General features: G+C 39.4%; 2 protein-coding genes and 1 long non-coding RNA gene across 4 annotated transcripts; 1 reads left to right on the top strand and 2 right to left on the bottom strand.

Moving 5' to 3' along the window:
* Nucleotides 1-16,394: 16,394 nt before the first annotated feature.
* Nucleotides 16,395-18,820, bottom strand: LOC130466008 (uncharacterized). Its single transcript, XR_008926019.1, has 2 exons — nt 17,286-18,820; nt 16,395-17,043 (listed from the first exon to the last, which is right to left on the bottom strand). It is a non-coding gene; the product is annotated as an uncharacterized lncRNA (long non-coding RNA).
* A 3,940-nt stretch (nt 18,821-22,760) lies between these two features.
* On the top strand, nt 22,761-23,746 carry LOC110775520 (uncharacterized). The gene is made up of 2 exons (XM_021980122.2): nt 22,761-23,236; nt 23,376-23,746. Exons 1-2 carry the CDS (start codon nt 22,802-22,804, stop codon nt 23,556-23,558), a joined length of 618 nt encoding a protein of 205 aa, XP_021835814.1. The 5' UTR covers nt 22,761-22,801; the 3' UTR covers nt 23,559-23,746.
* A 78-nt stretch (nt 23,747-23,824) lies between these two features.
* On the bottom strand, nt 23,825-44,117 carry LOC110775519 (endoglucanase 16). Of its 2 annotated transcripts, XM_056835776.1 has the most exons (10): nt 43,697-44,117; nt 41,911-41,968; nt 41,675-41,750; nt 25,555-25,968; nt 25,375-25,452; nt 25,134-25,283; nt 24,919-25,027; nt 24,591-24,754; nt 24,164-24,494; nt 23,825-24,065 (listed from the first exon to the last, which is right to left on the bottom strand). In XM_056835776.1, exons 4-9 carry the CDS (start codon nt 25,909-25,911, stop codon nt 24,171-24,173), a joined length of 1,182 nt encoding a protein of 393 aa, XP_056691754.1. In that variant the 5' UTR covers nt 25,912-25,968; nt 41,675-41,750; nt 41,911-41,968; nt 43,697-44,117; the 3' UTR covers nt 23,825-24,065; nt 24,164-24,170. The 2 variants fall into 2 exon arrangements, with proteins under 2 accessions (XP_056691754.1, XP_021835813.1); XM_021980121.2 differs by lacking the exons at nt 41,675-41,750; nt 41,911-41,968; nt 43,697-44,117 and adding an exon at nt 26,107-27,140.
* Nucleotides 44,118-70,789: the final 26,672 nt, after the last annotated feature.

Genomic DNA, 70,789 nt, shown 5'->3' on the forward strand with positions numbered 1-70,789 from the left:
CTCCAAACAATCTTTATCTTTAAAATGAAAGATGTCTATGGATTCCTAGTTGCACGCGGCAAACATGCATACTGCATATTTTAATTTTCCTTAGATGACTCATTAAGTGTAAACTTCACACCTTGTATCATGTATGTGACAATCACATTTCCGGCCATGGCTCGAAGCATACCACAAGGGCAGGCTCATACTTGGACGTGACATAACATACAAATTAAGCCTATGAATGAAATGAGTATGTGATCGAGTTGTGTGTCGAGCCGTGGACTTGCTCTCTGAATTTGGCGACATGACAAGGCACTTAGGAATGTTGTTCTCATGTCGGTACCTGGCTAACTCAGCTAGCAGGAGAACATGTTGTAGGAACAATGACTAGTAATGAGCGAATAAACTTATCTCAATCAAGTTGTAGCGTGTATGAACACTGCCCTAAAGTTGAATTTGCCCCGTTATGTACACACGGCCTCTTGATAATCAACCTCCAGGGTTACACGACATATATCTCATTGGTGTAGTACAAAAAGATAGAGTGAAAACGAAATTGAACATTGCCCAAAACAAACCAGAGAAATTGTGTATTTTTTTAATGTAGAAAATGGAGATCGGTTTTCTGTGCGTTTAGTGAAGAAGAAAGGCTCTGAATATATAACGTAAAGGCTGAGCCATTTATTTCAGAGGGAAATAAATTTGGCAATCAATTAAAATCAAACAATGACTTAATTGACGGAATAAAATATGTAACCGTTATAGAAATTATCCGGTTACCATATATGACAAACTAGTCGTTACACAAGACTGAGCGGCAGCAAAAAGAGCTTCACTCGCGAACGCGCCGCGCCACTCGCCCAACCTACGCGCACCTGTGCGGTGGCCTAGAGCCTCCTCTCGAGTTTTCTAACAAGCATAGTAATAGTAGGTGGATATATAAAGTGGGTAAGACTCTTGTTCTTTTTGTCAATGTGGGACAAACACTCTTTTTATTCTTTTGAAGCAAAACCAACTCATGGAGAGAAACTCCGACACATGTATCACACTACATCTTTATCTTGCTTTGGTTGCCCATAAAGATACCAAATAAGACATTGCAATTTCTTATATTTACTCGGGTGTAATAACTTAATTCCTATAATGTATATTATAATTTCTTATATTTACTCGAGTGAGGGAGCTAAGATTTGAACTTTGTACCCTAAACCCTAAATCAAAAATTAAATATAGGGGGACAAAACTTAAGTTATAATTTTTATAACAATGAAGAATAAAAAATAAAAAATAAAACAAGTATAAAAGTGAGGGAGCTAAGATTTGAACCTTGTACCTCCAACCTCTAACTTTTAAGGTAAAATAATCAATGTAGCTATAGACATGTGCTTTTACATTATATATTTAATTTGAAACATATTATGGGGGGCCATGACCCCCGCCAGCCCCCTAATTTCGCGAGGAAGTCTTGGCTCAAGTGGCTTGTGTCCATATGGACACAAGTGGCTTGTAATTGGTACCCGCAAACACTACAAGAAAAACACTACAAGAAAAACACGCCAAAAATATCTTTAGCAACAATTTTGCATTTAAGGCAACGATTTCAGGTTGTCATGGGAGATGCCGTTATTAATAGTTTCTGCAACGACTTCTTTTCGTTGCCAAAAATGTGTATATGGCAACAATATCTTTGTTGCTAAACATATGCCTGAAGGAAATAATGCCCTTGGTCCAATTATGCATTCTATGTTAAGTCTAATAAATGCGGTTCAGTATTAATTAACAAGTTAATAATTCAGTGAGATCAAGTGAGCTGAATGCCTAGCTAGAGGCCGCTTCAGTTCAAGTGGAATTAATGATATTAATCCACAGCTTACTCTTGACTGAACCCGTAGGGTCACACAAATAGTACGTAAACGGATCAAGTATTTAATGGCATTAAATACTCCATCTATGAATATTCGGAACCGACGGATCTTGGTTTCAGTGGGAGCTAAGATCGTCACATGCAAGAAATGAATACTCCGGAAACGATGATATTGCCGGAAACGGAAATATGGATCGTATCGGAAATATAAATATTATCCAAGTCGTAGATGTTGCCGGAAACGGAAACATGGTACGTATCGGAAAATATTATCGGAAATGGAAATATTGCCAGAATCGGAAATATTGCCGGAAACGGAAATATTGTCAGAATCGAAAATATTACCGGAATCGGAAAATAATTCCGGAAACGGAAATATTAAATATTTGTTCGAAACGGAAATTAATTCCGGAATCGGAAATATTAAATATTGTTCGTATCGGAAATGAATTCCGGAATCGGAAAATTTAATCGGAAGCGCATCGTACGAATAAGCATCGGACGAGGCCTGCCGGACGAGGCCCAGCACGAAGCCAGGCCATCGCCCAGCAAGCCAAGCGCGCCGCACAAACAGCCACGCCAGGCCCAGCGCAAGGCCAGGCCCAGCAGGCTGCGCAGCGCGCACAGCGCGCACAGCACGCGCAGCGCGCAGCGCGCGCGGGCGCTGCGTGGGCTGCTGCTCGCGCGCACGCATGGGGGCCCATCGTGGCTGCCGTGCGTGTGTGTGCAAGTGTTTGTGTTCGTGCACGTTTCCTAAAACATGCAGAGTTCGGTTAATGATTAAATTCCTAATTCTATTTGATAAATTAATTAAATTAGAGTTCTTGTAGGATTCTAGGTTTAATTAATTTGTATCTGAATAGGATTTCGATTCCCTTTCCATACCCCTATAAATATGAGGCTAGGGCTCACAATTTATAACAAGTTTCAAAGTATTCAAAAGTGAGTTTTTTGAGAGAAAATTAAAACACACATCTTGCTCATAAAGTGCCGAAATTTTCTAGTACCTTAAGGGCGATTCTAGTTGGTCAATCTTAAGGCGGATCCGGACGTGCTGTGGACTATCTACGGAGGGACGACACTTGGAGTCCTAAAGACTTGTTCTTGTTCGGTTCGGGCGCAGCTAGGGAGGGCACGCAACAAAGAGTATGCATCTAAATTATGCTATATGATTATGTGTAAATAATATGTTGTCCTGGGTTAATGGTTGTTTCCGCATGATCTATGTAATGTCATATGTATCATAACCTAACAGTGGTATCACGAGCCCCTTATTATTTTCATAATCTAAATTGCATGAACATGGTTAAATATTACAAATTTGCAAGAATTAAAAGGGGTGATAAATTTTCGTAATTGTTAATTAATTGCAAATTGCGTTTATTTAATTATACGTACGCAGTTTTTCGGCAGTTTCTTCGTTACTCATCCGAATTGAGTGATTTTTGTGTCAATTCCGCATGTAAAAGGCATTCTAAAATTTTGACAAAAACAATATTTTTCTGCCGAACCCAGAATTCTCAAATTCGAAGCCTAACTATGACTTTTAGAAGGTTTTAGTTTTTCGAATGCAAAATTTCGTAAATTTAAGATGTTAAATTAAATATTTGCGATTCTTGTTGATAAATCTTGAATTTTTTATTGACCTACTGCATATGTTTAACAAGTTTGAATGCCTAGTCTTGTTAATTATGCAATCTAATTTGTAATTATGATTAATTTGTTGAAAATTAGAATAATTTAGAATTAATTTGATTTTCATAATTAATTGTAATTTAATTAGAAACCTATGATTAAAAACCACCATAAAAATTGTAAATTTATGATAAATTTTAAATTTTATGACCTAGACTTGAATCCATAACAATCGGAAATCAATTGGATAATAAATTTTCGATTTTTTCGCCCTAAAATTATGAAATTAATATTACTTATTAATTTGTCATTAATTTTAAATATAAATTTTAAATTTTTATGCGATTCGTTCATAAAACTTGCACGCACGAAGCAATGGACGCTTCGTGTTACCCTTAAGGGGTGTTGTATAATGCGGGCATGCGACGACGAGCAAGGGAGCTCGTCGCCCGTGCGGCACGAATGCAATGAGCAAGGGCGTAGTGCACGAGCACAAGGCAGCAGCCCTGCCTTGTGTCGTGTGCCACGAGCAATGGACGAATGGGCATGGGCGAAGGGCGAGCCAAGGCAGTCGCGTGTGGGCAGCAAGCGAGCTGCGCCACAACGCGCGCTGCCTCGCACAAGAGCGCGCAGCCTCGCGCGCAGCGAGCGCAAGCTCGCGTGCCACGAGCGCTGCGCCCAGCATTGCTCGCGCGCACAACGAGCGAGGACTCGCTCGCACAGTCAGCATTGCTCGCGCGCACAGCGAGCGATGTCGCCCGCCCAGCGAGCGATGTCGCGCGCCCAGCAAGCGATGTCGCGCGCGCACTGCGAGCGATAGCTCGCGTGCGATGAGCGCTGGCGCGCGCAGCGAGCACCAATGCGTGCGGAGGCTTGCGATGGGGATGCAGCAGCTATGCGACGAGCGCATGGGCTGCGCGCACATGGCCAGCAATGGCTATGTGCGTACGGCCCATGGGCGTGCAACGCGTAGGGTGTTTGCGTTACGATTAAAGATCGTTTTGAATGTTTAATTTAAAAATTCCAGTTCACGTAATTTTAATTAATTTTAAAATTAATAATTTAAATTATTTTCTTGGATTTTAATTTTGAATATTGTAATTATAATAAATGTTATTTATTCTAATTATTTTACTAAAATTAAAATCATGAATTAATTTAAATACGACTGAAATTAAATTAAACTTTTTGGATTCAATTATAAATTTATATGAGCTTTAAATTTTAATTAAATTTGTATGTTTCCGGTTAGACTAGAAATACATTTTTATGTTTAAAATTAGTAAAGCATATGAATTTATTGGTTTAAGTGGGAGCGCTTTTTAGTCATAAACTCTTGATTAGGTCTACAAATCCTTAAGGTTAAAACAACTTGATTAGAATTAATAAGGACTGGATAATTGGTAGATTATTGGCGCCCTTGATTAATTGCTGCAAATGTTTACGTGATGCATAATGTGTTTTACTAACCAGCTATGTGGGCCATTCATGATAATGAATGGGTGAATGGTATATATTGTATATGTACTGTTTTGCAGGTTATGAAGTGACTAGTATGGCCCAAATAGGATAGAAAATATGGTCTGCGTACCATTAATTTGAATGTAATTGGTCTAAAGTACCAAAGTTGTTTTTCAATTCAAATATGGTCTGCGAACCATCAAATAGTTGTAATTAGTTATAACTTATCCTATTTGAAGAAAATGGTGCCTCCCACGGAGATTTTCAAGACGGACTTTGAAGTCAAAGCTTCAAGATGAAGTCGGGCCATACTAGATCACATTTATCTTATGCATGCTTTAAGTTATTTATTGTTTTAAATATGTCTTAAAATGCATGAGATCAAAAGCTTGATTATGTTGCATGATTAAGGATTTTAGTTCACTTAAAATCTAACCAACATAGTAAGAGCCTTAAGTTCCAAACTTAAAAATTGAGTTAAAAGGTGCCATGCCAAAATATACACTTGCTTGGATATCCTTTACATCAATCTAGTAATAGTTTTCGCTCAGCGAGGTGTTACTTATTGGTCCTAAAGGGGCAAGGTACACAAATAATTGTGAGTACATGTTAGTTTTGGTGAAACTCAACGATATAAGTAAGGAGTCCTTTTATGTCGTGGCAAATTCGATAGGTTTACCTAATAAGTTCTTAGACGTACCTATCAACCAAGAATAGTTTCTAGACTATTAGCAAAAGGCTTTTGCTTACCTAAGATGTTCTAGGATTAAGTCGACAAACTGTGCTTAGTTCTTCAATGATTTTAGGATCTTGGAATCATTTTATTCACACCTGCCGGAACACATAATTTGAATAAAATGCTTAATAAACATTGAATTAAGCATGTATGCTAGAATTTAAGTTTATTAAGAGAAACTGTGAATGGTTATTTATTTGTTTATTCTTTTCAATTGTAGTTTTTAATATGGCAAACAACAATTCATTCAACATTCGATCAATTCTCGAAAAGGAGAAGTTGAACGGGAAAAACTTCCTTGACTGGCAAAGGAACTTGCAAATAGTTCTTATGCAGGAAGAAAAGGAGTATGTCCTGGATGAGGCGATGCCCGAAGCTGCAGGCGACGGGGTCACTCAGGCAGCCCTCAATCGTTGGATTGATGCCAACAAGGATGTGAAATGTCTAATGCTCGCCACCATGAGTGCGGATCTGCAGAAAACGTTCATCAACTCAGATGCTTTCACAATCATCAGTGAGTTGAAGAACATGTTCCAAGATCTGGCTCGAGTCGAAAGATTCGAGACTCATAGGCAAATTCTTGAGACCAAGCTTAAGAAAGGCGAGCCCGTAAGTCCACATGTTCTCAAAATGATTGGACTCATTGAGAATATGAGTCGGCTGGATCAGCAATTTTCTCAGGAAATGGCTATAGACACCATCCTACATTCTCTTCATAGCGGGTATGATCAGTTCAAACTGAACTACAGTATGAATAGTCTGGACAAAACGCTCACTGAGCTTCACGGTATGCTGAAGACCGCTGAAAAGACGCTCAAAAGTGATAAGCAGGATGTGCTTATGGTGCGTGGGGGCAAGTTCAAGAAATCTGGAAAGAAGAGGAATGCTAAGAAAGGTGGCAACAAGGCCAGCCCAACTAAGCAAACTGGCGCCAAATCTGCAAAGAGGAAGGTCAGTCAACCCACTTCTGAATCCGAATGCTTCTACTGCAAGAAGAAGGGGCATTGGAAGAGAGATTGCTTGAAGCTAAAGGAAGATCAGAAGAACGGAACAGTCGTTCCATCTTCAGGTATTTTCGTTATAGACTGTATACTTGCTAATTCAACTTCTTGGGTATTAGATACAGGCTGTGGCTCACACTTATGTTCCAATCCACAGGGACTAAGAAGAAGTAGAAAGTTAAGCAAGGGTGAAGTCGACCTACGAGTGGGAAATGGAGCACGGATTGCTGCATTAGCCGTAGGAACTTACTATTTGTCGTTGCCCTCCGGGCTAGTTTTGGAACTGGAAGAATGTTTCCATGTTCCAAGTCTTACTAAAAACATCATTTCAGTTTCTTGCTTAGATGCTAAGGGATTTTCCTTTATAATAAAAGACAATAGTTGTTCGTTTTATTTTAAAGAGATGTTTTATGGATCTGCTAGATTAGTCAATGGACTTTATTTATTAGATCACGACAAACAAGTATATAACATAAATACCAAAAAGGCCAAAAAGGATGATTCGGATCTCACCTATCTGTGGCATTGTCGATTAGGCCATATAAACTTGAAACGCTTAGAAAGACTTCAAAGGGAAGGAATTCTAGAACCATTTGACTTAGAGGATTATGGTAAATGCGAATCATGTTTACTTGGCAAAATGACAAAGCAACCTTTCTCTAAAGTTGGAGAAAGAGCAAATGAACTATTGGGTTTAATCCATACAGATGTATGTGGACCAATGTGTACAAATGCTAGAGGTGGTTTCAGCTACTTTATCACTTTCACTGATGACTTCAGTAGGTATGGTTATGTCTACCTAATGAAGCATAAGTCTGAATCCTTTGACAAATTCAAGGAATTTCAGAGTGAAGTAGAGAATCAATTAGGCAAGAAGATTAAGGCACTGCGGTCTGATAGAGGCGGTGAATATCTGAGCTATGAATTTGATGACCATCTGAAAGAATGTGGAATTCTATCAGAATTGACTCCTCCTGGAACACCACAATGGAACGGTGTGTCAGAACGGAGGAACAGAACCTTGCTAGACATGGTCAGGTCAATGATGGGTCAGGCCGAACTTCCATTAGAATTTTGGGGACATGCACTAAATACAGCTGCACTCACTATAAATAGAGCTCCGTCTAAAGCTGTCGAAAAGACTCCATACGAATTATGGTTTGGAAAGCCTCCAAATGTGTCTTTTCTTAAGATTTGGGGATGTGAAGTATACGTCAAACGATTAATTTCAGACAAACTTCATCCAAAATCTGACAAATGTATCCTTGTGGGCTATCCAAAGGAAACAAAGGGGTATTACTTCTACAATACATCTGAGAACAAAGTGTTTGTTGCTCGAGATGGTGTCTTTTTGGAGAAGGATCACATTTCCAAAATGACAAGTGGGAGAAAAGTAGACCTCGAAGAAATTCGAGTCGAACAACAAACTCTAGAGAATGCTCAAGATGACATTCAGGATGAAACTCAGAGATCTTTAGAAGAATCTGGTGAGAATCATGGTCAATCTAGTAATGTTACCCCGCGTAGATCGCAAAGATATAGATCTCAACCGGAAAGGTACTTAGGTATTTTGACGAACGAGAGCTATGACGTTCTATTACTTGAAAGTGATGAACCTGCGACTTACAAGCAAGCTATGACGATCCCTAGCTCCAAGCAGTGGCAAGAAGCCATGCAATCTGAATTAGACTCCATGTCTGAAAACCAAGTATGGGATTTGGTCGATTTCCCAGATGGCTACTAAGCCATTGGAAGCAAATGGGTTTTCAAACTGAAAAAGGACAAGGATGGGAAACTTGAAGTTTTCAAAGCTAGATTGGTCGCAAAAGGTTACAGGCAAGTCCACGGTGTGGATTACGATGAAACCTTTTCACCAGTTGCAATGCTAAAGTCTATTCGAATAATGTTAGCAATCGCTGCATATTACGATTACGAAATATGGCAGATGGATGTCAAAACTGCTTTCTTAAACGGCATTTTAACAGAAACTGTGTTTATGACACAGCCTGAAGGTTTTGAGGATCCAAAGAATGCTAAAAAGGTATGCAAGCTAAAGAAGTCAATCTACGGATTGAAGCAGGCATCCAGGAGCTGGAATATACGTTTTGATGAAGCAGTCAGTGACTTTGGTTTCATCAAGAACGCGGACGAATCTTGTGTATACAAGAAGGTCAGTGGGAGCAAAATTGCTTTCCTAGTATTATATGTCGACGACATATTGCTTATCGGAAATGACATTCCTATGTTGAACTCTGTCAAGATTTGGCTTGGGAAATGTTTTTCGATGAAGGATCTAGGAGAAGCACAGTACATATTGGGCATCAAGATTTACAGAGATAGATCTAAAAAGATGATTGGACTTAGTCAAAGCACTTATATCAATAAGGTGCTTGATAGGTTCAAGATGGCGGACTCCAAGCGAGGCTACCTACCCATGTCTCATGGAATGACTCTAAGCAAGACTCAGTGCCCAAAAACACTTGATGAGCGTAGACGAATGAATGGGATTCCATATGCATCATTGATTGGTTCAATAATGTATGCTATGATATGTACACGCCCGGATGTTGCGTACGCACTCAGTGCTACGAGCAGATACCAGTCAGACCCAGGAGAGGCGCATTGGACTGCTGCCAAGAATATTCTGAAGTACCTGAAAAGGCACAAAGATGACTTCCTGGTCTATGGTGGAGATGATGAATTAATTGTTAAAGGCTATACGGACGCAAGTTTCCAAACCGACAAAGATGATTTTAGATCACAGTCTGGGTTTGTCTTCTGCCTCAACGGAGGAGCAGTAAGCTGGAAAAGTGCTAAGCAAAGCACCATTGCGGATTCTACAACTGAAGCGGAGTACATTGCTGCACATGAAGCAGCAAAGGAAGCTATATGGCTAAGGAAGTTCATAGGTGAACTTGGTGTAGTCCCCTCCATTAAAGGACCAATAGCCCTGTATTGTGACAATAACGGAGCTATTGCACAGGCAAAGGAGCCTAGACACCACCAGAGAGTCAAGCATGTACTTCGTAGATTTCACCTTCTACGAGAGTTCGTTGAAAGAAAAGAAGTCGAGATAAGCAAAATTGGAACTGATGACAACATATCAGATCCATTAACTAAACCTCTGCCGCAGGCGAAGCACAACTCGCACACTGCAGCTATGGGAATCAAGCATATTGGAGAATGGCTTTGATGTCTCTGTTTAATGTTTTAAAGTTTTAGAGTTTAAATCTTTGTAAAACATTATTGGTTAATCATTCACAATAAATGAAATGAATTCATTTTTCCATTTAATTTGTGGTTTATTAAATGATGAGTCCCTTCAATTTGACGATATATTCAAGATAGACTGTCAGGACCAGTCCTGTGACTAAGAAATGTCTATCAAGTGAACTTGAATGTCAAAGGTTGAAAATGGTCCCTAATCAGAGTTTTCTATAAAATTGGACGCATAGAAAACGTTAGACGATTAGAATGCAAGATGACTAGTAGTTCTGTTTCTTGAACTATGTGGACATGGCAATGTCATAATCATTTGCATAGATACTTACTTTGGGAAGACTAGTATCGGACAAGACCTATGAAACTTTACTGTAAGAGATGAAAGTCTGTCATAAGTAAATTTCATTAAATTATTAGACACTAAATCCTCAATACCTGAGTGATTTGAGATTACTTGTTTGAGAACTGGTTGCTTTGACGTTGACCAACCGTCGCACCGTAAAAGGAGGCTATAAAGGCAACGCTCAGGTAATCACCTATCAAACGAAGTCTAATCTCAAGATCGCAAGATTGGGATTGTCCTCCCATAAATCGGGATGAGATGCTTAAAAGTTGTACAAGGCCACTCGGAGAGCTAGAAACTGTGAAATGCATGGCCGTGCTCGGATGAATCATAGGCTATGATTATCTGTTTATTTGATCAGTTGAACTCTGAAACCGAGGAACACCTCTGGACATAATAAGGATGACAACTCTTACCTTATATTCAAGAGCAAGCATCGAGCGACAAAGGAATTAGGAAATGCACACTTGTCCCTAAGGACAAGTGGGAGACTGAAGGAAATAATGCCCTTGGTCCAAGTATGCATTCTATGTTAAGTCTAATAAATGCGGTTCAGTAATAATTAACAAGTTAATAATTCAGTGAGATCAAGTGAGCTGAATGCCTAGCTAGAGGCCGCTTCAGTTCAAATGGAATTAATGATATTAATCCACAGCTTACTCTTGACTGAACCCGTAGGGTCACACAAATAGTACGTAAACGGATCAAGTATTTAATGGCATTAAATACTCCATCTATGAATATTCGGAACCGACGGATCTTGGTTTCAGTGGGAGCTAAGATCGTCACAGGCAAGAAATGAATACTCCGGAAACGATGATATTGCCGGAAACGGAAATATGGATCGTATCGGAAATATAAATATTATCCAAGTCGTAGATGTTGCCGGAAACGGAAACATGGTACGTATCGGAAAATATTATCGGAAATGGAAATATTGCCAGAATCGGAAATATTGCCGGAAACGGAAATATTGTCAGAATCGGAAATATTACCGGAATCGGAAAATAATTCCGGAAACGGAAATATTAAATATTTGTTCGAAACGGAAATTAATTCCGGAATCGGAAATATTAAATATTGTTCGTATCGGAAATGAATTCCGGAATCGGAAAATTTAATCGGAAGCGCATCGTACGAATAAGCATCGGACGAGGCCTGCCGGACGAGGCCCAGCACGAAGCCAGGCCATCGCCCAGCAAGCCAAGCGCGCCGCACAAACAGCCACGCCAGGCCCAGCGCAAGGCCAGGCCCAGCAGGCTGCGCAGCGCGCACATCACGCGCAGCGCGCAGCGCGCGCGGGCGCTGCGTGGGCTGCTGCTCGCGCGCACGCATGGGGGCCCATCGTGGCTGCCGTGCGTGTGTGTGCAAGTGTTTGTGTTCGTGCACGTTTCCTAAAACATGCAGAGTTCGGTTAATGATTAAATTCCTAATTCTATTTGATAAATTAATTAAATTAGAGTTCTTGTAGGATTCTAGGTTTAATTAATTTGTATCTGAATAGGATTTCGATTCCGTTTCCATACCCCTATAAATATGAGGCTAGGGCTCACAATTTATAACAAGTTTCAAAGTATTCAAAAGTGAGTTTTTTGAGAGAAAATTAAAACACACATCTTGCTCATAAAGTGCTGAAATTTTCTAGTACCTTAAGGGCGATTCTAGTTGGTCAATCTTAAGGCGGATCCGGACGTGCTGTGGACTATCTACGGAGGGACGACACTTGGAGTCCTAAAGACTTGTTCTTGTTCGGTTCGGGCGCAGCTAGGGAGGGCACGCAACAAAGAGTATGCATCTAAATTATGCTATATGATTATGTGTAAATAATATGTTGTCCTGGGTTAATGGTTGTTTCCGCATGATCTATGTAATGTCATATGTATCATAACCTAACAATGCCGTTGCCAAAACTCAATGGTAGGCGAGTACGCAAATCCTGTTTTTCACAACGATAAATAGTCGTTACCAAAAACCTTTCCTATTTAGCAACAAAATATATCGTTGCCAAAAAGAAATAAATCAAGTAGTACGAACGCTACTTGTTATGCTTTTATTTTTATTTATATCTTCTCATTAAAATATTGATAATAAATTTTACAAGAACATAAACCATAATATCCAACAATTAGAATTAACAATAGAACCCGATTTCATAGATCATTAAATTTACATTATCCAAAAAAAATATGACTACAAAATTTCAAAAGGTGATGAAAAAACTCAATTTTTAGAAAGCTTATAAGCACAAATATCGATTTTCTAATACATGGTGGGAGTGTGAAAGGAGTGCTCACTTCAATGTTAGAAATGACAACATTGTTGTTGCCATTAGCTTCTGCATTTGACCTTTTCTTCTGGTGAAAATTCTGACTGTCTTGAAGGGGGTAGTGAATTATAGTCATTAGTCAGAACTAAAATTGCCTCACTGATGTTTAGTTCTCGTGATCGCCTTGCAGCTACTTCGCATCAATGTTTAAGGTAATTTCAGGTTAATTTTAGTGGTCGAGACTACAAACGGAGCCAACATGGCATTGCTCATTACTCTCAGTTGCATCTAATAATTTCCCTTAGTCGTTTGCTCAACATTTGATATTTGAAACTGATTCTCTCTACAGTAATTCTTTGGCGTAACCTCATAGCCTTCAGCCCCTCCAGCGTAATTACTTCCACGAGTCCCTTGATCTGATGAGCATATGCTTACATTGTTTTTCTCGGCATACTTGTTACGTTGCATCACAATTCAAGGCAGTACATATATTCAGCTTATATATATGATGCAAGTAAGGGTAAATGTTGTACATAAACCTCTCCTAACCCGAAGGATATTCAGTCACTACCGAACTCAACCAAATGTATTCGAAAAATGAAAAAGTATACACAAATCAAAGCATCCCATTCTTATTGCAAGTGTATATGGAAACAAGATGCACATGAATTTTCACCAAAATGTTTGTATCAAATAGTAAATTGAAAATTATCATATCTGAACCCAGCAAAGGAACCGAATAGATTACCTCGATCTGTGATGTTTACCATACCCCCAAATGATGGCAACTCGATTTGCAAATTCTCTAGAAGAATACCCCTGTAGCTGCTAACAGAGTAACACCATCCAACATCAACAAAACAACAATATGAATAATAATGTACGATGTAAAGACCTGATAAATTCACAAACTCTCCAAACTTTATACCAGTTGTCTTCTAAGTATTAACTTCAAAACGAAGTGTGATATTGACCCTGAAAATATTCAAATGTAGCATCAAGTTATGGAAGTGTTTGTTTAGTGTTATGACTAAAATTTGGTAGAGATTGCAATAACATCTAGTAAGGCACTGTGAATCAAAAAGAAACATCAACTATGTAAACTCAATCATCACACATTGCTCCAAACTACGATAAAAATAATGATGAAGTGAATCCACCTTAAGAAACATTAACGGAATAAAGGTGCATTATTAAATACTCAAATAGTATAACAGGACACCAAAACAATGATTGTTCAACAAATGGAACTTCAATGCATCTATGGACATGTTAATGCTCAAAACAACAAAAGCAAACTCAAAGTATCTCACCTGCACACGATGAATCACTTTGATTTCTTAGAAGCAAAGCTACAAAACCTATTAGATTCTACTTTGAATTCAATACCGCAAAGCTCTAAAACTTCTAACATATCCTATCTTTATAAATCTGGGTCTGCTAAATACATCTGTAAACAATAGAAAATTTAAAGGTAGATATAGAAATTCAGAATTGCTATGAGAATTTATAGAACACACGAAATTGATATAGAACAAAAAAAAACTAGGACATAATCCATCAGAAGGAGCTTCATTGGTTTGGAGTTAATTAACATTAGATATAAAAGGGGTGGAAAAGAAACTCCATCACAAAACAACTTTTAGAAGAAAAAAAATAGAGAAATGGATAAGCGAGAACCATGCCAGAGTGCCCGCGAATAGAGTGGACATGGTTATCCCATGAAAAAGACTGGATTCATCAACTCGAGCCCGATAAAATCAACTTTTTTTATTGTATAAACATCTCCAACCCTATTCACATTTCAAAAATCCAATGAAAAACCCATCAAAATACTACAAGTTTACAACCTACAAAACATTAAGATCACTTAAGAAAGAAAAATAAGTTCAACAACAATGCGCCAGAACAATTCCATCCCTGCATTTGATACCTACAACAGTACTAAAAATTGGCGAAAATCACTTAATTACTAATTAAAAGAGCTTTGAAAACTAACTGCATAATAGTTTAGTTTAAAAGCTTGAGAAATAAAAACGAGCAATATAGCTGAAGAGATAAATCGAGCAATATAATTAATCATTGATAAATCGTTGAGGCTTGAGCTTCGGTACAAAATGCCTAAGATCCAATGAAATCAAATTACCAACATGAAAGTAGTAGGATACATCAAGTTTTGACGATATCAAACAAGAAATCAAATTAGGTTTTCAAATGAAAAGGGGATATGATGTAATTAGTAAAAAAATAGCAAATAAGTTAAAGAATTTTGGGAAATTACCTCAATTGAAGCCCTAAAGTTTTCAAGGGAACCAATTCCAAATAATAGATCCATGGTCATGAACCAGCCGACGATCAAAGCGAATAAAACGCCGACAATGTAGGTCGTATTTCAACTTTTACAAGAAAAGAAGGGAGGGGAAGGTTTGAGAATTGGAAATTAGGGTTTGGCGAGTTGAGATGAGGAAACTGGGAGGTCAAGGTAGCCAGATCTGAAATTCTTAATGACCCAATATTGATGGAAGTTAACGTGTTTTTATTTTTTCATAGTTACTTTGGCAACGAATGGTTTTGTTGCTAATGATATTTTTTTCCCCAACAATTAAGTTTCGTAACGATAAATAAACTCAACTTCATCAACGACATGGTTGTTGCAAAAAATTACCTTTTCATTCCTCTTGAACATAGGTGCGGGAAAATGAAAAAGTAATTTTTCGCAACAATATTTGGCAACGACCAAATTAGATTGTTGCTAACTCATATTTTCAGTAACAGAATTATTTGTTGTTGCGAAAAACTTGTAGCTAAAAAACGGTTTTCTTGTAGTGAAATTTGGTAATGGTAGTAAGACTAGTATGGTATTGGTATACCAATACATTGCTAAGAAGTACCAATGCAAATTATTTGTGTTATTGGTATTGACATATGCTGTGTTGGTACTAAAAATAGTTGTTTTTAGGTCACTTGTGTCCATATGAACACAAGCCACTTGAGGTTTAGCATTCCTCCTAATTCCGCCCCTGTAATTTGAGATTTAAGAGTAAAAGTCATGAATATTTAAAGAATGGAGTATAGACGGGTAATCGGGTAGACTATAGGAGAGTCAACTTATTTATATTATTATTTTATTTCAAGTTTGTTAGAGTTGGTTAGAAGTTTGTTAGAGGCATTTTTGTCATGTATATAAACTCTCATGAGCTCATCATTTGGATCAAGAAAATCAGATTACAAATTCTGTTTTCTCATTTTTCCTCTCAAATACTTTCGATCTCTTCTTCTTCTACATGGTATCAGAGCTGAATCTCTTTGGAGATTTAGGTTACAAATCGTTCGTAATTGTTGCTGCACAATTGTGTGATTCTTTGACGTGTTGCTGCGAATTTTTTTGACAATTGCGAAATTTCTTGCGGAAATCTTTTATTCTTCATCAAGATAATTGCAATCAGTTGATTTTTGATCGCAATGGAAACTGATAACTCTGAAAACTCCACTTCTCAATCGAACAATGGAGGTAATTTTGATCCATATTTTGTTTCTAGTTCGGATAATCCAACTTCTTCTCTAGTTGATGTAGTGTTCAATGGGATGAATTTTGTTCGTTGGAGTAGAAATCTTAAAAGATCATTGATAGCTAAGAATAAAGAAGGTTTCATCAATGGTGAAATATTGAAGGCAGCTGTGAATCATAAGGATTATCCTAAGTGGAAACGAGCTGATTTTATGGTAGTAAGCTGGATTCTGAGTTCTATGAATAGTGAGCTTGCTGATGATTTTGGATATATAGACAATTCTATGGAATTGTGGAAGGAATTAGCCAAAATATTTTGTCAATCTAATGGACCTTTGATCTATCAATTAAACAAGGAAATAGACAACCTCGATCAAGAGAATTTAAGTATAGTTACATATTATGGTAAATTGAAGAAACTTTGGTATGAAATGCAGAATCTGAGAGCTTTTCCTACTTGCACTTGTGGAGCTTTAAATACATGTAGCTGTATGTTCTTGAAAAAGATTGCTGAATTTGAGGAAGAAGACAAGATGATGAAATTTTTGCATGGACTGAATGGAGGATATGAAGGCACTGCCACCAATGTGTTATCCATAGATCCTTTGCCAAGCATTAATCGAGTATTTGTTATCACTCAACAAATAGAAAAACAGAAGGAAGTGAATAATATGACCAATGAAGCAACTGTTCTGAGTAGCAGTGCAATGGCTGCACAAACTCACAAGGGTGGACAATTTTAGAAGTTTGGTAATGGTTCTGAAAAGAAAGACTGGAAAGAATTGAAGAAGGAAAAGATGTATAGAGTGTGTACACACTGTAAAGGAAAAGGTCATACAGCTGATCAATGTTTTAAACTCATTGGTTATCCTGACTGGTACAACTCTATCAAAGCATCCAAAACTTCAGTCACATGGAGACAGACTTGCTGCTAATGTTCATTCTTCTGCAACTGGAGATACTCCCTTGGATGATACAGTTGGGGATATTGGAGGTGTAAGCAGTGAGATGTTAAATGCAATCTGCCAAGAGGTAATGAAAGCAATGAAGGGCAAGCAGATGCAAAATGGTGATGCTAATGGAGCTAATTGTTCATCTTCCAATGATACAGGTATAATATCTCACTCTTTCAATTGCACTGTGAATAAATTACATGATGAATGCCTTTGGATTGTTGATTCTGGTGCATGTGATCACATGACATATGATGAAAGCATATTGATAAACAAAAGAGTCATTAATACACCTATTAAGGTTGGCTTACCAGATGGAACTCAGTTGAGTGTTGATATCATGAGTGATACATACCTGTAACACCTCCAAAATTTGGACCTTTCAATATAGACCGTCCAAACCTTGGGAGTATTACATAGAATCCATTTCCTCTCGAAAATGAATGCGGTACACCAACAAATATAATTAACTCGTGATTATTATCATTAACTAAGTGGTCTAAATTAAGTGAAAGTAATTACAACCCAATCTATGAAAATGTTCCTCGAAAAATAATAAACTTGAAACGTTGTTCGACTAAGTGATTTATTCTAACGTTCCCCCTCACTCGAGTCGTGTCCCATACTCAACCTGCAAAATACATAAGAAAAGAGAAAGAGAGACAAACTCCCAAAAATCAGGAAAACTGAGTAATCACGACTCCATCCCGTAAAATAAATAATTTTATTTTAAAAACTTTTAGATTTAAAGGTAAACAAAATATAGTACCCAAATTAGATATATCCATTAATCAGACGACAAACAATAATTTATATTTTATTTAAGAGAGGAAAAGAGAACGCTAGTAGGCCGGGACTAGTCCCAAAGTAACCACCTACTAAGAAAGGGTTGCGCGTCACCCTTAAATGATGGCCAAGTAATCAAGATGACAAAATGTCCCTAGTGTGCACACCCCTCACTAATACTTCATAATTAGGAGGAAGACTTATGACAGAGAGTTGATAGAGAAATACGGAACCTACTAGAAGCCTATTGAGTAGCGACACATGTACTCAATAAAACAACATCTAGTAGGGCAACCTGTTCATCACCATTTCGGGTTTATTTCCCCTCTTAAATTATTCCACTTTACGTTTTTAATAGTTTTAAAGGAGTCTAATACACCTAGTAAAATAACCGAATACAATTCAAGTTATAAAAGGGGTATTTGACCTCAGCATCGAACATACTCATTACAAGAGTTACCTTAAGCATCACTTGGATAACCCATATAAACCATTCAATATCTTAACTCAATAATTTTGAGTACAGTTCAAAACTTTTTCATTTCTAGACCAAAACGTACGAAATGATTAACCTCTATAAATAGTTCAATCACAAACTATTGTACCCAAAGTTAAAATAGATAGTAATTAATAAGGTACGTAGTAGATAATAGTGAACTGACACTTTTTTTTTTGACCTTGCAAATACATAACCCATACTTAATAATCTCACCTATATAATGTATTATAGGACGTAAAATTGTTCCCTAACGGGATCCTTGTAACGATGGACATCGATAATTACCTGGCAAAACGTAAAACCCGAAATACGTAGTACCTGGAACTATAAACTTTCTTGAGTGTTGTCACCTATGTAGCCTCCGTCTATGATATGGAGTAGTAGTTTCGTGGAGAAGTGTGAATGATGAAAGTAAGGAAGAAGGGATGGGGAATATATATACTCCTTCAATGGAAGATGAAGGGTCAAGAAATAATGACTAGGTAAATTAGTAAGTTAAAACCGATGAAGTTTAGGTTGATCATTGATAAAGATAATGAATAGTGTCGGTTGAACACTTCATTTTTCTCCTTTTGTCTTTTGTGTTTCTTTAACATCAGTTACCCTTTATAAACATATCAATCTTGCATTTAAATCATTTTGAGAAAATAAATAAAAATAAAAATGAAATGTAAGATTATGAACTCAATCATAAAAGCTTGTGGAAACGTTTTCTTTTTGTTATAGTTTTATAATAAGTGAATAATCATAAAAGGAAATTATTAAAAGTAATAAATATAAGAATAATTTTAAAACTACCAATTTCATTAAAATACTAATTTCAAGCACGTAAAAATACGGGATATTACAATAGCTGACTGACAAGTTATTGTTAACAAATGTTTTGTTAGTCAAAGGTTTCAGGCATAATCTGTTATCCATTGGTAGATTGATTGAACAAACTGGTATAAATGTCATATTTACTGGAAATGGATATTGTTTCCAGGACCCTTATAATTCCATGATGCTTGGTGCTGGAAAAAGGATAGAAGGTCTCTATTACTTTGTCAAACACACAGAGAACAAACAGTCAAAGGTTGTGAATAAGTCTGATATTGTCTGTCAAGATTCAAATTGCAGCATAGTTGCTAATGTAGTTGAGGAAACTATTACTGATGTAAATATGCTTAGTTTGCCACATAAGACTACTACTAGTGTTTCTCAGTCTAGAGTTGGACACAAAGGTAGCCTTGATTTGTTACATGCCAGACTAGGACATATATGCTTCTTTGTCAAAAATGAAACATGTTAATGCTGAATATTGCAAAAATGTTACAGAATACAATTGTGGTGTATGTTGTAGTTCAAAACAGCATAAATTTCCATTTGCTAAGAGTGACAGTAAAGCTTCTGAGTGTTTTGATTTGATACACTTAGACTTATGGGGACCATATAAGGTTAAAAGCTTAGATGGGGCTTCCTATTTCTTAACTGTGCTTGATGATCACAACAGGGTTACATGGACCTATTTGTTACATAATAAAATGCAAGTAGAAAGGATTATTTCTGAGTTTGTTTCTATGGTTGAAACTCAATCCAGTAAGAAGATCAAAAGGGTCAGATCAGATAATGGGACTGAAATTGTCAAACAGTCTTGTTTAGCATTTTTTGCCAGCAAAGGTATCCTACATGAAAGGAGTGTTCCATATGTCCCACAACAAAATGGGAGGATTGAGAGAAAACACATAAGTCTCCTTGAAATTGCCAGGTCATTAAGGTTTCATGCTGGTCTACCAAAGAAATTTTGGGGTGAATGTGTTCTCATAGCTACATATTTGCTTAACAAGAACCCTCAAAAATCTTGAATTGGAAAACACCATTTGAGGTTATGTTTCAAACTCCTCCAATTTATGATAAACTCAGAGTTTTTGGTTCTCTTTGCTTTGCATGTAATACAAATGTTAAGAAAGACAAATTTGACTCTAGAACAAGGAGATGTGTCTTTCTTGGCTATCCTCTGGTTTTAAGGCTTTTAAATTATATGATTTGGAAAATCATACTGTTTTTGTTTCAAGATATGTGATATTTTTTGAAACTGTCTTTCCTTACAAAGTTTCAAATTCCCCACCTCACTCAGTTTCTCCTTCTACCCATATAGTGCAATTTGGCACTGATATACCTAGTTCTACTAACACTCTTGTCCCTCATATTTCTCATTCAACGGATCAATCTCCAAATCACACCTTCTCACCTGAATCTTCATCCTCTCCTGAACCACTCCAATCACAAATCATCAACTTGGCTCAGACAATCTTCCCTTATCTTCAACTTGTATTTCTTCACATCATCTTTCTCCAAACCATTCTTCTCAATCTGAGTTTGATCATTTCTCACCTCTTATTTCTCCTCCAGTGCATGTAACTGACACAGTTATCAGACAATCATCAAGACAAATTGAACCTTCTACTATTCTAAAGGATTTTGTTAGGGGATATGTTCCTCATAGGCATGCTGATACATCCTCTAGCAGTGAATCTCTTACTTTCTCTGTGAATTCCTGCTTACCTGATGTTGAGCATGATGATTCTTGGCTACTAGCTATGGCACTTGAAAATTATGATACTTGGGAGTCTCTGGCATTCTCTGTCTTACCTTCTGTCAATGATCCAAAATTCTATAGTCAAGCCAAAGATGACAATAATTGGGTGCAAGCAATGAACAAGGAGATTGATGCTCTTGAGAGCAATGACACATGGGAGCTTACTCAGTTACCTGAAGGTAAAAAGGCCATAGGATCTAAATGGGTTTATAGAACAAAACTCAATCCAGATTATACCATTGATAGTATAAGGCAAGATTGGTTACCATTGGTTATCAGCAGGTTGAGGGGAGAGATTTTACTCAAACATTTTCACCTGTTTCTAAATTGGCTACTGTGAGGATAGTGATTGCACTTGCTGCTGTCAGGGGTTGGATTTGTATCAATTAGATGTGAACAATGCATTCTTGCATGGGTTCATTGATGAGGAGGTATACATGAAGCCTCCTCCTGGTTACATTAAGGCTCACTCAGGGGAAGTTTGTAAACTTAAAAGGTCTATTTATGGCCTAAGGCAAGCTTCCAGGCAATGGAATAAAGAACTGCGTAAGTTCTTGAAAACTTTGAACTTTGAGCAATCTAAGCAGGACTATTCATTGTTCACTAGAACACATGATGGAGAGTTTCTGGTGATTCTAGTTTATGTGGATGATATTCTGGTTATTGGTACTTCTGCATCTCAAATTCAAGAAGTGAAGTGTTCACTTGATCAAGCATTCACCATCAAGGATCTTGGCCAGCTATCTTACTTTCTTGGCATAGAGGTGCATAGAAATCCTAAAGGCATTTTTTTTCCCAAAGGAAATATATCAATGATATCCTCAAAGATTCTGGTATGGAGGAATGTAATGTTGCACCTGCTCCTTTGCCTTGTGGTCTTAAGCTATCTGTCAATGAGGGAGATTTACTGGATGAACCAAATGTGTATAGAAGACTTGTTGGAAGACTTTTGTATCTAGGAATCACTAGGCCAGATCTCTCTTACTGTGTGAAACATCTTAGTCAGTTTGTAAATTCACCAAGAGTTCCCCATTTGAGAGCTGCTCTCCATGTTCTCAAATATCTCAAAGGCACTATGGATGATGGCCTATGGTATTCAGCTGATTCCAGCATTCATCTATCTGCATACAGTGATGCAGATTGGAGTTCTTGCCAATTCAGTAGCAGATCACTCAGTGCATATGCAGTATTCCTTGGAAATTAATTAAGTTCTTGGAAAACCAAGAAGCAACGCAGTGTCAGCAAGTCTTCTGCTGAAGCTGAATACAGGAGTATGTCAGCCACTACCAGTGAGCTTGTCTAGATTCAAGGTCTACTTGAAGACCTTTATGTCATCATTCCATTGCCTGTGTGTATGCACTGTGACAACACTTCAGCTGAGCATCTTGCTCAGAACCCTATGTTTCATGACAAAACCAAACACTTAAAAAGGGAGATGCATTATGTTCGTGAACAAGTTGAGAGTGGCTTCATCAAAACAGTTCATGTCTCGAGTTCACAACAACTTGCTGATCTTCTCACAAAGCCTCTTGCTTCCTCTCAGCATCGCATGCTTTCTTCCAAGCTTGGACTCATATCCAAAGTCCAGCTTGAAGGGGGAGTATAGGAGAGTCTTATATTATTATTTTATTACAAGTTTGTTAGAGTTGGTTAAAAATTTGTTAGAGGTATTTTTGTCATGTATATAAACTCTCATGAGCTCATCATTTGGATTACGAAAATCAGATTACATTCTGTTTTCTCATTTTTCCTCTCAAATACTTTCGATCTCTTCTTGTTCTACATAGACCATACTTGGATTGGAGTATTAGATGGGCCGTTGGGATTTGGGAGTTTTTGGGCGGGTGGACCAAACTCACCAAAGGGAAGATCCGACGTTATTTTGAAAGTGCACTAGTGCACTCGGCTCATCAAGAACCAAGATTAGGGATAAAATTGTAAAAAAAAAAAAAAGGAAAAAAAAAATGGGAATTTTGACATTGCCCACATTGGTCAGGTTAAGGGCATCAGTACCAGCAGCAACATTGGTGCCATTCCATTCGACGGAGAGAGAAAAACTAATACGAAAATCGCTGTATCTCCGGAAACCCGGTCTACAAACAACACAACTTGTGAGGTATTACAGTTCATCCATCACCACTACACGGAGGAGGATGAGTGCCGATGCAACCGCAGATTCATCGGATGTAGGAGAGAGAGTGGAGGCAGCAGAAGTGGCGGCGCCGGAAGATGTGGTGGTGCAATACGTGGTGTTAAGGAGAGACCTGATTGACACGTGGCCTCTTGGGAGTGTGGTTACTCAAGGTTGCCATGCCTCTGTTGCTGCTATTTGGGAACACAAAGACGACGCTTTCACCCTCCGCTACTGCTCCCCTTCCGCTCTTGATTCAATGCACAAGGTTATTCCTCAACTTAAATCTTTTTCTATGTAATTAATTGTAATATCTCTTCTTATATAAATTGGATTGTTTACTAATTTGAAGTCAATTTTGAAAATTGTGATTATGTGAATGGGTGGTGTATTTGGATGATGGGCAGGTTACACTGGAAGTTAAAGGAGAGACTCAAATTGTTAATCTTTCAGAAAAACTTAAGTCAGCTGGGATTTTACACAAACTATGGATTGAGCAGCCTGAGAATTCTCCTACATGCTTAGCCACTAAGCCATATCCTAAATCAGTCGTATCGCCTATTTTTAGAAAGCTTAAACTTTGTAAGTGATTCTTGTTCAATTTCTGCCAATTTCGCCTTTTGCTTGTTCATCTGGCATATGGCTATTGTTTTATTTCCAAAGATTTTATTGATGTTTAGTCATTGTGCCTAGTGATATGGAATGGTCAATCTCAAGTGTTAGCTTGCAAACAATTGCTTGGCAAATTACATAATCACATTTCTCGGCGTTTCACAAATCGTAGTGATGAAAGTAAGGTGAAGTGACAATAAGTGATTCTGAATTTACTTGAAAACAATTGCTTGGCATCCGCATATACATACAAATATATTACTGAGTATATATATAATATAAATATATGAGATGGTTGTAGTCTTTTGCAGAGTTTGTTTACATGCAAAATAAAACTCTGTGTTAATTACTCATAACCGAAATAAATTAGCATCCATCTGAGAGATGGTTATCATGCGATCATCCCATCCCGACCTTGTTTTGATGTGAAGACTAGGTGTTGTACATGCCATTAAGTTTCTTCTTAACCATGTAAGTTCTGCAGTCTGCACAGATCACATTGAGTTCTTAAGCTAGATACTAATAGATCAGTAGATATACTTTGTATATTAATGTAGAGTGAAATGTGAGATAGGTAATGTACTTATTATTTAGGATGAGGACGTTAATCTAGCCAAGGCACCAATAGCGCAAGAGTTAATATAGGTACATGGTTCTTCATAGTTCCCAAGGTTACGTCGGTCTTGAAAATTATCACCCTTGTCAGGACCACCAACGATGGCACCAGTGAGCTCGTTTGGGTTTGGAGAATTTTTAACGAAGTAGTCAAGAAAAGTCTTAGCACAGGTCACTACTTGAGACTTTGGCATGACAGGATTTGATGCTCCTCTATGATGTGGCTGTTGTGGGAAATTCTTTCCAAATCCTACCATGTATGACCTCTGCTGTGGATTCGCTCCCAATATATAATCCATCTGTCCCACCCATCACTTGATATATTAGTATGACAGAAAGTGTTGGGCTTATAATGAAGCTAATCATTTTAGATGCAAGATTATCGATGTGAGTACCTGTTTCTTAGCAAAACCGAGGAGGTCAGCAGATCCAAATTGCTTGCTACCACAAAAGACCTGCTGTTTGTATCTTTCAAGCAAATCACCGTAGACGCTGAATGCCAAAGCTGCAGCTGTAGCATACTGCAAATTGGCTCCATCTCTCATGTAAAGCAGTCCTCCTGATGATAATCATCACCACTAATTGTAAAAACAGCAGCAACAACTAAATCTGGATGCTAATACATGTTGGGTACATAATCATGATAAATATGGTGTTATGCAAGAATTGACAGGAAATATGGGTTATGTTTTAGTGGTCAGGTGTAGTAGTAATTATGGGTACCAGGCGTGAAGGGAGCTTGGGCATAAGGACTGCTGGGGAGTATTGCACATATGTAACTGTCAGCCATCTTCTTGTACTCATCCAAGTTCTGTTGCCCTTGAAAATACAGCTGCAACACAAGATCATCATTTTGTTAATAAACAACCAAGTTAGTATTATATTGCAATTACTTGGTATATCCAGATACCAAGTAAAATTGTAAGGTGAGCACTTACTTCGGTGAGAAGGATCTGGCTTCCGGCATATTTGAGGTCCCAATTAAATTCACTTATGGTAGCATCAACAGACTGATCTTCGATGTAATGGTAGTAGGTTTGGTTCTGGGTGGCCTTGTACAGCCATGTTGCAGCCCATTGCATCTCGTCCTGCAATGTACAAAGTTGGTTGCTTTACAAATCCTGATTATCTGGAAAAGAGAAATGTGCAGTCTAGATAGAGAGAGAGATAGGAGCTTACATTAGAGCCAGAGAAAGAGCAGTAGAAGGGGCATTCTCCATCGAACGTTCCTTTAAAACTTCCAGCAAATCTAAAGAGCTGCGCAAGGGACCAATGTCATATTAGGTTAATTAATCATTAGATATCATGATTCATGCATGCATTAGTCGTTAATGTAGTGAGTAAGAATTAGTGCATTACTGATTTAGCCTTGTTGAGGAGTCGGCGAGCATATTTTTTATCGGTTTTGCGGAAGACAATAGAAGCAGCAGCCATGGCAGCAGAAGTTTCAGCAGCAATCTCAGTACCAGGTTTATGTTCGTCAATCTGTAAGACAGTACGTGTGGTTTGCATATTCTCAGGGCGAATCCAACACTGATGATCCACCAAAGGATCTCCAACCTGAACGTACAAGCGATTTCGTCTGGAGCTACATTTCAGGAAATAATCAGTTCCCCATCTGATGGCATCTATCACATTCTGGAGTTCCCCTGCAGCCTGCAACTGAGACTCATAGAAGATAGCTCCCCATGCCAGGGTCGTCACCGTGAACGCCATTGGTAGCCCGTACTTTACATTGTCTCCTGCATCATAATATCCCCCTACCAGGTCCACCTGCATTATTTAAATTCATGTTAAACATGAATCACTTGTTCAGGTACTTGTATATGCAATAGTTTCTTTATTATGGAGTATGTGATTTATTTTGTGGGAGGAAAAAGAGATAGAAAGAAAGAGGGAACATATACACACATTAGCAAGCTTGCCATCATCAAGACCAGAATCACCGCGCCAAGGGATCCTGTTAGAGGGAGGCAGCTTCCCCGATCTTTGACATTCTAAGAAAAGGACGGATTTGCTTAACGCCTCTTTGTAGTTGAATCCTTGCCCTACCGCCTGCCTGATTAATGCACTCGACAAAGCTACCATGATAACAATCCATGTAGCCATACTTGTAGACGTTAGCTTCATATTTCCCTCTCCCTTCAAAACTAAGAAACTACTCGTCTGGTTGCCGTTCTGGGGTTGCAAATTAATATTCAATTGGCCCCCCTTATTTGAAGTTAATTGAGGAAGATTATGTTTTTTTTTTGTTTTTTTCTTTATTCCCTTCCTGAAGGGAATGATTTACTAATATGAAGAATTGAAAGAAATAAAAATGAGGAGTGGAGAAAATAGAGATTACAAGGAGAGCCAACCCACTTTTAACGGAATCCTAAATTTTCTTAGTGATCTTGTGTTATTAATAGAGATTTTTATTTTTAACTATTTGTTTCTTTTATTTTTAAGGAACCCAAAATGAATGGTATTCCTACAATTGCGACAACATCTATAAACTTAATGCACAACTATACTTCCCCATATTAGGCCATGTCAAAACACTCAATAGCTCACCCCAAATTCTCATATGAGACCAGCCACACCATCGACTCGTTCACACTTGATATTTGAGTGCTTCCAATAGCAATGTAGTTGTTTTATAATTTAACGGGAAGACATATATCAAAAGCAAGCTTGTTGGCTCAATGATTAGACTTCCTTATAGTATAGCTATCTTCAACTAGATAGGTCGTGGGTTCGAATACTGGCCACGACATTTTTCTAGTTTTTCATTGCTTTTTTTTCCTCTCTTTTTCATTTCTGCAATTATTCTCACTTTTCTTGGAACACACATTTTCATTTCTTTTATTGTAATACATAATATTATGAGTAGCAACCCTCAATATAATGTTAAGTATTTCAATAATAACATACAGAATAATAAGCAACTCAAAATAATATTAAAAATAAACTAATTACTATTAAAAAAAAAAAAAATTTAGGGGAGTTATTTTTTTAGTTTGTTACTATTATAGTTTAAGCCTGTTATTTTTATAGTTTTAGGGAGGTACTTTTTTATTTTAGGTATGTTACTTCTATAGTTTACACATGTTACTTTTTTTATACGGAGTAGTTTTAGGGAAGATACCTTTTTAGTTTAGGTATTTACTTCTATAGTTTAGAAATGTTACTTTTTTTAATAATTTTAGAATAGGTACTTTTTTAGTTTAGGTATGTTACTTCTATAGTTTAGACATGTTACTTTTTTTTATACGGAGTAGTTTTAGGGGATGTACCTTTTTAGTTTAGGTATGTTACTTCTATAATTTAGACATGTTACTTTGTTTTTATAATTTTAGAGGAGGTACGTTTTTAGTTTAGGTATGTTACTTCTATAGTTTAGATCTGTTACTTTTTTTTTATAGTTTAAGCCTGTTATTTTTATAGTTTTTGGGGAGGTACTTTTTTAGTTTAGTTATGTTACTTATATAGTTTAGACATGTTACTTTTTTTATAGGGATTAGTTTTAGGGGAGATACCTTTTTAGTTTAGGTATGTTACTTCTATACTTTAGACATGTTACTTTTTCTTACTCCCTCCGTCCCTTAATACTCGCACCGCTTTCCTTTTCGGGCTGTCCCTTAATACTTGCACCGCTTCTATAAATGGAAGTTTATACCAATATTATATTATTTCTCACACTTACTTACTAACCCCACTACACCCCTATTCCCTACAAAAAATCATTTAAAAATTACACCCCCACTCACCACCCTCCACCTCTTACCAATTTCCCACTAACTATATTAAAAAAATACCCCACTATCAACTAACACCCATTAAAGTAATAAGTCAATTTAAATGTCTTAAACTCCGCACCGGTCAAACCGGTGCGAGTATTAAAGGACGGAGGGAGTATAATTTTAGAGGAGGTACTTTTTTGTTTAGGTACGTTACTTCTATAGTTTAGACATGTTACTTTTTTTATACGGAGTAGTTTTAGGGGAGGTACCTTTTTAGTTTAGGTATGTTACTTCTATAGTTTAGACATGTTACTTTTTTTTATACGGAGTAGTTTTAGGGGAGGTACCTTTTTAGTTTAGGTATGTTACTTCTATAGTTTAGACACGTTACTTTTTTTTTATAATTTTAGATGAGGTAATTTTTTTAGTTTAGGTATGTTACTTCTATAGTTTAGATCTGTTACTTTTTTTTTATTGTTTTAGGGGAGGTACGCTTATAGTTTAAACGTTACTTTATAGTTATAGAGGGAGTACTTTTATAGTTTTAGCCTGTTACTTTTATAGTTTTAGGGGGAGTAATTTTATAGTTTAGGTTTGTCATTAAACAACTCATACGTTCCTTCATCATCTCTAAAGAAAAGGTTGCTTAGACGTGATCGAAATCAAACCACGTGATTAACAGGGAGGATTATGAACAATCATTTGTTTATCTTCTTTGGAAACATTTCTTTGGTTGTTGTGTAGAGAAGATGATGAACAATGAAGCAAGTTTCTAGAAATCAAACAGCCCAATGTAATACAGGTGCGGTTTTTTCGGTTAATCAACGCCATGAATCTATGCTCCGTCACACCCATCATCGAGAAGTCCTTAAGCATGTTGTCATTGTCGTCGAGCGTCGCAGTTGAGGAGAGGAAGGAGAAAGTGGAGGTTGTCAGGAAGGGACCAGATTTGACGTCGTTGGTTTCGCGCTCGTCACACCATCAAGTTGATGGTGTGACCGGTCACACAGGAGACGCGCTGATAGCTCACAGCGACCGCGCCACGCGCCGCCAATATAAGACTGGACATTCAATTCGGAACTGTTGATGCCAATAGTACATGTTTAGTTGGTTTGTTAGTTCCACGGAGTTCCTCAAGAGGGGGGGTGAATTGATATTTTATGGTTTTACAAAAATTAAACTACTAGGAACAGAAACAGTAAAATATGCAAGCGAGATTTAGCGTGGAAAACTATCTAGGCCCAATAGAGAGGAAAAAACCACGGCCCCTTTGGGGACTTAAACACATTCACTAATTAGGCAAAACAACTCAGTTTCTTTACAAGCCTAATCTACTCGGGCCACAATCTGTTAGTCGCCTATGACTACAGATGACCAGAAACAACCCCTCGTTGTTCCTTCCCTTACAGAAACAGTCCCTCAACTGCTTCTCCTCACAGATCTCTTGTGAGATCTTCTCTCTTGCTCAAATAAGCCTGACTCAGGCTTAACATACAATATCTCAACACTTTAGACTGAAAATAAAGTAATATTAAACTTAATACTAACTACTAGATATAAGACCACGTAACAAATACTGCTCTATATGGGAACAGGAACAGACTCTTTAAAGATTAAGACTTTAAGGGTAATACCTGAAAGCTTCCGGTTAATGTAAATAAGTCTGATAAAAAACTTTCGCAGAGAACTTAAGGTGTTTATATAGGAAACCAAGAGTTTACCCTAGATTCTAATTCAAACCAATTTAGGACTCTTTTCAAAAGATATATTTTCACAAATAACATCTTTAAAACGCGTTTAGATGAAATCAATCCTTACGGATTAGAGAGTTGTGAATTAACTCAAAACGTTTAAGAGTTTAACTCAGCACAATGTTTCGCAATCATATCTCTTCAGCCAAAGTATTTTTCACGATGCTACCTTCAGGTTTTGCTGGATTTCGTGCTCTACCTTTCAAGACCACCATATGTCACTCAAAGGGGTACATGTAACGCAAGTGCACTGGACCACACATCTTAACCTCCCGAACCAAATGCACAATTAAATGGATCATTATGTCAAAAAAGGATGGTGGAAAATACATTTCTAATTTACATAACGTTTCAACTATATCAGCTTGAAGTGCATCTAGTTTTTCCGGGTCGATCACTTTGCTAGAAATCGAGTCGAAAAACAAACACAACTTAACAATGACATGTCTCACATGCTTTGGTAAAATTCCACGAAGAGCGATCGGCAAAAAAACTTGCATCATCACATGACAATCATGGGATTTCATACCATTTAACTCCAAGTCGGTCAAAGAAACTAGCCTTTTCATGTTCGCACAGTACCCTGAAGGTACCTTGATGTTATATAGACATTCACATAAAATTCGCTTTTCTTGACGGGACAATGTGTAGCAAGCCGGAGGCAAATATGACTTCTTCTTACCCTCCTTATCCACAGGCCACAACTCTGGTCGAATATTCCTTTTTTTCAAGTCTAGTCGCACCTTCTAGTGTCCTTTGTCTTTCCAGTTATGTTCAACAATGTTGTTAGGTTATGATACATATGAATAAACATAAATCATGCGGAAAAACCATTAAGCCAGGAAACATATTATTTACACATAATCATTTAGCATAATTCAGATGCATACACTTTGTAGCGTGCCCTTCTTAGCTGCGCCCGAACCGAACAAGAACAAGTCTTTAGGACTCCAAGTGTCGTCCCTCCGTAGATAGACCACAGCACGTCCGGATCCGCCTTAAGCTTGACCAACTAGAACCGCCCTTAAGGTTACTAGGATTTTCGGCTATTTGGGTTGCAAGTGTTTGGCTGATTTTTGCTTGAAAATCTTACCTTTTGAAAACTTCAAATCTCGATATAAATGGTGAACCCAGGCCACATATTTATAGGGGTATGGAAAGAGAATTGGAATCCTACTAGGATACGAATTAATTAAATTAGAATCCTAGTAGAACTCTTATTTAATTAATTTATCTTTTAGGATTAGGAATTTAATCATATATCGAATCCTGATAGCTTTAGGATTCGTATAGCACGCACACGAGCATCGCACGAGTACCACACACTCGCGCAGGCCTAGCGGCCCACGCTGAGCGCACAGCGCCTCGGCCCATGCTTGCTGCCTGTGTCCGCGCGCGCGCCCAAGGCCTTGGCTGGGCCTGGCCTTGCGTTGGGCCTGGTCGAGGCTTGGCGTGTGTTGGTGATGCGTGTGGCTTGCTAGGCATGGCCTGGCTTCGTGCTGGGCCTTCGTCTAGCGAGCCTCGTCCGATGCTAATTCGTACGATACGCTTCCGATTAAATTCCCGATTCCGGAATTCATTTCCGATACGAACAATATTTAATATTTCCGATTCCGGATTTAATTTCCGTTTCGAAAAAATATTTAATATTTCCGTTTCCGGAATTATTTTCCGATTCCGATAATATTTCCGATTCTGACAATATTTCCGTTTCCGGCAATATTTCCGATTCCGGCAATATTTCCATTTCCGATAATATTTTCCGATACGTACCATGTTTCCGTTTCCGGCAACATCTACGACTTGGATAATATTTATATTTCCGATACAATCCATATTTCCGTTTCCGGCAATATCATCGTTTCCGGAGTATTCATTTCTTGCTTGTGACGATCTCAGCTCCCACTGAAACCAAGATCCGTCGTTTCCGAATATCCATAGATGGAGTATTTAATTCCATTAAATACTTGATCCGTTTACGTACTATTTGTGTGACCCTAAGGGTTCAGTCAAGAGTAAGCTGTGGATTAATATAATTAATTCCACTTGAACTGAAGCGGCCTCTAGCTAGACATTCAGCTCACTTGATCTCATTGAATTATTAACTTGTTAATTAATACTGAACCGCATTTATTAGACTTAATATTATATGCATACTTGGACCAAGGGCATTATTTCCTTCAGTCTCCCATTTGTCCTTAGGGACAAGTGTGCATTTCCTAATTCCTTTGTCGCTCGATGCTTGCTCTTGAACATAAGGTAAGAGTTGTCATCCTTATTATGTCCAGAGGTGTTTCTCGGTTTCAGAGTTCAACTGATCAAATAAACAGATAATCATAGCCTATGATTCATCCGAGCACGGCCATGCATTTCACAGTTTCTAGCTCTCCGAGTGGCCTTGTACAACTTTTAAGCATCTCATCCCGATTTATGGGAGGACAATCCCAATCTTGCGATCTTGAGATTAGACTTCGTTTGATAGGTGATTACCTGAGCGTTGCCTTTATAGCCTCCTTTTACGGTGCGACGGTTGGTCAACGTCAAAGTAACCAGTTCTCAAACAAGTAATCTCAAATCACTCAGGTATTGAGGATTCAGTGTCTAATAATTTTAATGAAATTTACTTATGACAGATTTTCATCTCTTACAGTAAGGTTTCATAGGTCTGTCCGATAATAGTCTTCCTAAAGTAAATATCTATGCAAATGATTACGACATTGCCATGTTCACATAGTTCAAGAAACAGAACTACTAGTCATCTTGCATTCTAGTCGTCTAACGTTTTCTATGCGTCCATCTTTATAGAAAACTCTGACCAGGGACCATTTTCAACTTTTGACATTCAAGTTCACTTGATAGACATTTCTTAGTCACAGGACTGGTCCTGACAGTCTATCTTGAATATTTCGTCAAATTGAAGGGAATCATCATTTAATACTAAACCAAGATTAAATGGAATATGAAAATACATTTCATATATGATAAATGTTTAACCCCAATGTTTTACAACCATGGGCCTCGAACCCATCTTTAAAAACAGTTCATGGAATTCAAAGCTATGCTTGATTTCCAGTGCTACAATGTGAGTGTTGCTTCTCACTTGTTGCATAGGTTTAGTTATCATTCTTTGCCAATCTTAATATCCTTTTCATCGAATGTCTTTTCGAGATAGGATGATAAGATCTTTTGAGTGTGTTTAGTTTGTGATCTATTCTTTCTAGCTACAAGAGTGGTTCTACGCATTTTGCAATGAAGAACCATCAAGTCAGCAGACATGTGATCTACCCAAGTTCAATGAAGAACTCTTTAACATAAACAACCCTATTTAATTGCTTCTTAGGCAATAAGTACTTTTACTTCAACTGTATAGGTTGCTAGTGATGCTTTGTTTGGATTTACTTATCCAAGCAGTTCACAGATATGTGGAAGACTTTCCAGCTGTATCTTAGAACATAGAAATTAATATTTAATTTTCCACGCAACAACTCATGGTCTCCAATCCATGTTGCCATTTCAAAACACGATGCTAGCTCTATAGCTCGTACTTATCAATGGTTAACTCCAAAGGGTCTTGCTTGATCCTTTGTCAGTGTTTATGCGTGTAGCATCAATATTTAACATATCTTTATTTCCTTGAATCAAGAACTATTCCTATGTACCTTTTCAAGTACCATAAGTATTCTTGATCTCAATCTAGTTGATCTTCACTTAGATCAATAGAGATTGGTATATGTTCGTCATGCCTAAAGTCATACGATACGTTTTTGGCGATCCTCATATTTTATCATACATGATAAATTCTTTTGCAGAATAATTCCCAATTGAATTCTATTCATGTAACTTTAGCTCATTCAATTTCAGTAGATACTGAATCCAACTAAATTCTTTGACATGTAATATAGGTTAAGAATCTTACTTAGATTCTTTGATGTTTAACTTAGTAAATGCTTATACATAGTTCAAACATTCTTTACTTAGATTTATTCATATGGGTCGAATGTCTCAAATGGAGTCTCTCGTGTTTGATTCAGTAAATGTCATTACTTAATCCAAAACAATATTATAAGATCTTTGTAACTAGAACTTAATACCCATTATGTACTAAGTTTCGCCATGGTCCATCGTTGATAAATAATTTCAACTCTAAGTCATTAGCATTTGAATGTTATTTCACAATAGAGAGATATGTGTGTGATACACATAGGACCAATTAAGTTTTATGTACTCCCACTAAACTTCTTATATATCTATAAGAATCATGTATATTTTATAAAACTAAAATACTTATTAGCTTCACTAAAATACAATTCCAATTCCCAATTGCTTGCTTAAATCTGTACTTAGATTTCATAAGCTAGCATTCATTTCAAGCATTATTTGGATCCACAATTCCTATGACATGTCATGTACATAGTTTCTTCCAACATTTGATTGAGGAATACGTTTTGTCATCCAATTGCCATATGTACCAATATGCAATCATTGCTTGAATTATAGATTTAAGCATTACGATTTTGCATGGGGTTTCAACACAATCCACACGTTGAATTTTCTTGTAACCTTTAGCAACTAATCTAGCTTTGTGTGTGAACACAATTTCATGTTTGATGGTTTTATCCTTCAAACAAACTTGCAACCAATTGGTGTGAAACTATTCTTGCAAATCAACAAAATTTCATTTTTTTCATCAAAACATTGAGTATATTTTATGGCCTCTAACCATTTAAAACATTTGAGTCTATATATGGCCTCTAACCATTTTAGGGAATCTGAGTTTCGTCATAGCTTTCTTACAGGTCACAAACTCATTAATAGTTTGACTGCAAGTTGTAGGTTTCTTCACTATCTAATAGAAGAATCGCATAGCTTCAGTGACCTGAACTCCATGTTTCTTCACTATCTAATAGAAGAATCTCATAGTTTCAGTGACTTGAACTCTATGTCTACTTGGATATAGAACATCAAACAATAGAATATCAATAGCCAATTGAAAGTCCTTTGAATATTCTGTTCTGCTTGAAGCACTTGTAAAGTCTTCTAAGAGATGTCTATTCTTTAAAGCCACTTCTAAAATCCTTAAAGAATACATGTTTGGATTTTCTAAAGAACTTCGAAAAGCCTCCTGAACATCCGTTTATGTTTGTTGTTCGCCTCGAAGACTTTCAAGGTCTATTTTCTCCCACTTGTCATTTTGGAAACGAATCTCCAAAAGGACATTATTTCGAGCAAACAAACATTATGTTCTCAAAAATTCGTGGTAGAAACAATACCTTTGTGTCTCATTTGAATAAATCACAACGAAACATATATCTATACTTGGGCCTTAGTTTGTTGAATAACAAACACTAAGCTCCCACTAAGTTTATGAACTCTTTAGATATATTATGAAAAGATATTCTGAAATTACTTTTCAATAGCTTTGACGAATTTGGTTTTGTTTGGTGGTAGTAGAGCATTTTGTTTAGAAATTATAGGAAAATTCTTTATGATTCATCATTTGATCGAATCAAGTATTAATTGACTTCGATCATTCCAACTCAGATATACCATATCTTATGGAGCTAGATCGTGAAATTTCAACACACAATCATTGATGATCATTTTTCGTATAAGAAATCATCAACATGATTTAACCTAGATCTTTATGATTTCTTGCCAAGTGGATTTTATACTTCTGAATCTTTGAACTAGCCAAACAGATTCAAACTTATATCACTTTGAGTAAATAAACCTATATTCACTCAAATCTATGTGAAATAATAAAGTCATAAAATCTTTCTTTAGCTTTGAACTCTATTGTCTAGGCGTTCTAACAATAGTTCATATCTTTTGTTACTTTCAACAAGTAAGACTAGCTTGTCTTGAACTGATCTAGAAATCAACCAACTTTCAAAAGTCCATTAAAATAAAGCTTTAGAATGTTAACTTGTTGACATGGTCTAAGTAACAATGCCAAAGATTAGTGGAACTCAAATCAAGGGGTTGATTTGAACCTAGTAAAGTTTTTATTGTTAAAGAGTTGTTTGTTTTTAATCAAGCATATTGACTCAAACCGTAAATGACCATTTCATTCAAATAAACAAACAAACAAGCATTGTTTTCGTTCTTCTGAATGTGAGTCTTTCTGTGTTTTGAAGCAGAAATTTAGGTATGCTGATTATGGAACAAAATAGCCATTAAGTTCCAGCCTTTGAAAGGACTTAAAACAAACTAGATGACCCTACAACTAATGTAGCATTGCCATGCTTCATTTCCCACTTGTAGGTCATTAGTGTAGCCTAGCTTCCATTGTTTTGAGTTATTACCGAAGTAAGAACCTCAAGCGGTATATGATACCAAGGAAGTTTGATTGTTAGGTTACTGCTCTTTAAACATAAACTTTTAGGTAGAAATGGAATTGTAAATTCCTTTCACTTGTTCCTTGTTTTCCTATTTCTTGTACCCTTTCTTATAAACTTAAGAATTGAATTCTCTAGTGTTGACTTTTATACTTTGTCTAGACATATCCAATGTCACCAACAAGGTTCTTTACCATTTTAGTTTATGTTGAATATTTTGTTTCAACTAGATGATCTTACCAGAAGCTTCTAAAGTTCTCTAAGCATCAATCTATTCGAATGTCTAGGGTCTAGACTTATTCAAGAATTAAATGGACAAAGATATTAAGTTGTTAACCATTGGTAAAGCTGAGCGTTTAAACTCAATGCTTTATGATCTCAAAACTTTATTGTATTTTGAATTCACAAGCACCAATCGGTTCGCCATTCGACTTTGATACTCGAAAACAACCATAAAAGTCGCTAAAAGAAACGTACATTTTAAATTGCTCATTTTCTCTCATTTCCGTGAATCGTTCTTGGATTCACTACCAATCGAGGAAATTTACTATTACCTTTCTAAAAGGATTTACTGTAGTGCAAGATATTTAATTATAAACAATAATTAAAACATACATTGAAGCATGCAAAATCTAAACATTTATCATGAATAATAACTTGAAAATTAAAGCAATCATGCAATTCAAACAAGTTATTAGCATTTTATTCGAATTTATTGTTCCGACAGGTGTGAATAAAATGATTCCAAGACCCTAAAACCATTGAAGAATTAAGCACATTATGTATTTTGACTCAATTCTAAAACATTTTAGATAAGCAAAAGCCTTTTGCTAATATTCTAGAAACTACTCTTGGTTGATAGGTACGTCTAAGAACTTATTAGGTAAACCTATCGATTTTGCCACGACATAAAATGACTCCTTACTTATATCGTTGAGTTTCACCAAAACTAACATGTACTCGCAATTATTTGTGTACCTTACCCCTTTAGTATCGATAAGTAACACCTCGCTATGGCGGAAACCTATTACTAAGATCGATGTAAAGGATATCCAAGTAAGTGTTATTTTGGCATGGAACCTTTTAACTCAAATTTTTTTTTTTAAGTTTGGAACTTAAGGCTCTTACTATGTTGGTTAGATTTTAAGTGAACTAAAATCCTTAATCATGCAACATAATCAAGCCACAATCTCATGCATATTTAAGACATTTAAAAGCAATAAATAACTTAAAGAATGCATAAGATAATTGTGATCTAGTATGGCCCGACTTCATCTTGAAGCTTCAACTTCAAAGTCCGTCTTTAAAATGGATTGGAAACTCCGTCTTGAATTTCACCGTGGGATGCGCCATTTTCTTCAAGTAGGATAAGCTATAATTAAACTGATTACAACTATTTGATGGTACGCAGAAAATATTTGAATTGAAAAACAAATTTGGTGCTTTAGACCAATTACATTCAAATTAATGGTACGCAGACCATATTTTCTATCCTATTTGGGCCATACTAGTCACTTCATAACCTGCAAAACAGTACATATACAATATATATACCATTCATCCATTCATTATCATGAATGGCCCACATAATTGGTTAGTTAAAACACATTGTATGCATCACATAAATATTTGCCAGCAATTAGTTAAGAGCACCAATAATCTACCAATTATTCAGTCCTTATTTATTCTAATAAAGTTGTTTGACCTTAAAGGATTTGTAGACTTAATCAAGAGTTTATGACTAAAATTGCTCCCACTTAAACCAATAAATTCATATGCTTTACTAATTTTAAACATAAAAATGTATTTCTAGTCTAACCGGAAACATAGAAATTTAATTAAAATTTAAAGCTCATATAAATTTATAATTGAATCCACTTATTTAATTTATTTTTCAGTTGGATTTAAATTAAATCAAGGTTTTTAATTTTAGTAAAATAATTAGAATAAATTAAAATTTATAATAATTATAATATTCAAAATTAAAATCCAAGAAAACAATTTAAATTATTAATTTTAAAATTAATTAAAATTACATGAACTGAAAATCTCAAATTAAAATTTAAAACGATTTAATCGTAACACAAGGTACGCACATCACCACGCAACGCACAGCCATAGGCCATACGCACACGCAACCATCGCTGGCCACGATGCGCGCAACCTCTTTGCTGTGTCGCGTCTGCTGCTGCTCACCCTCGCAAGGCACTGCACGAGAGCCAGCGCTCACTGCAAGCGAGCCAGCGCTCGAGCTTACTCTTGACTGAACCCGTAGGGTCACACAAATAGTACGTAAACGGATCAAGTACGTAAATACTCTATCTATGGATATTCGGAATCGACGAATCTTGGTTTCAGTGGGAGCTGAGATCGTCACAAGCAAGAAATGAATACTCCGGAAACGATGATATTGCCGGAAACGGAAATATGGATCGTATCGGAAATATAAATATTATCCAAGTCGTAGATGTTGCCGGAAACGGAAACATGGTACGTATCGGAAAATATTATCGGAAATGGAAATATTGCCAGAATCGGAAATATTGCCGGAAACGGAAATATTGTCAGAATCGGAAATATTATCGGAATCGGAAAATAATTCCGGAAACGGAAATATTAAATATTTGTTCGAAACGGAAATTAATTCCGGAATCGGAAATATTAAATATTGTTCGTATCGGAAATGAATTCCGGAATCAGGAATTTAATCGGAAGCGTATCGTACGAATTAGCATCGAACGAGGCCCGCTAGACGAAGGCCCAGCATGAAGCCAGGCCATCGCCCAGCGAGCCGCACGCACCAAGGCACGCCTCGACCAGGCCCAGCGCAAGGCCAGGCCCAGCCAAGGGCGCGCGCGCGCGAGAGCACAGCAACGTGGGCCGAGCGCTGTGCGCCTGGCGTGGGCCGCAAGGCTTGCGCGGGTGCACGGCTCGTGCAACGCTTGTGCGGGAATCCTAATCCTATTAGAATTCGTGCAAAGATTAAATCCTAATCCTAATAGATTGATTTTGTTATTTAGATTCCTAATAAGATTCTAACTAGCAAATCCACATCCTAGTAGGATTACAATTCCTTTTCCATACCCCTATAAATAGGTGCCTAGGGTCACAATTTATGGGTACGATTGAAGTATTCAAAGGGTAAGTTTTTGAAAGAAAAATCAGCCATACACTTGCAAACACATAGCCGAAATTCCTAAGCACCTTAAGGGCGATTCTAGTTGGTCTAACTTGAGGCGGATCCGGACGTACTGTGGACTATCTACGGAGGGACGACATTTGGAGTCCTAAAGACTTGTTCTTGTTCGGTTCGGGCGCAGCTAGGGAAGGCACGCTACAACATGTATGCATCTATTCTATGCTAAAGGATTATGTGTAAATAATATGCTTTCCTGGCTTTATGGTTTTTCCGCATGATTTATGAATTGTCATATGTGTCATAACCTAACAGAGGGGAGGGTATTCCCCTCTGGTAATATTTCACCCAATTTTCTAACAAATGATCAAAGCCCACGTCAGAGAAACCGAACTTTGTTTTCACATTATGAAGTACTAAGGTACCAAACAACTTTGTGAACTTTGTACAACCAGGGTACAACGGTGTTTTAGCAGCCTCGTTCAAGTTTTCCATCATCTTAGATTGTGGTTTTACATGATCTCCAATCCCATCCATCATATCACTCATCCGGTCTTCCTCGTCGCCATCTTCTTCATCCATCTCATCACTCTCAACACTTTCTGCATCACTACTATCATCATTATCCTCATGATCAACACCATATTCATTCATTGAATCAAGACTCTCACCATGCCAATACCATGTGTGATAGTCTTGTTTAAACCCGCGACGAACCAGATGGTCTTCTATGACCTCTATGTCATCCCATCTCTTGACATTTTTGCAGTCACAACAAGGGCAAAATATTATACCAACCCCAATACTCCTTTGGTGTTCCACAGCTTATCTACAAAATTCCTCCACTCCGGACAAGTATTCAAGACTAGTTCGTTTGCCGTCTATCCAAGGACGCCTCATTTTCGGCAAATAACACCTTACACATACATGAGTAAACCAAACATATAAATATATATATATATATATATATATATATATATATATATATATATATATATATATATATATATATATATATATATATAATATATGAACCGTCTTTTAAGGGCTCTTTATAGCTCCAACCTAACTGGTATTTAGGCTTATAATCAATACGTATGACGTATACTCCCTCCGTCCCGGAATAGTCGCAACGGTTTGACTGGACACGCTTGTCAATGCACAACTATGACCATCAATATCTTCAATTATATATTATAAAAACATATAAAATATTAATATTTTGATAATATATATTAAGATGAAGCAAACAATATATTATATGCTAACACTTATTTTCATATTATTATAAATAAAATAGGGTCAAAGTAAATCATGTGAATAGTGCAAAAATTCAAACCGTTGCGAGTATTCCGGGACGGAGGGAGTACTAAAACAATAACATAGATATATGTATATTCTTTTGATTCCTTTCCATAAATAAAAATTATCAATAAATAATTTAAACGAATGAGAGGAGATGTAGAGATTTAGAACAATAACATAGATATATGTAAAGATAACAAATTATATCTAAAAATTAAATATATGGAGTTTATGAAGCATTTGGATTTAGCACCAAAGTACTTTGAGTTTTGGATGAACCAAACTTAAAGGAATTATTTCATCTGTACAACGAAGTATAACATTAAATCAACTCCTCGCATATTGGAGATATTTAGGCCAAATTGAGGCATTTTCTCTCCCAACTTTGCACTAAAGAACCTAATAACTCATTTTAAACTAATTACACGTTTTATATGTTTTGTTTAAACTTTCTAAGACTCATTCCAATATGGTTATGCATATTTTAGGCTTGTTGGGTCATTATGGACATATTTAGGCTAAAATGAGACATTTTCGCTCCCGTTTTTGAACTAATGAACCTAATGATTCATTTTAAACTAATTACATGTTTTATATGCTTTGTTTAAACTTTCTAAGCATCATTCCAATCTAGTTATGCACGTTTAAGGCTCGTTGGGTCCTTATAGGGCCAAATTGAGGCATTTTCGCTACCAACTTTGCACTAAAGAACCTAAGGACTCATTTTAAACTAATTACATGTTATATATGCTATGTTTAAACTTTCTAAGACTCATTCCAATAAAGTTATGCACGTTTAAGGTTTGTTGGGTCGTTACGGACATATTTAGGCCAAAATGATACATTTTCGCTCCCATTTTAGAACTCGGGAACCTATGGACTCATTTTAAACTAATTACATGTTTTATATGCTATGTTTAAACTTTCTAAGACTCATTCCAATATGGTTATGCACGTTTTAGGCTTGTTGGGTCGTTATGGACATATTTAGGCTAAAATGAGACATTCTCGCTCCCATTTTTGAACTAATGAACCTAATTATTCATTTTAAACTAATTACATGTTTTATATGAACCTACCTCGGCAAATAAATAACACAAACAACTAATAAGAAACAATTTGTAAACCTACAAAAGCTATTAAAAAATTATCTCAAAACTCACACATAAGAAAATTATATTAAATTAAAATGGAAGAGGAGAATGACAGTCGGGAGATTATGCTCACCTAGTAGAAGAACTCACGCCTTAATAGGTCAAATGGATGATTTGGTTCAAGAAACTAGCAATGCCAGCAAGGGGTCCTTAAAATAAAAACATAAAAAATTGATTAATTTATAATAATATTACTGCAAACAAGTCAAACAATAAGTTGTATGATTATACACATAAAATTAACATAAAATCTAGGGTGTTCCTGCAATAACCAGAAGCGAATTATGTCAAAAAGCAGAAAGCAAATACCTCTATTGATATATTCTCAGGTATAGTTTTTGATAGCTCTGCTTCATCTAGCCGTGTCCTGTAAATTGAAACACCAACAGTGAATAAATTGAGGATACCAACAGTGAAACACCAACAGATTTAATAAATGATAAAAACACCAACAAAGTTTTCCTCGGCGCCTCAACAATCTATGGCTCAAGTGAATAAATTGAAAAATCTTACTTAACTAAAACTTTAAGGTTTCACATCACCACCAGTGAGTCAGTGACAGATATAGAAGTCCGCTTCTAGAAAACAGCCCTATCCCCTAAGCACAAGAGGGGAAACTTCAAACAAACACACTATTCACCACTACGATTTAGAAGAAGCAGATCCAGTTTTTTTGAAACCATATCTTGTATGGAACACAGATCAACATGAAATACAGATATCATTCAAATTCATAACAAAACCTTTCTCTATTTTCTCTTTCTCTCCCTCCCTAGCTTCCAACATAACATAGCAACATAACAAATCAAAAGATCCAGTGAATAAGAAAAACAAATATTTTCTCTATTATCTCTTTCTCTCCCTCCCTTTCTCTATATATTATGGTCCTTTCTGCAGGGACACGGTGTCGCTTTCCGAATCAAAGGAGCTAACGCGGTGAATGCCAGACACAAATGATAGAGACTTAAGATGTGTAAAAAGCAACAACCATCCGGGCTTAAAAATATACTAAAACCCTATGAAAATGTGGTGCTCTATAACTACATTCATCTCACAAATATAGAAATATTTCACCTAATGTCATAAGAAAATCACGAGATCACACTTCAACCACTGATAACCATTCTGGAATATTGAAAATTGTAAGGGCATCCATGCATTACCATTTATCCATTGCATTATAATATATAAAACCTTGTAAATCGATCTAAAACCAATAATAATCACATTCAGTATCTTACTAAAGAATGATAGAAACAAGTGATGGTTCTAGACACAATCTGCAAATTTAAATGCAGACTTCTTTTATGATGCATCCATGTGATTTAAAACACATAAAGCAGCATCTAAAACTAAAACTTAAAAACCATACAAAGTTAGTTTCAACCACTAAATTTATCCCAAGTTAAGGGAGTAGCATGTAAGATGCAGTCAATTTTACTGCAGTCTAATGGCAGCCAGGTCAAATAATATTTACGACCTAAATAGGCAATAAAACAATAACATGACCGCTAAAACGCATACCTGCAAACTAAAACGCAAACTCCATTCACGCCAACAATATTAGTAAGGACAACCTCTTTACTAGTCCTGCCCAGTAAATTCTACTTTCAGAGAACAACACAACGAACAAAAGTTGGAAAATGCCATAGAACAATCCTCAGGCAAGATATAGATTTGTATCTTCTATTTCTCAATGTTTCAATTATTCCTCAAACACCAACACCTAGAGACAACAACGATTGTCATATAAAGATCATACAGTACTAAAGATCAAATGGAGCTGAACCAGGTAGTCAAAATCAATTAGCAATCCAAATAAAAACAAGGGGAATAAATCATTGCATCCCTAACTATCCTAATCAAACGAAAAAGAATCAAAGTTACCCAAGTCAAAGCTTGTGAAAGATAAAACCACAATCAAATTCCGTAAACCCGACACAATCCTAATTGAAGCAAGAAATTAAAAAAAATGACATAAACATAATAGAAATCCAAAGAATGCAAATTTAAAAGCGACAATCAACAACAAGATCCGGAAAAGGCAAAGAGAAAAGAAAAATGCGAAAATAAAACGAGGGAGAAAGAGGAAGACCTCAATTTCGGATATTTGCAAGGAGAGCCTAGATAAATCCATCTTTCTCCCTCCACTTTTCTGCAACAGGGTTCGCGGAGTTGAGAGCAAGAAACTTTTTCGATGGCCGCGCGGCGAAGGAGCAGACCAAAGATGAAGAAGGGAGTTAATGGGGGTAAGATTTGTGTAGAAGGGGGAATAAATTGCCTATGGAGAATCGCAAAACCTAGGTTTCACTGGTTTTTTTTGAATTCGATCTAGATCTGCGTAATTGGGTGAGAATTGAAGGTGAGTGAATTGAAGGTGAGTGATCTGCATACAACCTCATTCGAGAATTGAAGGTGAGTGAATGTTTCAACCTAATTGTAGCAATCTCATAGGGCCAAAGTTGCGACTATTTAGAATTGCAGCAATCGACAAGGGCGGGAGTTGCAAAATATTCCCCTAATTACAACTTGTACTGTATCTGCGCGCTGCGAATTATCCATTTTTAAAAAAAAATCTTTTTCGCAACTCGGGGTCAATGAATTCTCTGCGAGTAGTTCATTTAATAATTGACCCGCGTTGACCAAACCTCTGTTGCAACGCGTATGACTTGCGTGAGTTGTAATTGATGAGTTGCAAATGACATTTTATCTACTAGTGTGGACTCCTTAAATAGTCATCTTCAAAGTGCTTGATTACCCCCATTAATGAAATGTAGTAGTGAGTTTCTTCCCGTTGATTGACTTACGTGCAGGTGTTCGTCAACCGCATCTGGAGCTAAGTTGTATGCTAACATTCTTATAGACGTTGTCCACTTTTTTAAGCCGGATAAACCGAGCCTCCCGGTAGCATCCGACATTTGCTGGAAGAAAAAATCATTTGCCGCCAAGGTGTCCATGACATGACAGAAAAGAGGCCTACTCATTCAAAACCTCCGTCAAAACATGTCGGCTTTGTACACCGCATTAGGAACGAAGTAATCATTGTACAAGCGGTGATGACCTTCTTCTCGTTCCCGGTCTTGCGAGACGATAAGGTTATCGTTGTTATATTTTTTATAAACTCTTGGATCTCTCTGGGTTGGTGGGGTAATAACATGTTTTACAAGTAATTATTGATGAAATTATCAACCATCTCGTCAATTTCTTCATACTGGTTATCAAAAGAAGAAGAGCTAGAACTAGAACTTTTTTTAAACAACATGTTTTTTCAATTAATTGGTGTAGGAAGAAATGTGAATGTGGTAGAAATACAAGCACAAACGTATGGTTATGTAGAAAGTGTGAGAAATCAATATTCATTGATTGTTCTTGCATTGGATGCCAAACATTATTGTAAGAGGCATGCAAGTGTTTTGGATTGTCATGACAAACAGTATGTGATATTGACAATACACAAAAAGCATAAAGATTCCTAAGGCAGGCAAATTTACTAAGCCATCTTGAATTATTGACTGAAATATTGTTGATGGACTTAAATGTCTACATAGTGTCTGAAATATTAAAAAGTACACTATGAAGGAAGTTATTTTGAAAGGTATAATATATTTGAATCGCAATAAACAACTTAAAAATTAATTTAAAACAACACTAACGACAAAGTAATGTAATTAAATTTATTAAAACACAGTAAACACAACAATAACATGGATTCTTCTATTACTACAACAATAAAAACATAACAAGTATTACAACTGATACGGAGTACAATAAAACAACAACACAAAAATTAAACTTAAACACCAGAATCATACAACTTAATCACAAAATCTAAATTAAGGAGTTGAACCATACAACTCAATCATCAAATTTTCTTTGAACTTCTCTTCATGTGGAGTTAGCTCCGGCTTATTGTACAATGCAGTCAGCGTATCAAATTTGGACTTGATCATCCCCACACAAAATTTTTCTTGTTGGTGTCCAATTTATCTTTTTTGTAGTCCATATGGTGTCTCGAAATTCTGCGTGAATTTTAAGGCTTTCGTTGACGGCCATTGCAACATCATTGGACACCTCTTTCCCTTTAGATAAGTTGGCCTTCTCTTTTTTCACACCGTCCGGGCAGGAGGTTCTTACAGACATGTAAGAACCACTAGTTGTGATAGTTACATCTTCATCATCAGCTTGAACTCTCTTCCCACTACTTGATCTATCTGGTTCTGAAGTCCGCTCTTATCTTCCTTGGACATACCCTATTGCACCCTTTATTTCCATTTTTCGTACTTCGACAACATTTTCCATGACGTTTCATACCTGAAGTTGCTTTTGTTGTTGTTACAGTAAAGAGTGTGAGCCAATTGTTTAAGATATTCTACTTGCATACCACTCTTGTTCATTCTCTTTGCTTCCTCGTAGTGAGCGACATACGCCATGACATCCTTTCCCAACCTTCTACATCGACTCTCGATCTTTCTCACATTCCGAACTTTTGCAAGTCCCATTGGTCTTGATCTTTGAGCCGCTTCATAGCTTAGTTTAACCTTCCTCCAAACTACAGTTGCTTTCTGATGGTATTAACAACTATGTCAGTGCAATGCTCCATGTAGCTACTTATCAAAGCTTCATCCTCTCAACAACAACAACAACGGAAAACTGAAATGGAATAACAATTATAATAATAATTGATATACAAATTAGAGAGAGAAATCGATTTTCTTTTTGTCAAAATATATAAAAACGGATGTTAATTGTTAGATCTTAATAAAATATGACCATTGTTAAAAAAATATTATTAATCAGAAAAGGCAAAAAATAGCCGTTGAAATATTAACATTATACAATTTGACAAAAAATTAAATTGGTTGGTTAAAGAAACCTGTCATGACACGTATCGCTCGGCCATTGGCCGTGCTGACGTGTCTGGCAGGTGGGTGGCATCAACTATTATTTGGCTCTTTACAGACCAAAACGTTGTGTTTTGGTCTTTAATGGATCAAAACCATGTGTGTTGGTTTGCACATAGCATTTTTTTAAAACAACCCCTTTTTCAGATTTGATGGGTCCCATTTGGTGAGGATTATGGTGAGTGAAAATTGGTTTTCACCATGCCATGGGGGTTTTTGGTTTTCCCCTCCTCGTGTGCAAAATTTCCACAACCATATTGAATTTTGGTGTTTCCCCTTATTTCCTCCCAAGTGCAAAAAAAAATCTATGGTTAACAATGCTCTAATCAAGTGGAATACTAGGTTCACTTTGACATATCAAGTGGGGTCCTTTTTTCTATTTTCAAGGAATATGTTAGTTTTTACACAGTAATATTTTCTTTCTCCATAGCAATTTTTTTTACCAAGTAAGGTCACATGACCACACTTCTTACACGGTAAATCTACCACTGGTCATGCTAGTAAAAAGATACCATTTGGGCACTAAGAGAATCACTGGTGATAAATTACAGTAAACTACAAGGGGCTGTAGTCACTATATTTTTTTGCTACTCCCTCTGTTTCTAAATAAGTGTCTCATTTGGCGAAAAACAGGGGATTAAGAAATGTGAAAGGTGCGTAAGAAAAAACAATGATTGAGAGTGTTTTATGGGAAAGGGGGAAAGTATATGATTGTTTAATAAAAGTGGGTGTAGGTACTAAAAACGGGAAAAGTGTAGAATGTGTAAGAAAAGGCAATCAAGATTTATGAAATAGTGGGAAAAGTGTATGTTCAAAAATAGAAACAAGACACTTATAGGAACTCACGATTAAGAATACATGACACTTATTTAGAAAAAGAAGGGATTAAAACACTTTGAAACATCAAACTTCTCTAATTATGTGCTACAACACTTTGTAGCTAGCATACTAAGGAATACAAATGCTGGACATGTACATGTGAGAGCACTACCAGCAGTAAAAAAAACACTCAAGAAACTTTTTTGGTGAGTAAAATGTAGTTCGCGTACCCACGTCAACAAAGAAAAAAAACTCATGGAAACGCTCACGAACTAAACTTCAAAATACGCCTTGTGAGTTCTGTAAATAATGTGGGCTTGTGCAAATAGTGGGTCCCATTTTATGCAAAAAGGCATGCAATTCCAATGCAATCAGTACCAATTTGGAGTATGAATTAACAGAAACAAAAAAAAGGAATCAACACAGACTGGGCGCGTCAGCACATCCAATGGGAGCGCGACACGTGTCCCAGTCAGCCAAACAGCCAATCAAAAAATTAAGCAAAAATCAACGACTCTATTTTGTAATGGTACAAAAAATATTTAACAAAAAAAAAATACCAACAGCTTTAAAACTTTGATATCTATAAATAGAGACCCATTTCAAAATCATATTTCTCTCTTCTCTAAAATAAATCATTTTTCATGCAAAGTACACAATAATTTGAAATTATTTGAAAATTTTCAAAAATATAAATACCTTTTTATTCTTATTTTGTTTATTATTTTATTTTTATTTTATTTTTATTATTATTATTATTATTAATATTAATATTAGTGTTGTTATTATTATTATTATTAGTATTGTTATTATTATAAAAATCAAATGCTAACAAAGGCAAATATTTTACAAATAGTTAGTGGGAAGCCGAGATACAATCTGGGCCCCCACTCCTCTAGCTATAGCAAAGCCTATCCTGGTGAAAATATGAGCAGCAGCACGAGCCTCAATGTCGTGTGCCCTAGAAAACTTCTGAATCCGCTTCAGCAACGCAACAGCATCCTTATCCAGCTCCCCCAAAGAAGAGAAGGAAAACGGAAGAAAACCATAACCAATGGCCCTACAACGTGCTTCGTACTCCCGTTTCCGAATAGCCGTATCAGTCACAACCCGACCGGGAGCAAAGCCAGACAACCCAGATTGTGTCAAAGGAGATGATCGCATCAAGTCAACACACACATCACAGCCCCGGTCCCAAGAGTAGAGCAACACGTCTGCTGGTCGGAGAGCTCCATCGTTCCCTCCAGATATAGACCAATATCAACCTCTTTCGCGCCAAAATTCCAGAGCGATAACAAACATCAACAAGGGTATCTCGAACTGTTGTGGGGTTTTTCCGGTTAGATACCTTGGAGGTTTCTTGGTAACTTTTAAAGATTAAACAAGATTGTATTTTTATAGAGAGAGAAAGTAGAGAGAAGGCAGAGCAGCAATTGCTCTAGAATGTATTGATTGTGACCCCTTTTTCTAGGGAAGTGGGAATATTTATAGTACTAGGTTTTTGTGGGAATGACCTAATATTCCCCTTACATGATTGGCTGGGGAATGGGAGAAGGACACGTGTCCTTTGTCCTTACAATTCTCTGATCCCCTGTAGCAATAGTGGGCTATTTGGGCCTATTGTGCTTAGTAATTCACTTGGGATACATACTAATTAAGCCCTTTTCCAGGTATAGGTTTTATACGTACATTTATACATACTTAAATACATACATTGTAGATACCTAGATTAATACTCATGCCCCGGAGTAGACTTTGCATGATTTCTGCTTAGGGGGCGCAATACGTGCCAGGTGTCACATCTTCATTGGTGCACGTAGGCATGGTAATTTTGCCCACAACATTTGCCCCTCAAGAAGGGCATTTCTGGAAACACTTTCCGGGTATCGCTTCTTGATCTTTGATTTGCATCTTCATCGTTGGGTCAGGTGTTGAGGGGGTGACACGTGTCACCTTTCTCTATTTTGCCCCTCCCTATATATAGAGGGGGGGGGGGTAAATTTCATTTTTTTACATTTCGTTTTCACAGAGCTCTCATAGGCGATTTCCGGCGTGTTCCTACCACCATTAGGCGATTTCCGGCCACCACGAGACTCATCCTTTTCCTCGTCAAACTCATCCTGTTCTTCGCGAAACTCATCCCGTTCTTCACCAAGTACTTCGCAGATCTTTCAAGGTTAGTTTTCGCCTTTCTTGTTTTTGTTATCCTCTCGTCATTTTTCTCTTTGTTGGCGGCCGACCTCTTAGTACTAGGTAAGGGTTTAAAGGTTTTATTTACGATTTTTCCGCCGTTCATCTTTTGTCGGGGCGGACGTCCAATCGCGTCTTTTTCTTCATTGTTGGTCACCCCTAAGCCGTGCTTCGTTCACTATGCAGAAGGCATGGCTAGAACCAAGCAAACGGCAGATCCTACGCGCCTGCGCTTGCGGGAAGGAGCATCGACACCTCCTAGGGAGAGATATTCTTCCACCGCCTCGGCAGTCGACGAAGAATTTGCCGAACTCTTTCAAGAGATCGACGAGTACGTCGAGGCGGGGGAGCAGGCGGCAAGCTCGTCGGAGGGTGCAGCGAGCCAGGCAGTGGGGGAGCCAAGCGTCGCTCCATTGTCATCGGCCGCCGAGGAGCAAGAAGCTGCTCCCCAGCTTATTAGGCCCAGAGGACGGGAGGAGGCCCAATTGCTTCCGTCAGAAATTCACCCAGACGTGGGCTGGATGCGGTGGCTAGACAGGCACGGAGCCAAGATGAGGGATGACCTCTGCGTGGGGGAAGGGTACCAAATGCGCGTGCCGGCCGGTCTGGACTCGACCGTCAGCCTGCTTGCTGAGGGAGAATTCCCTGTGTATGCCGCGTCAATCAAACTCGGCATGAGATTCCCTCCACACCCCTTCGTTGTGGAGGTGTTAGATGGTTTTAATATTGGGGTGGCCCAGCTGACCCCCAACTCATGGGCGGATATCTTTGGCTACATTGCCAAATGTGCGCTGAACGACGTGGAGCCGTCCTTCAACGCCTTTCTGCATCTGGTCTCCCTCTCTCGTTCCCCCAGTGCCGCCAAAGGGTGGTTTAATCTGAGCAGCCGTGGTACCTACCAGACAGTGGTCGGCAAGCTTAGCAAGTGGCATATGTGGAGGAAGAGGTGGGTCGTGTTTTACACAGACGACCAGGAGATGTATGAGCGAATGAGCCGTTGGAACTGCAACGCCAACTTCATGGATCGTGACGAGCCCCTTCCACCCCTTACTGCCGAAGAGTGGGATCAGATAATGGTCCTGTTCAGGGCCAACACTTACCACTTAACAGTGGATAAGAGTTTCCATGTGCCGGCCGAGTGGTTGCCGCACATTAGCCAGTTTCGGAACGAGGCTTTTCTAGCGGCCGTAGGCTTAGGATATTCCATGACTCGAGGTTGTATGCCAATTTATGTGCCGCTCTGCCTTGGTCTTATTCATTTTTCTAACTTTGGATTTCTTTTGTTCTCAGAGGAAGGAATGAGCAAGTTGTCGGCGGCGGATACCGGGAAAGGCGATATGACCGATTGGATGGCGGACATCTATGAGGCCAAGATGCAGAAAGCCAAGGCCGAGTTGGAGGAGAAGGTGAGTATTCTCTTAGGTTGTTTTTTGCAAGTTAAGCTTCCTCCGTCCATTGTCTATAGTGGACGTCTATTTAGTGACGAGCCGATATCCTGACATGTGACCCATGTTTGCTAATGTTGGCCTCGTCACTTTTTAATGACGGGCCCCTTTGTGAGTATTTTTCCTGTGGTTGCCAAGGTGCGCCTCGTCACCTTTTAAGACGGGCCACCCCCACCCCCTTTTTTTTTACAAGTGACTCGTGGTTGATAGGGTACGCCTCGTCATTTTCGGGACGGGCGTCCTTTTTTATGACGAGCCATTTTTATATGAGTGTTGCACTTGATAAGGTACGCCTCGTCATTTTTGAGACGGTCGTCCTTTTTTAATGACGAGCCAATGACTTGTGATTGATAAGGTACGCCCCGTCATTTTTAAGACGGGCGTCCTTTTTCAATGACGAGCCACTGTTCTGTGAGTGACTTGTGATTGATGAGGTACGCCTCGTCATTTTTGAGATGGGCGTCCTTTTTAATGACGAGCCACTGTTCTGTGAGTGACTTGTGATTGATGAGGTACGCCTCGTCATTTTTGAGATGGGCGTCCTTTTTAATGACGAGCCACTACATGGTGAGTGACTGGTGATTGATGAGGTACGCCTCGTCATTTTTGAGATGGGCGTCCTTTTTAATGACGAGCCACTACATGGTGAGTGACTTGTGATTGATGAGGTACGCCTAGTCATTTTTGAGATGGGCGTCCTTTTTAATGACGAGCCACTACATGGTGAGTGACTTGTGATAGATGACGAGGCCTAATATTTGACTGTCCTTTCTTTTTTAGCAAGCTAAGGACGCGGCTAGGGCGTCAGGGAAGAAGAAGGGGACGACTCTGTCCCAGCTGAAGAAGAGAGCTGTGCCGGCTGGCTCGGAGACTCCGAGTACCTTCAAGAAGCCAAAACCCCTACCTCGCCGTCTCGTGAAGAAAGACGAGTCAAAGGTTGCTGAGGGGGGATGCCCTGATGACGAAGAGATTGGCGTGGACAAGCCGTCTCTGGTGGTGGACTTGGTGTCCAACTCGAGGTCCGGTGGGCATCCGGACGAGCTGGAGGACCCTCTTTCGGGAATCCCGGCCGACGTCCGCTCTCAGATACCGGCGGAGGTGGCCCGCCGAGCTAGGTCTTCGGGCGGTAAGTATTATTCGAACGTCGTTCAGACGTATCGAGCCTCCTCTGGCAGTTCTTCTTACTCTCCGCGTCATCCTAAGGCCGTTGTTTTTCCTATAGCCAAAGACAAAGGGAAGGATGCAGCTGCTGCCGAGGACGAGAACGTACCTGCTACTCCCCACTATTCGTCAAAGGATAGGGTGGCTATATGCCGCAAGGTTTTTAAGGCCGTCCCCGCAGAGTATGTTGCTTCTCTTCCTGGCCGCAAGACTGACGCCCAGTTTGGTGCGATCCAGGCCACTCTTCTCGACGTAAGTCTATTTCCAACTTGCTTGTACTTGTCTTCTCTTTTAGAGTCATTTACTAATATGTAGCTTCTTTTGCAGTTGTTCTGCCGCATGGAATTCTGCAAGAGTTGGAAGACCCGCACTGCTGAGGAGCTCAAAGCTCAGGTGGCTGAGTCCACCCACCATGGCGACTATGCGTTCAAGTCCATTGAAGAGGTCCGCCTGCAGATGCAGACGACCATAGACCTTCAAGCGAAGGAGGTGGCTGCGTTGAGATCTGACAAGGCCGAGCTGCTTAAGAAGATCTTGGCGCAGGACAAGGACATGGTGGCAATGGTCGAGGAGGCCAAGACAGCGGCGGCGGAAATACGGGCGCTTCAGGACCAGTTGCGGGAGTACCCTCAGATCAAAGAGGCGGCTGAGGAAGCCGAGCATCTTCGTGGGGAGCTGGAGACGGCCAGATCGCAAGTTCGCACCTTGCGTGAGCGTCTTCTGGAATCCTATGATCAGGGGGAACAAGCGACCAAGGACGCTGTTAAGCACGCCTGGGAGAGCCACATGTCAGAGTATGATCTTGGGTGGTTCCAGCGGCGAATGGAGCACAGTGCCGCTGTGTTGGCTGCTGAACGTCTTGGTCAGCCGCCCCCTGAGTTTGTATCATCTGATGACGAGGACGATGCGGCCGCTCCCTGATTTGCTTCCTTTCCTGCTTTTTTTTAAAAAATTTTATTCAAGCGTTCCCGTGCCTAAGGGCAAAAACAATTATGTTGTAAAGTTTTGGCGCTGATGGCGTCTGTATCATTGTGCCTGCTGAGCACACAACAATTTTCTTTCTTTTTTCTGGTCAAGAGTTCTGAGCTACTTTTACACGCCTTTCTACGGGCGTTGTTTTATAAGTAAATAGGTTTTTTGATGCTTCTCTTATCTCGCATTTACTTGCTCTTCATAATTTATTATTCCTTAATCAATAGGCTTAATCAATAGGTATGATTGCCAAGGTGCAACCGAGTGTACACTAAGCACGTTGATGCCGCAGGCAACTGAGTATGCGCTAGGCCCTACTTTGGTCGTCACTTTCTTTGGCGAGCGTGTCTATAACGATATTGATTGACGCAAGTCAATCAATAGGTATGATTGCCGCTAGACATGCTCGTCAAATGGACTGTACGGCCAAACGTTCGTGCCGCCTAACTTTAAGCAAACAACCTTTGTTTCGAAGTTAATCGTGCCGCTGAACTTTTGAGCGGACAACCTTTATTTCCAAGTGGTTGGTGCCGCTGGCAGCTGAGCATGTGCTAGGCCCTACTTTGGTCGTCACTTTCTTTGGCGAGCGTGTCTATAACGATATTGATTGACGCAAGTCAATCAATAGGTATGATTGCCGCTAGACATGCTCGTCAAATGGACTGTACGGCCAAACATGCGTGCCGCCGCGCTTTTTAGCAAACAACCTTAGTTTCGAAGTTAATCATGCCGCTGAACTTTTGAGCGGACAACCTTTGTTTCCAAGTGGTTGGTGCCGCTGGCAACTGAGCATGTGCTAGGCCCCACTGTGGTCGTCGCCTTCTTTGGCGAGCATGTCTATAACGATATTGATTGGCGCAAGTCAATCAATTGGTATGATTGCCGCTAGACATGCTCGTCAAATGGACTGGCCGGCCAAACATGCGTGCCGCCGCGCTTTTTAGCAAACAACCTTAGTTTCGAAGTTAATCGTGCCGCTGAACTTTTGAGCGGATAACCTTTGTTTCCAAGTGGTTTGTGCCGCTGGGCTTTTGAGCGAACAACCTATGTTTCAAAGTTGTTCATGCCGCTGGGCTTTTGAACAAATAACTTACGATTTAAGTTTATTCGTGCCGCTGGCACTTATTATGCTGTACTGGTCGGCCAGCGGCTTGCTTGTATTGGGAGGGGAGTTGGATAGGTGATCAGCCTACAACTTGGTGCTAATCTGGGCCACTTCTTAGGCTTCAAACAATTAGTCTTGCTGAGTTTTTTGCTAATCTGGGCCACTTCTCAGGCCGTCATACAATTAGGCTTTGGTTATGCATTGGAGTGTATATTTTTATATTCATTGTGCGAGCAATAAATATTACGAGACAAATAGAGTAGTATTATTTATAACTTTGCAAGGCAAATTTAGCCGGTTACAAAAGTAATTACTACCCTACTATGACCATTAGAGGCCGCCCCTTGGGCAATGGATCGTGGTAAGTAAGGCAAGGCTTAGCACATATCTAGAAGAAATATTTCTTGAGATTGTCGGCATTCCAAGTGCGCGAAATAGGGCGGCCTTGCATGTCTTGAATGCGGTAGGTTCCATCTCTAACTTCATCATAGATCTCGTAAGGTCCCTCCCAAGTGGGCGTCAGCTTACCTTGTTCATTTGCTCGTCCTGTGGACTCCATTTTTCTGAGGACAAAATCTCCCACTTTGAGCACTCTATTAGAGACTCTCTTGTTGTATTCTCTTGCCATCCTTATCTTGTACAGCTGTTGTCTGAGCGCTGCATTTCCTCTAACCTCGGGCAGAAAGTCCAAGGCTGCTTTCATTGTCTCCCAGTTAGCATTTTCGTCATACAGCATGACTCTCAACGTTGGCTCACACATTTCTATGGGTAGGACAGCCTCGGCGCCATAGGCTAGCAAGAAGGGTGTTTCACCGGTTGAATTCTTAGCCGTGGTGCGGATGGACCATAAGACGTTTGGCAGCTCATCAGCCCATAGACCTTAGGCTTCGTCAAGCTTCTTTTTCATTCCTTCAGAGATAATTTTGTTGAACGCCTCAACCTGACCATTGGCTTGGGGTCGTCCGACTGATGCAAAACAGGTGTGTATACCGTGATCTGCCAGCCACTCTTTCAGCTTAGGCGTCTCAAACTGGGGCCCATTATCGAAGACGATAGCCTGTGGAATCCCAAAGCGAGTCATGATGTTCTTCCAAATGAATGCTCTCACATCAGCAGTTTTTATGTTTTTGAGCGCTTCTGCCTCCACCCATTTGGTGAAGTAATCTACAGCAACGATGACATAACGCCTTCCTCCTGGTGCGGTCGTGAATGGGCCTAGGAGATCCATCCCCCATTTAGCAAATGGAATTGGGCTTGTAATGGGCGTCAGAACTCGTGCCGGTTGATGTATTAGGTGAGAAAAGCGCTGACATTTGTCACACTTCTTGACCAGTGAGATTGCGTCCTCCTTAAGGGTCGGCCAGTAATAGCCGGTTCGAAGTGCCTTTTCAGCCAAAGCCCTTCCACCAATATGCGAGCTGCACAACCCCTAATGAAGGTCTTCTAGAATTTCCTGCCCCTTCTCAGGTGTTACACATCTTAACAAAGGACGGGAGTAGGCCTTTTTGTAGAGGGTGCCGTTCCACATTTCAAACCAAGAACATTTCTTTTGAAGTTTTGCCGCTTCCCTTGAGTCTTCGGGCAAGACTCCATTCATTTTGAAGTTTACTATGTCATCCATCCATGTGGACGTTCTGTCAAGAGTTTCCACTTCCATTTGCTCAACACTTTTGTGCTCTTTTACCTCCCAAAACACGTGCCGAGGGGTATCACAAGACGCGGAACTTGCCAACTTTGACAGGGCATCAGCTTGGTTATTTTCCGAGCGAGGGACTTGCCTTACTTCAAAACTTTTCAGTGGCTCTACTTCCTGATGGACGGCCTGCATGTATTTGACCATAGTCGGATCCCTAGCTTCGTAGGTCCCATTAACTTGGCTCACAATCAGTTGGGAGTCAGATAGTGCTACAATCTCCTCGGCGCCTGCCGCCTTACACATTTTAATGCCACAAAGCAGGGCTTCATATTCGGCTTCATTATTTGACGTCTGGAAGTTAAATCGCATAGCATATTCAAAAGTATCTCCTTCTGGGGAGTGACAGATTATCCCTGCTCCACATCCATTCTGTGTGGATGAGCCGTCTACATACACTGTCCACACTGTGCTTGTATTCTTGGCAAAGTCTGGCCTTGTCATTTCAACAATGAAGTCGGCACATGCCTGCCCCTTGACAGCTTTCCTCGGCTCATAGGTGATATCAAAGGCGTTCAGCTCTATTGCCCAATTCAGCATTCGTCCTGACGCCTCCAGCTTTGTGAAGGGCAGTTTGAGCGGCTGATCGGTGTAGATCACTATTTTGTGAGCTAAGAAATAAGGACGGAGCTTTTTGCTGGCCATGAACAGAGCTAAGCCAAACTTTTCCACTGTAGGATATCTAACTTCAGCATTTTGAAGAACATGACTGACAAAGTATACCGGCATCTGTATTCCCTCCCTCTCTGTCAGTAGAACGGCACTCAACGAGTGCTCGGACACGGCGAGATACATGTACAAAGTCTCTCCTAGCAAGGGACTAACAAGACGAGGCAAGGTGTGTAAGTGCTCCTTTAATCTGACCAATGCCGCCTCGGCCTCGTCCGACCATTCAAACTTGGCCTTCTTTCTGACAGACCTAAAAAAGTAGTGGCACTTGTCTCCAGCCCTGGAAAGGAATCTGCCCAGGGCGGCCAAGCAACCTGTGAGCCGCTGGACCTCCTTCACTGTCTTTGGTGAGCTCATATCAATTACTGCCTGGATTTTGTCTGGGTTGGCTTCAATTCCTCTTTCATCAATCAAGAAACCTAAGAATTTGCCTGCCGTCACCCCGAACACACACTTCTTAGGATTCAACCTCATGTTGTAAGCTCGAATAGTCTCAAAGGTCTCTCTGAGATCAGTTATGTGCGCCGCCCTCAGCTTACTTTTTACGATCATATCGTCAATGTGAGCTTCAATATTCCTGCCGAGCTGCTTAATGAACACAGTGTTAATAAGACGCTGAAAGGTGGCCGGTGCATTTTTTAACCCAAACGGCATCACCTTGTAGCAGTAAAGGCCTTGTTCAGTAACAAATGACGTTTTTTCCTGGTCGTCAGGCCACAACGGAATCTGGTGAAACCCTGAGTAGGCATCCATAAAGCTCATCATGGCATGCCCCGCTGTAGAGTCGACGAGCCGGTCAATCTTGGGCAATGGGAAACTGTCCTTTGGACATGCCTTATTGAGGTTGGTGTAATCAACACACATTCTCCAGGTACCATTAGGTTTTTTGACGAGGACCACGTTAGCAACCCAGTCGGGGTACTGACTAGGCCTGACGAACCCAGCCTCCATCAACTTCTGTATTTCCGCGGCTGCCGCCTGATTTCTATCTTCCCCATGGTTCCTTTTCTTCTGACGAACCGGTTTAAAGTTTGGGTCCACATTCAGCTTATGGACGGCCACAGCAGGGTCAATACCCGGCATTTCGTCCACCGTGAAAGCAAAGATATCTTCAAATTCTCTCAAAAGGTGGACCAACTCTGCCGCCAGCGGGTCGTCAGGAGAAATCCCGATGGGCACTACTCTGTCAGGTTTGTCTGCGTTTAAAACCACATTGAAATGGGCCCCAACAGGCTCTGGGCGTCTCTCTTCCATGTGCCCTGCTGAGATAGTTAATGTTTCTTTGACGACCTTGGGTTGCGTGTCGCCACATTTTCGTTTGTTACTCGACGTCCCTTTCTCTTCACCCGTCCCCCATGCTTCTGGACTCAAGGTGGTTAGATAGCAATCTCTAGCTTGTTGCTGGTCACCATGTATAGTGCTGACGCTCCCATCGTCACAAATGAACTTAAGAAGCATCAGATGAGTCACAATGACAGCCTTTGCCCTGTTCAACGTGGGACGCCCCAAGATGATGTTATATGCCGTCAGATCTTTCACTATGAGAAAACGGACATCCATTTGCCGAGATTCCTTTTTATTTCCCATCCTCAGAGGAAGGGTAATTATGCCGACTGGGTGGATGACACTACCTCCGAAGCCTATAATGGGATAGTGGATTTTCTCAATTTTTGAGGGATCATGTTGCAGCCGATTCAAGCACTCTAGACTAATTATGTCCGACGAACTTCCTGTATCAACCAAAATACGCCTAACCCTTAGGTTAGCAACTTTTAACTCAATTACCAAAGGATCGTCATGCGGGGTGGAGATTTTCCCACGGTCGGCCTCGCCGATTTCAACTTTTGGAAACGGGTCAACTGTGGCCTTGCCGGACAGCATCACTTGCCCCAATCGCTTGGCATAATCCTTCTGGCCTCTCATGGTCGGCCCGCCGGCGGCCAATCCTCCTGAGATGACTGCCACGCACTCTGGGTCGGTACGATTCCCATCTTCCTCCGAGGGAGGGGATTTGTTTTTCTTGTAGAAGGGTTTGCCAGAACCTCCCGTGTTCCTGCTGATATAACTTTTTAAGAACCCCTTGGTGGCTAGGCCGTCCAATGCCCTTTTCAAGCTCTTACATTCATTGGTGTCATGCCCAATGTCACTGTGAAAGTGACAGTACAGTTTGGGGTCCCTACTTTCTGGTGGTGACTTCATGGGAAATGGACGATCAATGTCATATTTGGACCCGACGTCCATCAGGATTGTGTACATGTCTGTGTTATACTCGAATCGCTCCCGATCATAAGTTCTGGGCCGTTTCTGACCTGCCGCTCCGGGGGCCCTGTCTGATTCTTTTGCAATAGCCCACGTCCCGTTAGGCCGGTTCTTCTTTTCAAATTTCTCCTTTTTTGCCGCTAGCTCGGCGGTATCACTTCCTCTGGGGTCTTTCGGGACGCTGCAAATCTCTGTTGCATGAATGAAGGCCTCCGCCTCATCCAGCACTTCTGCCATTGTTCGGACGCTTTTCTTTACCAGATCAAACTTGAAAGAGCCCTTTTTAAGCCCTCGAATGAAGTTATCGAATGCAACACCATCTGGCAAATCCGGAATTTGCCCTGCCTCTAGATTGAATCTCTTCACATAACTCCTCAGGGACTCGTCCTTCCCTTGCTGAATCCTACTCAGATGCATGCTCGTCTTCTTCTCTTCCTTGTGAGCCATGAACCGAGTAGAGAACAATAGCTCGAGCTCCGAAAAAGAGCGAATGGTTCCGGCTGGAAGTCTCTCGAACCACTTAGAGGCTACTCCTTTGAGTGTGCCCGGAAAATACTTACACCAGGTTGAGTCAGTTGTTCCTTGGACGTACATGTGATGCCGGTAAACCAAGAGGTGCATGTCCGGATCTGTGGTACCATCGTAAGCATCAATGTTGGGCGGCTTGACTTTGGGTTCCCTCGGGGCTCTCATGATGGAGTCTGCAAAAGGGGTGGCGTGCCCTAGGGCCATGTTGGACACCCCCTCCTGAATGTGATAAACAGGGTCTTGACGCCTGGAGTAGGGTAGCCGCAGGGAGGACTCGCGTCCGCGAGTTTGACGGGTTGGACGGGTGGCCCCTGGACGTGCCTGGCTCAGATGCGTATAAGTTGGATGAGGGAGAGGTCTATCCGGCATGACGGGGGTTGACCCAGTGTCAGAAAGTTCAGACTCAGAGTCGGGCAACTGCTCTGCGCGTGGCTGCTCACATCCTCGGGACGTTTCTCCGATCAGCCGCCGTGGCATTCGGCGTGGTAGGTAAGACATTGCCTGATTGGGCTGACTTGTTGGCGGCTGTCTCCTTAGGTCCTCGCCTGTCAGCCTGGTCCAGACATTTGGGGGGCGCAAAGAAAGTGTTGGCCTATTGCTTGCCGGCCTCTCATGATTTGCAGCCACAGCAGTGGTGTAAATCAGCATACTCTTCTGTACCTCAGCATTAACTGTCTTCCCCACATCAGCTTGGAACTCAGGCAAAATAGCCCGAAGAGCACCCACAGAGACAGGCATATCAGGGTTCTCCTCTATTACCGTATCCACCCGAGGATCCAGGTGTCCTCCAGGAGGGGTGCGATTGGCCTGGTCGTCCTCCTCGCTGAGCACCTCTACCTCGGCAGTGTGACGAGGGGTGTGCCCGGCCGCAAATGTACGTGCGGCATCTTCAGTGATTCTTGTGGCCGGCGTATGATGTTCAGTCGGCATTTCTCTTTCGAGGGGTGGCCGCTCTACGCGTGTAGGCCGCCCAGCATCGTTGTCCCGTCGTTGATCTTCCATGTTACCGTACCTCCCCACAGACGGCGCCAAATGTTGTGGGGTTTTTCCGGTTAGATACCTTGGAGGTTTCTTGGTAACTTTTAAAGATTAAACAAGATTGTATTTTTATAGAGAGAGAAAGTAGAGAGAAGGCAGAGCAGCAATTGCTCTAGAATGTATTGATTGTGACCCCTTTTTCTAGGGAAGTGGGAATATTTATAGTACTAGGTTTTTGTGGGAATGACCTAATATTCCCCTTACATGATTGGCTGGGGAATGGGAGAAGGACACGTGTCCTTTCTCCTTACAATTCTCTGATCCCCTGTAGCAATAGTGGGCTATTTGGGCCTATTGTGCTTAGTAATTCACTTGGGATACATACTAATTAAGCCCTTTTCCAGGTATAGGTTTTATACGTACATTTATACATACTTAAATACATACATTGTAGATACCTAGATTAATACTCATGCCCCGGAGTAGACTTTGCATGATTTCTGCTTAGGGGGCGCAATACGTGCCAGGTGTCACATCTTCATTGGTGCACGTAGGCATGGTAATTTTGCCCACAACACGAACCACATTATGTCGATGTTTAATACCCACCATGCCAGCAAATGACACCGCGTGATCACCAACGATGTCTCCCGCAAAGACCTTGGAACAAACAGAACATGGCGCCGTAACAGAGAACAAAGGAACCCCCAACCGGTAACACAACACACATCGATAAGCCTTAGCATTCATCGTCTGCCCCAAACCTGTTATGGGGACCGCACGAAGCCAAGCAGAGGTGTGATCTCCCTACTGCGATTTCCACAACGCCGACTGTCGAGAAGATAAAGAGAAGGTGGATTCTGCAGATGCAGTAACCTTTGTGAAATATATATCTGCCAATTTCTTCATGAGTTTAGGGGTAGCGACCTCACTAGGGTTACTCAGAATGTCATACTCCACCGTTCTACTAAATAGACTCCACGCATCCTCAAATGCTCGACCAGGACCAACAATACCAGCATGTCGTAGAAGCTTTGTCTGCAAACCAAAAGGACTGCAATCGAGAAGCAAGAAAAGCATAATGACGAACATCACCTGCGGAATAAGCACCAAGTCCGCCAAAAGAAAAAGGTAAGGTGGCAAGACGCCACTGCCAATCGCCAAAGCCAGGCCCCGAAGCAGTTACAATACGTTCCAAGGCAGATCGAAGAGCCTCATCAAAAGTGCGCTGAGCCGCCTCAAAAATGTAAGGTTATGATACATATGACAATTCATAAATCATGCGGAAAAACCATAAACCCAGGAAAACATATTATTTACACATAATCATTTAGCATAGATTAGATGCATACTCTTTGTTGCGTGCCTTCCCTAGCTGCGCCCGAACCGAACAAGAACAAGTCTTTAGGACTCCAAGTGTCGTCCCTCCGTAGATAGTCCACAGCACGTCCGGATCCGCCTTAAGATTGACCAACTAGAATCGCCCTTAAGGTACTATTATTTTCGGCACTTTATAGGCAAATGTGTGACTGAATTTTTCTCTCAAAAACTCACTTTGAATACTTTTAAAACTTGTGTTATAAATTGTGAGCCCTAGCCTCATATTTATAGCGGTATGGAAAGGGAATCGAAATCCTATTCAGATACAAATTAATTAAACCTAGAATCCTACAAGAACTCTAATTTAATTAATTTATCAAATAGAATTAGGAATTTAATCATTAACCGAACTCTGCATGTTTTAGGAAACGTGCACGAACACAAACACTTGCACACACACGCACGGCAGCCACGATGGGCCCCATGCGTGCGCGCGAGCAGCAGCCCACTCAGCGCCCGCGCGCGCTGCGCGCTGCGCGTGCTGTGCGCGCTGCGTGCTGTGCGCGCTGTGCGCGCTGCGCGCTGCGCGCAGCCTGCTGGGCCTGGCCTTGCGCTGGGCCTGGCGTGGCTGTTTGTGCGGCGCGCTTGGCTTGCTGGGCGATGGCCTGGCTTCGTGCTGGGCCTCGTCCGGCAGGCCTCGTCCGATGCTTATTCGTACGATGCGCTTCCGATTAAATTTTCCGATTCCGGAATTCATTTCCGATACGAACAATATTTAATATTTCCGATTCCGGAATTAATTTCCGTTTCGAACAAATATTTAATATTTCCGTTTCCGGAATTATTTTCCGATTCCGGTAATATTTCCGATTCTGACAATATTTCCGTTTCCGGCAATATTTCCGATTCTGGCAATATTTCCATTTCCGATAATATTTTCCGACACGTACCATGTTTCCGTTTCCGGCAACATCTACGACTTGGATAATATTTATATTTCCGATACGATCCATATTTCCGTTTCCGGCAATATCATCGTTTCCGGAGTATTCATTCCTTGCCTGTGACGATCTTAGCTCCCACTGAAACCAAGATCCGTCGGTTCCGAATATTCATAGATGGAGTATTTAATGCTATTAAATACTTGATCCGTTTACGTACTATTTGTGTGACCCTACGGGTTCAGTCAAGAGTAAGCTGTGGATTAATATCATTAATTCCACTTGAACTGAAGCGGCCTCTAGCTAGGCATTCAGCTCACTTGATCTCACTGAATTATTAACTTGTTAATTAATACTGAACCGCATTTATTAGACTTAACATAGAATGCATACTTGGACCAAGGGCATTATTTCCTTCAGTCTCCCACTTGTCCTTAGGGACAAGTGTGCATTTCCTAATTCCTTTGTCGCTCGATGCTTGCTCTTGAACATAAGGTAAGAGTTGTCATCCTTATTATGTCCAGAGGTGTTCCTCGGTTTCAGAGTTCAACTGATCAAATAAACAGATAATCATAGCCTATGATTCATCCGAGCACGGCCATGCATTTCACAGTTTCTAGCTCTCCGAGTGGCCTTGTACAACTTTTAAGCATCTCATCCCGATTTATGGGAGGACAATCCCAATCTTGCGATCTTGAGATTAGACTTCGTTTGATAGGTGATTACCTGAGCGTTGCCTTTATAGCCTCCTTTTACGGTGCGACGGTTGGTCAACGTCAAAGCAACCAGTTCTCAAACAAGTAATCTCAAATCACTCAGGTATTGAGGATTTAGTGTCTAATAATTTAATGAAATTTACTTATGACAGACTTTCATCTCTTACAGTAAAGTTTCATAGGTCTCGTCCGATACTAGTCTTCCCAAAGTAAGTATCTATGCAAATGATTATGACATTGCCATGTCCACATAGTTCAAGAAACAGAACTACTAGTCATCTTGCATTCTAATCGTCTAACGTTTTCTATGCGTCCAATTTTATAGAAAACTCCGATTAGGGACCATTTTCAACCTTTGACATTCAAGTTCACTTGATAGACATTTCTTAGTCACAGGACTGGTCCTGACAGTCTATCTTGAATATATCGTCAAATTGAAGGGACTCATCATTTAATAAACCACAAATTAAATGGAAAAATGAATTCTTTTCATTTATTGTGAATGATTAACCAATAATGTTTTACAAAGATTTAAACTCTAAAACTTTAAAACATTAAATAGAGACATCAAAGCCATTCTCCAATATGCTTGATTCCCATAGCTGCAGTGTGCGAGTTGTGCTTCGCCTGCGGCAGAGGTTTAGTTAATGGATCTGATATGTTGTCATCAGTTCCAATTTTGCTTATCTCGACTTCTTTTCTTTCAACGAACTCTCGTAGAAGGTGAAATCTACGAAGTACATGCTTGACTCTCTGGTGGTGTCTAGGCTCTTTTGCCTGTGCAATAGCTCCGTTATTATCACAATACAGGGCTATTGGTCCTTTAATGGAGGGGACTACACCAAGTTCTCCTATGAACTTCCTTAGCCATATAGCTTCCTTTGCTGCTTCATGTGCAGCAATGTACTCCGCTTCAGTTGTAGAATCCGCAATGGTGCTTTGCTTAGCACTTTTCCAGCTTACTGCTCCTCCGTTGAGGCAGAAGACAAACCCAGACTGTGATCTGAAATCATCTTTGTCGGTTTGGAAACTTGCGTCCGTATAGCCTTTAACAATTAATTCATCATCTCCACCATAGACCAGGAAGTCATCTTTGTGCCTTTTCAGGTACTTCAGAATATTCTTGGCAGCAGTCCAATGCGCCTCTCCTGGGTCTGACTGGTATCTGCTCGTAGCACTGAGTGCGTACGCAACATCCGGGCGTGTACATATCATAGCATACATTATTGAACCAATCAATGATGCATATGGAATCCCATTCATTCGTCTACGCTCATCAAGTGTTTTTGGGCACTGAGTCTTGCTTAGAGTCATTCCATGAGACATGGGTAGGTAGCCTCGCTTGGAGTCCGCCATCTTGAACCTATCAAGCACCTTATTGATATAAGTGCTTTGACTAAGTCCAATCATCCTTTTAGATCTATCTCTGTAAATCTTGATGCCCAATATGTACTGTGCTTCTCCTAGATCCTTCATCGAAAAACATTTCCCAAGCCAAATCTTGACAGAGTTCAACATAGGAATGTCATTTCCGATAAGCAATATGTCGTCGACATATAATACTAGGAAAGCAATTTTGCTCCCACTGACCATTTTGTATACACAAGATTCGTCCGCGTTCTTGATGAAACCAAAGTCACTGACTGCTTCATCAAAACGTATATTCCAGCTCCTGGATGCCTGCTTCAATCCGTAGATTGACTTCTTTACCTTGCATACCCTTTTAGCATTCTTTGGATCCTCAAAACCTTCAGGCTGTGTCATAAACACAGTTTCTGTTAAAACGCCGTTTAAGAAAGCAGTTTTGACATCCATCTGCCATATTTCGTAATCGTAATATGCAGCGATTGCTAACATTATTCGAATAGACTTTAGCATTGCAACTGGTGAAAAGGTTTCATCGTAATCCACACCGTGGACTTGCCTGTAACCTTTTGCAACCAATCTAGCTTTGAAAACTTCAAGTTTCCCATCCTTGTCCTTTTCAGTTTGAAAACCCATTTGCTTCCAATGGCTTGGTAGCCATCTGGCAAATCGACCAAATCCCATACTTGGTTTTCAGACATGGAGTCTAATTCAGATTGCATGGCTTCTTGCCATTGCTTGGAGCTAGGGCTCGTCATAGCTTGCTTGTAAGTCGCAGGTTCATCACTTTCAAGTAATAGAACGTCATAGCTCTCGTTCGTCAAAATACCTAAGTACCTTTCCGGTTGAGATCTATATCTTTGCGATCTACGCGGGGTAACATTTCTAGATTGACCATGATTCTCACCAGATTCTTCTAAAGATCTCTGAGTTTCATCCTGAATGTCATCTTGAGCATTCTCTAGAGTTTGTTGTTCGACTCGAATTTCTTCGAGGTCTACTTTTCTCCCACTTGTCATTTTGGAAATGTGATCCTTCTCCAAAAAGACACCATCTCGAGCAACAAACACTTTGTTCTCAGATGTATTGTAGAAGTAATACCCCTTTGTTTCCTTTGGATAGCCCACAAGGATACATTTGTCAGATTTTGGATGAAGTTTGTCTGAAATTAATCGTTTGACGTATACTTCACATCCCCAAATCTTAAGAAAAGACACATTTGGAGGCTTTCCAAACCATAATTCGTATGGAGTCTTTTCGACAGCTTTAGACGGAGCTCTATTTATAGTGAGTGCAGCTGTATTTAGTGCATGTCCCCAAAATTCTAATGGAAGTTCGGCCTGACCCATCATTGACCTGACCATGTCTAGCAAGGTTCTGTTCCTCCGTTCTGACACACCGTTCCATTGTGGTGTTCCAGGAGGAGTCAATTCTGATAGAATTCCACATTCTTTCAGATGGTCATCAAATTCATAGCTCAGATATTCACCGCCTCTATCAGACCGCAGTGCCTTGATCTTCTTGCCTAATTGATTCTCTACTTCACTCTGAAATTCCTTGAATTTTTCAAAGGATTCAGACTTATGCTTCATTAGGTAGACATAACCATACCTACTGAAGTCATCAGTGAAAGTGATAAAGTAGCTGAAACCACCTCTAGCATTTGTACTCATTGGTCCACATACATCTGTATGGATTAAACCCAATAGTTCATTTGCTCTTTCTCCAACTTTAGAGAAAGGTTGCTTTGTCATTTTGCCAAGTAAACATGATTCGCATTTACCATAATCCTCTAAGTCAAATGGTTCTAGAATTCCTTCTCTTTGAAGTCTTTCTAAGCGTTTCAAGTTTATATGGCCTAATCGACAATGCCACAGATAGGTGAGATCTGAATCATCCTTTTTGGCCTTTTTGGTATTTATGTTATATACTTGTTTGTCGTGATCTAATAAATAAAGTCCATTGACTAATCTAGCAGATCCATAAAACATCTCTTTAAAATAAAACGAACAACTATTGTCTTTTATTATAAAGGAAAATCCCTTAGCATCTAAGCAAGAAACTGAAATGATGTTTTTAGTAAGACTTGGAACATGGAAACATTCTTCCAGTTCCAAAACTAGCCCGGAGGGCAACGACAAATAGTAAGTTCCTACAGCTAATGCAGCAATCCGTGCTCCATTTCCCACTCGTAGGTCGACTTCACCCTTGCTTAACTTTCTACTTCTTCTTAGTCCATGTGGATTGGAACATAAGTGTGAGCCACAACCTGTATCTAATACCCAAGAAGTTGAATTAGCAAGTATACAGTCTATAACGAAAATACCTGAAGATGGAACGACTGTTCCGTTCTTCTGATCTTCCTTTAGCTTCAAGCAATCTCTCTTCCAATGCCCCTTCTTCTTGCAGTAGAAGCATTCGGATTCAGAAGTGGGTTGACTGACCTTTCTCTTTGCAGATTTGGCGCCAGTTTGCTTAGTTGGGCTGGCTTTGTTGCCACCTTTCTTAGCATTCCTCTTCTTTCCAGATTTCTTGAACTTGCCCCCACGCACCATAAGCACATCCTGCTTATCACTTTTGAGCGTCTTTTCAGCGGTCTTCAGCATACCGTGAAGCTCAGTGAGCGTTTTGTCCAGACTATTCATACTGTAGTTCAGTTTGAACTGATCATACCCGCTATGAAGAGAATGGAGGATGGTGTCTATAGCCATTTCCTGAGAAAATTGCTGATCCAGCCGACTCATATTCTCAATGAGTCCAATCATTTTGAGAACATGTGGACTTACGGGCTCGCCTTTCTTAAGCTTGGTCTCAAGAATTTGCCTATGAGTCTCGAATCTTTCGACTCGAGCCAGATCTTGGAACATGTTCTTCAACTCACTGATGATTGTGAAAGCATCTGAGTTGATGAACGTTTTCTGCAGATCCGCACTCATGGTGGCGAGCATTAGACATTTCACATCCTTGTTGGCATCAATCCAACGATTGAGGGCTGCCTGAGTGACCCCGTCGCCTGCAGCTTCGGGCATCGCCTCATCTAGGACATACTCCTTTTCTTCCTGCATAAGAACTATTTGCAAGTTCCTTTGCCAGTCAAGGAAGTTTTTCCCGTTCAACTTCTCCTTTTCGAGAATTGATCGAATGTTGAATGAATTGTTGTTTGCCATATTAAAAACTACAATTGAAAAGAATAAACAAATAAATAACCATTCACAGTTTCTCTTAATAAACTTTAAATTCTAGCATACATGCATAATTCAATGTTTATTAAGCATTTTATTCAAATTATGTGTTCCGGCAGGTGTGAATAAAATGATTCCAAGATCCTAAAATCATTGAAGAACTAAGCACAGTTTGTCGACTTAATCCTAGAACATCTTAGGTAAGCAAAAGCCTTTTGCTAATAGTCTAGAAACTATTCTTGGTTGATAGGTACGTCTAAGAACTTATTAGGTAAACCTATCGAATTTGCCACGACATAAAAGGACTCCTTACTTATATCATTGAGTTTCACCAAAACTAACATGTACTCACAATTATTTGTGTACCTTGCCCCTTTAGGACCAATAAGTAACACCTCGCTGAGCGAAAACTATTACTAGATTGATGTAAAGGATATCCAAGCAAGTGTATATTTTGGCATGGCACCTTTTAACTCAATTTTTAAGTTTGGAACTTAAGGCTCTTACTATGTTGGTTAGATTTTAAGTGAACTAAAATCCTTAATCATGCAACATAATTAAGCTTTTGATCTCATGCATTTTAAGACATATTTAAAACAATAAATAACTTAAAACATGCATAAGATATTTGTGATCTAGTATGGCCCGACTTCATCTTGAAGCTTTGACTTCAAAGTCCGTCTTGAAAATCTCCGTGGGAGGCACCATTTTCTTCAAATAGGATAAGCTATAACTAATTACAACTATTTGATGGTTCGCAGACCATATTTGAATTGAAAAATAACTTTGGTACTTTAGACCAATTACATTCAAATTAATGGTACGCAGACCATATTTTCTATCCTATTTGGGCCATACTAGTCACTTCATAACCTGCAAAACAGTACATATACAATATATACCATTCACCCATTCATTATCATGAATGGCCCACATAGCTGGTTAGTAAAACACATTATGCATCACGTAAACATTTGCAGCAATTAATCAAGGGCACCAATAATCTACCAATTATTCAGTCCTTATTAATTCTAATCAAGTTGTTTTAACCTTAAGGATTTGTAGACCTAATCAAGAGTTTATGACTAAAAAGCGCTCCCACTTAAACCAATAAATTCATATGCTTTACCAATTTTAAACATAAAAAATGTATTTCTAGTCTAACCGGAAACATACAAATTTAATTAAAATTTAAAGCTCATATAAATTTATAATTGAATCCAAAAAGTTTAATTTAATTTCAGTCGCATTTAAATTAATTCATGATTTTAATTTTAGTAAAATAATTAGAATAAATAACATTTATTATAATTATAATATTCAAAATTAAAATCCAAGAAAATAATTTAAATTATTAATTTTAAAATTAATTAAAATTACATGAACTGAAATTTTCAAATTAAACATTCAGAACGATCTAATCGTAACGCAAACACCCTACGCGTTGCATGCCCATGGGCCGCACGCACACAGCCATTGCTGGCCATGTGCGCGCAGCCCATGCGCTCGTCGCATAGCTGCTGCATCCCTATCGCAAGCCTCCGCACGCATTGGTGCTCGCTGCGCGCGCCAGCGCTCATCGCACGCGGGCTATCGCTCGCAGTGCGCGCGCGACATCGCTCGCTGGGCGCGCGACATCGCTCGCTGGGCGCGCGAGCCATCGCTCGCTAGGCGCGCGACATCGCTCGCTGGGCGCGCGACATCGCTCGCTGGGCGGGCGACATCGCTCGCTGTGCGCGCGAGCAATGCTAGGCGCAGCGCTCGTGGCACGCGAGCTTGCGCTCGCTGCGCGCGAGGCTGCGCGCTCTTGTGCGAGGCAGCGCGCGTTGTGGCGCAGCTCGCTTGCTGCCCACACGCGACTGCCTTGGCTCGCCCTACGCCCATGCCCATTCGTCCATTGGTCGTGGCACACGACACAAGGCAGGGCTGCTGCCTTGTGCTCGTGCACTACGCCCTTGCTCATTGCATTCGTGCCGCACGGGCGACGAGCTCCCTTGCTCGTCGTCGCATGCCCGCATTATACAACACCCCTTAAGGGTAACACGAAGCGTCCATTGCTTCGTGCGTGCAAGTTATATGAACGAATCGCATAAAAATTTAAAATTTATATTTAAAATTAATGACAAATTAATAAATAATATTAATTTCATAATTTTAGGGCGAAAAAATCGAAAATTTATTATCCAATTGATTTCCGATTGTTATGGATTCAAGTCTAGGTCATAAAAATTTAAAATTTATCGTAAATTTACAATTTTTATGGTGGTTTTTAATCATAGGTTTCTAATTAAATTACAATTAATTATGAAAATCAAATTAATTCTAAATTATTCTAATTTTCAACAAATTAATCATAATTAATAATTAGATTGCATAATTAACAAGACTAGGCATTCAAACTTGTTAAACATATGCAGTAGGTCAATCAAAAATTCAAGATTTATCAACAAGAATCGCAAATATTTAATTTAACATCTTAAATTTACGAAATTTTGCATTCGAAAAACTAAAACCTTCGAAAAGTCATAGTTAGGCTTCGAATTTGAGAATTCTGGGTTCGGCAGAAAAATACTGTTTTTGTCAAAATTTTAGAATGCCTTTTACATGCGGAATTGACACAAAAATCACTCAATTCGGATGAGTAACGAAGAAACTGCCGAAAAACTGCGTACGTATAATTAAATAAACGCAATTTGCAATTAATTAACAATTACGAAAATTAATCACCCCTTTTAATTCTTGCAAATTTGTAATATTTAACCATGTTCATGCAATTTAGATTATGAAAATAATAAGGGGCTCGTGATACCACTGTAAGGTTATGATACATATGACAATTCATAAATCATGCGGAAAAACCATAAACCCAGGAAAACATATTATTTACACATAATCATTTAGCATAGATTAGATGCATACTCTTTGTTGCGTGCCTTCCCTAGCT

This window comes from Spinacia oleracea, chromosome 1 (assembly GCF_020520425.1).
Source record: "Spinacia oleracea cultivar Varoflay chromosome 1, BTI_SOV_V1, whole genome shotgun sequence".
In the NCBI taxonomy this organism is placed as follows: domain Eukaryota; kingdom Viridiplantae; phylum Streptophyta; class Magnoliopsida; order Caryophyllales; family Amaranthaceae; genus Spinacia; species Spinacia oleracea.

Bases quoted from the DNA above. Each gene is read 5' to 3' on its own strand.
- LOC110775520 (XM_021980122.2), top strand. From the start codon at position 22,802: ATGGGAATTTTGACATTGCCCACATTGGTCAGGTTAAGGGCATCAGTA. The intron at 23,237-23,375 runs GTTATTCCTCAA...GATGATGGGCAG, and splicing joins CTCTTGATTCAATGCACAAG to GTTACACTGGAAGTTAAAGG.
- LOC110775519 (XM_021980121.2), bottom strand. From the start codon at position 26,325: ATGAAGCTAACGTCTACAAGTATGGCTACATGGATTGTTATCATGGTA. The intron at 25,969-26,106 runs GTGTGTATATGT...TAAATAATGCAG, and splicing joins ATGATGGCAAGCTTGCTAAT to GTGGACCTGGTAGGGGGATA. The intron at 25,284-25,374 runs GTAAGCTCCTAT...TGTACATTGCAG, and splicing joins GCTCTTTCTCTGGCTCTAAT to GACGAGATGCAATGGGCTGC.